This window comes from Apus apus, chromosome 2 (assembly GCF_020740795.1).
Source record: "Apus apus isolate bApuApu2 chromosome 2, bApuApu2.pri.cur, whole genome shotgun sequence".
Taxonomy (NCBI): domain Eukaryota; kingdom Metazoa; phylum Chordata; class Aves; order Apodiformes; family Apodidae; genus Apus; species Apus apus.
The window spans coordinates 1,055,711-1,126,390 of record NC_067283.1 but is presented as its reverse complement, the minus strand read 5'-3'; the positions used below and the strand labels follow the sequence as shown (position 1 = coordinate 1,126,390).

Below are 70,680 nucleotides of genomic sequence, written 5' to 3'. Positions count from 1 at the left end.
TGGCTCCCAAGAAGATGGAGACTCCCCATTTACAAGGAGTCAGATGGAAAAGACAAGGGGTCATGGGCACAAGTTGCTCCTGGGGAGATTCCCATTGGACACAAGAGGTAAATTTTTCCCCATGAGGACAGTCCAACATTGGAATAGTTTCCCAAGGGAGGTGGTGGATTCCCCCACACTGGACAGTTTGAAGTCTCAGCTTGACAGGGTGCTGAGCCACCTCAGATCAACTAGAGTAGTACCTAGAGAGGTTGGGCCAGGTGATCCTTGAGGCCCCTTCCAACCTGGCATTCTAGGATTCTAGGATGCTATGATCAAGGTAGGTTTCCTAACGAGGTTTATGGCTGGGAAGTTCTTTGTGGTGGTGAGACCCTAACACACTGATACACAGAGAAACATAAATGATAGGAAGGTTTGTGTTGGAAGGGACCTTAAATATCATCTGGATCTAACCCCCCCTGCCAAAATGGGGCAGGCCTCATTTATTTTGAGGCCTTTAAAGCACACACAAAGTCTTTCTGTGTATCACTAACCCACACCCTAATCCCTTCCTCCTTCGTTTGTATGTCAGGGGTTTAATTAATTTTTATAGTTGATTTCAACTGAGGCACCAACTGCAAATGTGAAGTGTATCTGAACAGAAAGTTCTACTTTGACCTGATAGGTGAGACAAATACTAAAAACTTTGCAAGTGAACATACAATTAACCTTCCAAAGGATGCAAATAATTGTAACATCAGGGTCTTTCCATAAAGACCTGAACAGCTTTACCAAGTTTCTGTATTTGAGAAGAGAGATGAAAATATTCATGGCCTGTATGGATAATGACATGGTTGCTGGAGGTCTCCAGAACAGGCTAAAAAGTGAGGGATTCACAGAGATTTCCCCCCACCTTGAGGTCAGAAGTTGGCCCACACAATTGCTGCAGGTCCCTCCTGTTCTTGTTTTCCCTGAGTCTACAAAGCATTTGCAAAAAAGCCTCTGCTCTGACTCCCAACATTTTTTAATATTTGCCTAAAAAAAAATGGAATTCAGCCTGAAACAACTTCCTTGCTGGTAGGACTCACAGTAAGTGTTACATCTCCATAAAGGAATAGAAAAAATGTGACTCTATCAAAGTGGATTTGGGTTTTCTCCATTAAAATCCTCCCAGGACATGAGCCTTCTCTCTGCACATTAAACTCCTTGGCAACAATATATGGTCCATCTAACACATGTGCCAGTCCATCCAAAGCTGCTTTGCTCGCTGTGCTTTTCCTGCTTCTTTCCTTTATTTTTGCACTGTTTATATTTCCTGTAGCAATTCCAGGCTTTATGAGGTGAAGGAATGACAGAGCAGTGATTTTTTTTTATTTTTTTTTTAAATTGCATCCCTCTTTTTTGCTTTCCTCTGCTTCTCTTTTTGTTTGACTTGTCTCTAGACTTGGCTATTTTTGATGTCTGATGAAACTGGAAAAAAAAAAAAAAAGGTGGGGGGGGAGGAACCAAGGAACAGAATTTCTTAGAAAAATGTATTTTAAAACCTAGTCTATTTTTAAATGAACTCTATAAAACCACCTATAAAAATAAGCTGAGGTATGTAATGGAAATCACTTCTAGACTTGCCACAAAAGGAAGTGACATGGAAGGTAATGAAGGTTGTCAGCAACACATGAGGCACAACATGACACCATAAATAATTGCTCCTCTGAGTAATTAGGCAGCTGTGCTGTCTTAGGCAGGTGTGCAATGCTGTCTGGAGCTCAGGTACTTCTCCAAGTGGGGTGTCCAGTCAGGGGAAACATCAGACTGATCAGGGTGGATGCACCCGATGAGCTAGGACCCACCTCAAGGAGACATGGGGTGGCTTTGTCCTCCTTCCTCCTGCCAGGAGATCTGAGCTATCTTTTCTTCCAGGGTTTTCCATACTTACTACAACCATCTCTGCTCATGCTTGCTGCTCAACCCAGCAGAGAGACATGCCCAGTGGTGTCAGATAGACACATCAGCTTCATTTCATGGTCCCTGAGACAACCCTAAGATGCAACCCTCACCTCTGCAAGTGGATGCCCTGTATCTGAGGTGAAATCTTCTGTTTCTCCAGCAGGAAGAGGAAAAACCTTTTCAAGCAAGGCTACGTTTTCCTAGTTTAGGCCAAATTTGGAAGGTTTTGGAGAAGAAGATAAGGTTCTTTGACTGTATGTGAAGTGTTTTGAGATCTTCAACAGAAAGGGTCCTAAGAAAGCATAAAATATATTTGTTAGTATTTAAAGAACGTGCAAATACCTTCATCTTAAAACAGGAGGATCTTCAGTAAAGCCAAACCTTCTTCCCAGGAACTAATTTCAACCTTGATCCAGGAAGGAAGAGACCAAGAACAAAAGGGAATCAATACCTATCTCGCAGGCCACAAAGCAGGAAAGTCACTCCTTTCAATTAGGTATTAAGTGCAACTGTATGAGTGAGGGCTCTGAGAAGCCCTCATAGCAGCAGCACCCAGCTCCCTTTCTCCAGTCAAAAAATCCCATCACCACCAAGTGCCCTGCTACAGCCCTGGCACCTGGGGACCAAAGCAGAAGCAAACAAGACCATCAAATAAAAAAGCTCAGGAGGACTTCGGTGGTGGCGTCACTGAGAGAAGAGCCTGGGTGGGAATGACCAAGAGGACATAGCTACTGATCAAAGCCAAACAGGGACCTTCCACCATGGGGAGGATGGAGCTAGCATGGGGAGGTCAGGGATGGCTTGGAAACAGGCAGCTCTGGTAGCTCCTGATAGCACCAGGCACAAAAACACAAGAGGGACATTATCCTGACCAGGAAAAAAAAAAAAGAGAGAGAGAGAGAGAGAGAGACAGAGAGAGATAAAAATAAATCTGTTTGCTTTCCATGACACTCATAAAATGAGAAACAGTAGTCATTTCTTATTCTAAGTGCAGAGTGGTGTTGTCTGTGGTGGAACACCCCCATGCCACAGGGTGCTAACTCTTGTTTTATTAGGAGCCACTGCAGACCAAGAGTCTCCTTAGGACATTAGAGACAGAGGTTTTTAAACAGATACCCTGTGGAAGGCAGGTTTGTTTGGCTAAGCATGGAAAAGGCAGGAAATGTTATGGCCATGGTCATTATTGCTGTTTCTAAACCAGCAGGGCCACAAGCCTCAGTCAGTGAGTCCTTGATCTGCCCAGTTTGAGAAGGTCTTGCAGGGCCTGGAGGTGAAGATGGCATTAGCTCGAAGTGGTGAGTCCAGATTGTCCTGGGAAAGGGGACATACATTTCATGTCCCTGCCACTGCAGGCTGCAGCACACACATCTGCTGGGCAACCCCATGGTCTGCCTCCCAGTCCTTCTCCCCCTCCAAGGGGCCAAGGAGCCATATCTGCTGTCCAGCAGCCACTTTGGACCCATGCACCAGCCGAGGAGAGAGGTGATGGCTGCAGCACTGGGCATTGTGGTGCTCAGCCCAGCCTGCCAGCAAGCATGTGTCCAAGGCATGGTCCAGAACACCTACAAATCCCATCACAGGAGCAATTCCAGTGCTGCTTTTTGCCACATGGGGTCAAAATTATTCCATGTTCCTTCAAGCACCTTCCCAAGGCACCAGCCTAAGGCACTGGCCACGCTCACTGCCTGCAAGGGTCAGGACAGAACCACAAGCAAAAGCAGGTGATCAATCACCTTCTCCATTGCCCATGGAGGGGACCAGCAGTGAGTGCAACCCCTGCCTTGACAACTTGAATTGGAAGAGTGAAGCCACAAATCTGGGCCTTGACACTTTGAAATCATCCCCCGTGGAACATCATGCACCACTTTCACTCTGGTTTTTCATCACCATAGTGAAACCCAGTCAGACCCCACAACCATTTCAGGCTGGAGAAGGACTGGCAGGCCTGTGATAACTGGAGCCCCCATCAAGGCAGGAATCCTGAGTGGGAGGAACTTGGCAAAGCACAATGTAATATCCAGTGCTGGACTCTGAGCCAATTCCAGGACATTAAAATAGAAATAGTAACACTCCTAAATTTAGCCTCCAGTCTCTGAATCCTGAACTTATGGGGCCTGATGGGACAATATAGACTGTAACAGTGCACCTCAGAGGGATATGTTTTTGGCAGGTTTTTAAGGCAAAGAGTCTTATTTCATCACCAGCCATGTGGATTTCTGCTGTAACTGTGCTACCCACTGGCCAGTCCCAGCTGTTTTCAAGAACAGAGCTGAAGCTCTCAGAGAGACTGGGTTCCTGCACTAAAAACAAGAGGTCACAAGGAGAAAGGACATTTCATAGAATCATAGGATGGTTTGGGTTGGAAAGGACCTTAAAGATCACCTCAGAAGGGAAGTCTGTAGTAGGGCTCAGTCCTGGCTAAACATCAGGGCACAGGGATTTTAAACATGCACAAGTCCACCACAAACCAGGCAGTCTGGGTTTTGCTTTTGGTGGTGCTATCTTCTTGAAAAAGGAAAACAAGAAGACAGCAGCAAATGGCAGCAGCAGGTGTCATACAGAAATACCTGCTAAGGGAAAATGGGATTTCCAGCTCCAGCAGGGAGCAGTTTTGGCTGGGATCATAGACTCACAGAATGACAATGGTTTGGGTTGGAAGGGACCTTAAAGATCATTTGGTTCCAACCATCCTGCCATGGGCAGGGACACCTCCCAGCTGACAAGGGATGCCAACAGAGAATTGAGTAAGGAAAGACAGAAGGCTGGGACAGCCCGTGCAGGATTTCAAGGGGCTGCCTTCACCATCCTGCTCTAGCAGACACCTGTATTTCTGGTCCCACACTCTTTTCAGAACAGCACATAAGTTTGGTTGATGAAAAACTCAACAATAGCACCATGTGCTGGGGCCCAGAAACCAACCATGGCCTGGGCTGTGTCACCTGCAGCATGAACAGCAGGGACAGGAAGGGGATTGTCCCCTCTGCTCTGCTGAGACCCCCCTGCAAAGCTGGGTCCAGTTATGGGGTCCCCAACAAAAGGACATGGAGCTCCTGGAGAGAGTCCAGAGGAGATCCCAGAGATGCTGGGAGGGCTGGAGCAGCTCTGCTCTGGAGCCAGGCTGGGAGAGTTGGGGTGTTCAGCCTGGAGAAGAGAAGGCTCCAGGGAGACCTGAGAGCACCTTCCAGGGCCTGAAGGGGCTCCAGGAAAGCTGGGGAGGGGCTTGGGACAAGGGCAGGGAGGGATGGGACAAGGGGGAAGGGTTTCCAGCTGGCAGAGGGAGCTGGAGATGAGATGTGAGGGAGAAATTCTGTGCTGTGAGGGTGGGGAGAGCCTGGCCCAGGTTGCCCAGGGAAGCTGTGGCTGCCCCATCCCTGGCAGTGTTGAAGGGCAGGTTGGATGGGGCTTGGAGCAGCCTGGGCTGCTGGGAGGTGTCCCTGCCCATACAACGGGCTTGTAACTAAATGACCTTTCAGGTCCCTTCCAACCCAAACCATTCCATGACTCTATGACTCTTTTTATGGCTGCTCCCATCCTACACTGGGTGAACCCCTCCTCTTGCTGACCAGAACTTGCAAATTTGTAGGACCCACCATACTCAGGTCTGGGGTAAAACAGGTGGAACTTGACAGATAAACCACCAACTTGGAAAAAGCCACACAGAGGCAAAAGCAAACAGCAAAGGGTGGAAATTACTAAGTCAACAGCCCAATTAGCTAAGAGTGTCATTGCTACACAGAATTAATGTGGAGGGAAGTTAGGCCTGTGAAAAACAAAGAGGTGCACCTGTGATCTGAGTATTTAGGACAAACCACATGAGGGCCTGGGTGCTTTTAGAGAGGAGTAGCTTATCAGAGAAAAATGTGCTATAAAGCAAAAAAACTTTAATTAAATGTCGGTGTTGGGCAGGTTGGTGACAGCAAAGCATCCCTGGAGGATGATTATCCCCAGGGCTGGCCCTGCTCTCCTGAAAGCCAGTTGCTTCTTGCAGGTGTTCAAGGGAAAGGGAAGATGCTGGGGTGGAGGAAATGGGGTGAGTTTTGCAGTTGAGAACTCCCAGGGCTGGGGTTTGTGCACAGTGGGTGCTTCCAGAAACCACCCAAACCTTCACACGATGCTCTGACTGGGTGTGGGTGCTCCCTGGCTGTGAACAAAGATTTGTTTCTTCTTTTGAGCCACTTAGTGTATTTATCTTGTACCAGCCTTGGACAAGAGTGCAGGCTAACTTAGTGCTCTTACATTTTACCTGACCACGAGATGGGGTGGAGGGACGAGCAACTTGCTTGTCTGGCCAAAACACAGCACAGATGCTGGAAGTTTTACCATCTTACAACTACCACGACTGGACTTGCCAAGTACCACAACTGCAGGTTTTATGGTCAGTGATCAGCACTGGAATGGAGAGAGGCTGGAATGGAGAGAAACTCCCATGGCCTGAGGTTGTGGTCACCAGGCCAGAGAAAAGACCTCATTGTCAGAGTCTGGATCAACAAAACCAGAGGAGGAGTTTGCATCTGTAGTGAACACTGGCTCTTCCCCTCTCCCCCTGCCCCCGTAATTATTAAGCATCATTAGCCTGCTAAGAACCAACCAGCACATGACTTATGACCTAGTCCCACCTCATCAGCAGGTGTAAAATTATCCTTTAGAATCTTATCCCTGGAAACCTTCAAGGTGAGGCTTGACCAGGGCTCTGAGCAACCTGACCTAGTTAAAAAGGTCCCTGTGCACTGCAGGGGGGGCTGGACTAGATGACTTTTAAAAGTCCCTTCCAACCCCAAACGTTCTAAGATTCTATGATTCTATGACTCTGCTATTTTGGGAGGAACTAACACCTGAACCCTTCATTCCCTCCCAAGCAGGAACACCTCTTTGGTAAGATTTGGGCCTCCAGCTCTGTTGGATGTTCACTCAGGAGTTATTAACTCAAGCCCAAATGTGTGCAGCAAGTGCATTTATCAATGGCAACTCCAAACCTGTTCTACCTGTGCCCGTCTAAAATGCTCTTTCTTTACAATTTTGCACATCTGTCTCTATGCAAACTCTTGATGGGGCTCAGCAGCAGGCAATGATGACTCTCACAGGTGGCTGCACACACATAATGCTTTGGACATAAACCCTTGACCAAGTCTGGGACAAGGACTGGATCCACCCGCACCCAGACTCCTCTCTGAAAAGGAGTCTGGAAAGCAAGGGGGTCCAGCCTGAAGCTGATGGCTCAACAGGAAGGCCTTCCCCAGCCACCTCTCAGACTCCTACCCTTCCCAGCTCCCCTGGGTAAAGCAAGAGTGGTATAAAAACCTTGATATTTGCAAGTACTGAAAACAGAAGTTGAAATCTACCGGAGCAAGGACATCTTAGAGTGCCTGTCACATCATCTGCCAACCCCACCTGCCATCACAGCTGCATGTCCCAAAATATCCCCAAATCACTAGGAAGGGGGAAGGGAACTGAAATTTCGTATTTGTTCTTGTGGGGTTTTATTTGGACATGGAAGGCAGCATCAATCACAGAGACAAGGCTGCAAGAAGCAGCCCCTCTCCTGGCACGCTCACTTACAAGCCCCTGAACAGCAGGCAGGTGTGGAGGCAGGAGGCCTGTCCGGGCCAACTCGCTGCATTTTTAGGGTTTCTGGGGGCAGGCAGCATCCTTGGACTGTGCTTTCTTTATGTATCGTAAGAGCTCAGCTCCTGGAAGGGGTCGTAGAGGTGGCAGGGGTGCTGCTTGAAAGGAGTAACAAGGACACGTGGGCACGTTGTGCTTAGCAGAGGGTCATCTTCAGTGCTGAGCACCTGGGCTGTCTGCAACACCAACCATGGATGGTTTTTCTGCCTCATGTTACAAATACATCCATGCCCCACAACAGGATTTGCAGGCAGGAAAACTGATCTCCTCTCCCAGTCTAGAAGCCACCCAGTTCTGCTGGCTTAACCCTTGAGGAGCCTTGGGAGTGTTGGAGCAGGAGAAAGCCCTCGTGGCTTGGCTAGAAGGGCCCAATCCTGAACCTGGTGAGGTGGACAGGAAGCTTTCCCTGAGCTTTGGTGGAGTGTGGTTGAGTAGGAAGGACCCTCCACCATCTGAGAGTGAGAAGATGATTTTGGTGATTTTGACAATGAGGAAGGTGAGGCAAATTGTCCCTGTTGCTACCCAACAGAACTGGAGATGGAGGATGGTCAGAGCAAGACAGTAAAAAGAGGTCTCTAAAGATGGAAGGAGGAGTCATGGTGTGAAATAGGCTGCAGCTTGCTATGGTCGTGTCATGTACAGATGTTTGCATCTCTGCAAATAAGAGCTGGATTTTGCCACACTCTCATCTCATGGTGGCCCTAGAGTCTGTGAGCACATTGACACCACATCATACCCTGTACAGTCCTGGTCTCATGATCTCCCAGACTTCTAGCTCCTTACTACATTGTCAAAGCACACCCAGGAGCAGGTACTGCAGGACAGGGACTGCACAGGAATAGATAGATAGATGATAGAGATAGATAGATAGATAGATAGATAGATAGATAGATAGATAGATAGATAGATAGACAGACAGACAGACAGATAGATGAGGCAGCCAGTCAGCAGTTTAAAGTGGAAGATATTTAGAAGCACTCTTCCAAAACCCTTAACCACCTTGGGTTTCTGTGTAAGCCAAGCCGAGGTTCATCATGCCCACAGCCAAGGAACATGTGAGCTTCTCAAAAAGGATTTTCTGGAGAAAGAGTAAACATCAGGGTCCACCCTCAGGAAGATCTCTTGGCATCACGACACGGAGCCAGCACACAAGTAATTAGTCACCTACCTCAGAGACAATGAAGTCTTGAGGACATCACCTCCCGTTGATTTCAGGCACGTCTGAGGCACATTCATCTTCTCCAAGCTCTGTGTCCAGAAGTTTGGCATTAATATCTGAGCAAGACAGGAGCTCATTATAGCCACTGATGTCTCTGAAGAGAAACCTGTCTGAACTCTCTTGGCCACATTTCCTACTGTAGAGTGCTCTGCTCTCTGGAAGCACCCATTTCTGCCCAGAGCCTGAAAAGATGAATGAACTCTGCTTTCCTTTCAGCTGTCATAAATCCATCAGTGCCTAAACAGGCCTGGGAATTGTGCTAAATCCTGCTCTCAAGCCCAAGGGTTGCAAAGGAACCTATGGACCTGGAGTCTGGCTTCATCCCATCACATTTGAAGATCTAAGTCTGGAGTCCCTGTGCACTGAGTAGAGAAAGAAAGGTGGAAATTCAAGGTATCCAAGTAGTTGCTCAAAGAAGGAGCAGCTTTGGGGTCAGACTCATGGCTTTGGGTCTTGGAAACCTCAGGATGGAGACTGAACAACTTATTTTGGCAACCCCTTCCACTACTTGAGTGATGTATAGAAAACTGTGGGGTGAAAATCAGTTTTTTCCTTCCACTTCCCTGACTCCCAGCCTTGCTGAAACAAGTCTTCTGAGCTTGGTAGACACTTAGCAGCAGCACCTTCCTATGCAGGTTGGCAGGCTGTGGCTCTTCATGAATCCTACCATATTTCCCAGCAGCTTGTTTCTTTGTTGTCTCCATGGAGTCTCCCTGACCTGAGAAGTAAATCCACATATGTCACTAGTGAATACTCAAAGATCCCAACAGATCCCACCATGGTTAACGAGGTCATGTATATTTAGAGATCTACAGCCTACTGGGAGAAGTAATTTCTTTATTAGACTTGATATGAAAAGCCTCCAAGCACATAAACCCCTGATCAGGTCTGACAAAGAAGGCAAATTAAATCTAAATTAAATACAGGTGATTAACAACAGCTCCTTGTTTGACCTAATTATTTGAATCACTTGGAAAACAAAGAAGAAAAGGACAATAAGCAAGAGTGGAAACTCCTGTTAAGAGGCAGGCAATTGGCAGTTCATTCACTCTGGGAGGTTGCTAATCCATCACAGTCAGAGCTAATTACAAACCAGGTCCTTCACAGACTCGCCCTTCGTCACCCATCACTCCGACATCTGATTTATTTGCTCTCATTTTTGAAGTATATGGCCAAGAAGCCTCAATCATTTGGGTTCGAGCTCCTTTGGAAGCCATCTGTGGTTCTGGAAGACATTATTGCTACCTCTATTTGTCTCTTCTCCCTGAAGATGGGACATAGTTCAGAGTAAAACCTTTAAGATGCTCTTGCTCCTATAAAATGCTCTACTGGTTGCACCAGGATGTAGCAACACTTGTGTTCAAAGACTTGTAATCACCACCAGTGCAGCTGGAGGGTGTGCTTCAGACAACACTCATCAAGGGAGAAGTGGGACAGTGAAAAAGATGATGGAGGTCTGGTTGCCAGACGTGGACAACAGGCTTCAGAGAGATACAAGTTCCACAGATGAGAAAACACCATTTACTGTTGCCTTTGGCTGCAGAGATGAGGGGTGACTCCTTTACTTCTGCCAGCTCATCTAGAAAAATCTTCAAGCTGAGATGGTTATTTCAGACCACCTTACAGGTGAGAAACAAGCAGGGACATCGCTCAGTTGGCTGGTCTGGGAGATCCACTTCAGGGTGTGATGGGTTGTAGCTTAACCTCCACTGGTGATGTCAACCAGGCTCACTGACAAGCAGACCCCAGTGCGACTGGTTCAGAGGCTGGTGTGCATCATGTAGAGAACTCTGTTGACTCACTTTAATTCAGCTTGAGATGGACCAGAGATCCAAATAGCCCTTGAGGCAGGAATTCATCCCTCTCCAATCCAAAATCTTAAGGACATACTCCAAAGAACATGAGGTTTTTCCCACTTTTTTTCTGCAGGAAACTTCTCAAAATCAGACCAATGCTCACCTTGCACTTTGCAGATCAGCAGGATATCTAGGACTTACTTCAGCCAGGCTTGTGCCCCAGAAACCTGCCAGCATGGCCTTGTTTGGTGAGATGTGGAAGGACCAGCACAGCTCAAATAGCTCCACCAAGTAAATTCCTGGTGGGAAGGCAACAGCACTGACAGAAAAGACCTTTTTGGTGTCTATTTATGCCTTCTCGAGGAGGATAAAAGTGGCTCCATCTCTTTCAATATTAACCTTGTCCCAGTTGGAGAGAAGATGACAGCCAGGTGGTGGCTGGTTAAGGTACTTGAGCCTGCAAATTCTGAGCCCTTTGTAGACCTTGCAGGCCGAGGAGAGATTTAAGAGCTTCAAAGCTGAACATGAAATCAGATCAGTTAATGCCAGCAGGGAGGATGAATAAAAGGAAGACTAAGGCCATGACATTTCTGCTCCCCTCAAAAAGAAAATGAGAGAGTGGCTCCAAGAGGTCCAAACTTTTGGGCAGTCCTCTCTGAATCCACTGGTGGAAAGATAATTCTGCATCAGCTAGACTTGCCCTTCTTTTTTTGATGAATCCCAGCAGCACTCTGATTAAAATGCATGAAGATTGATTTAACTGGCATCAGACCCTTAACAAGGTCTCAGAGACTGAGGCTGAAGGATGGAACCTACTCACTTCTTCCCTGCTTCTACCATGACAGATTTGAAAGAACAAACTATTTCTCATTTTTAACGAGAAAAGGGAAAAGACACCACGTACAAATTTCAAAACGATTGGGAGTTTATTGGAATAATGAGGGACAACATGCTCAGTTTTGCTGCTGGGAACTGGTGATGAAATGCAGAGGTAGAAAATTCAAAAGCCATTTTCTATTTTGAATGGAGAGATTAGGGGTCACCCTGCTGGAAAGCAGCTCCATGGAGAAAGACCTTGGAGTCCTAGTGGACATGAAGTTATCCATGAGCCAGCAATGTGTCCTTGTGGCCAAGAGGGCCAATGGAATCCTGGGGTGCATTGAGAAAAGTGTGTCCAGCAGGTCTTGGGAGGTTCTGCTGCCCCTCTACTCTGCCCTGGTGAAACCACACCTGGAGAACTGTATCCAGTTTTGGGATCCCCAATTCAAGAAAAACAGGGACCTGCTGGAGAGAGTCCAATGGAGAGCTATGAGGATGATGAAGGGGCTTGAACATCTCTCCCATGAAGAAAGGCTGAGAGAACTGGGGTTGTTTAATCTTGAGAAGAGAAGGCTGAGAGGGCATCTTCCAAATGTTTATAAATATCTGAGAGGTGGGTGTCAAGAGGAAGGGGCCAGTCTCTTTTCAGTGCTGCCCAGCAACAGGACAAGGAGCAATGGGTATAAGCTAGAACACAGGAAGTTCTACCTCGACATGAGAAACTTCTATACTGTGAGGGTGACAGAGCCCTGGGACAGGCTGCCCAGAGAGGTTGTGGAGTCTCCTTCTCTGGAGACTTTCAAGACCCACCTGGATGCCTTTTTGAATGACCTGCCCTAGTTTTGGTCCTGCTCTGGCAGGGGGGTTGGACTCAGTGATCTCTAGGGGTCCCTTCCAACCCCTAACACTCTATGATTCTGTGTCTGCAGCCTGATTCAGCTGGGACTGATTTTCTTTAGTGGCAAAGCCACCATATCCTGGAAGGGTTAATTATTGTCATCTCTGCTGTAAAGGTGCTTCTCAAGCATAGGGATGGTTTAAGTGGCTGTCTAGCTAAATAAAAGAGAGGACTGGTGAGAAACTAGGCTTGCAAGTCTTTCTGCCCAGCTTTGCAGCACTTTAGAGCAACATAAAGTTCAATAGTGTCAGGACTGGGGCTCCTGGCTAATAAAGAAACAAAGAAGATAAAGGAGAAACACAGAAAGTCTTGAGAACCAGCCTAAATACAACTGGTTTTGAGAGCAAAGCTGGAGGCTGCCTAGCTTTGCTCTCAACTGGTTAAACAACACAAAGTCACAGCAAAGATGAAGTCACCTTTGGCTTCCTGGGTAGTCAAGGGGTCCAGGTGAATGTTTCTTTTTTCCATAGTCCTCACACAGCCCCGTTTGCTCCTCCAGAAACCTCAGGCTGCTACGAGGAGGGAGCTGCAGAGAAGAAGATTCAGAATTAAGAGAAAGGGCTGAGGCCCAAAAGCTCGGATCACAGCTTTCTCATCAAGGATGTACATGGTGATAGACCCCTCTTGTATGATCAAAAAAGCCTTTTCTTCCTGAACTGGAAAGCCATGGTAGACCCAGTCCATCTCCAAGGAGCCAGGATGGGCAGCAAGGGTTGGTATGAAGCTCAAAGGTTGGCCAAGGAGTGTAGGATTTTGGGGGAGACAGCGGTGGAAAAGAAGATGAGGTAACCTTCAGCAAGAGGAAGAAGAACATCATTATGAAATAAAGGGCCACCAGTGGAAGCAGAGGGGAATGTTTTAAAAAAAATAATAAAAATGGAGGGGAAGAGTAATCCAAAAGGCCTAAACATTGCCAGGTTGGTTGAGAAACTCAGCATAAAGGGACCTTTTTTGGGGAAGAAAGACGAAGCGCTACCTTTTCTGGAATTTAGGGATACAGTCGTCTCTTTTTGGGAATTGTTTACACCTGGACACCAGGGAGTGGACTGAACAGCCAAAAAAGACTGAGGTAACTTTGAAAAAAGGGACTGTGGGTTTTGTTTTATATTATTTGTTTATTTAAATGCCTTTTTTTTTTTTTTTTCCCCCCCCAAATGAAGCAGCTAGTGTTTGGAGAGACTGAGCTTGGTGGGATCAGGGTACATTTTTAGGTTAGTGGTAGCCCTATTTATCATTTTTAAGACAAATTTGATTACCCTGATGGGAATTTGTGTCTTCACAGAAAGCTGCCCAGTTGTCATATTAATCATTGCTTTTAGTGTTTTCGTTAGGGTTTGGGGTTTTGGTTTAGTATGGGAGATTCATATTTTTTTTTTCCCCCTTTTAATTTAGCTTTTGGTTGCCCCAGGGCTTTGGCCCCATAACCTTTGCAGAGTGTTTTTCCTTCAGTCCTTTTCCAAGCTATGAATTTTATGAAGGCTGTTAAATTGTAGTGCTGCTGTTGCTAGAGATCTGTCATTCCTTCCACTGATGGGGAACTGGTGTTCAAGGGATTCTTTCTTGCAAGAAGAAGAAATAAAGACACAAACTAAAAGTCGCAGAGTAAAAATGAACATTTATGGTTTCAACCATGGAACACCTCATGTTGATGCTCTTTCTAAGTCTTTATGGGCCACTGTTGCTATCTTCTATTATGATAACATCTCAATACCTATGTCAGGTCCCAGGACTGCCCTGTGCTTGGTGAAGTTGGAGTATTTCTTACCCCAACTAACTCCTTACAACTCCCTGAAAGGAGGCTGTAGCAACATGGGAGTCAGTGTCTGCTCCCCAGGAACAAGGGATGGGACAAGAGGAACCGGCCTCAAGTTGTGCCAGGGGAGGCTGAGGTTGGATCTGGGGAACAATTCCCTCCTGGCAAGGGTTGTCAGGGCCTGGCCCAGGCTGCCCAGGGCAGGGGGGGAGTCCCCATCCCTGGAGGGGTTTCCAAGCCCTGGAGATGTGGTCCAGGGAGACCTCAGAGCACCTTCCAGTGCCTGAAGGGGCTCCAGGAAAGCTGAGGAGGGGCTTTTCACCAGGGAGGGCAGTGATAGGACAAGGGGTGATGATTTTAAACTGAACAAGGGGAGATTTAGGTTAGACATCAGGGAGAAATCCTTCACCATGGGAGTAGGAAGGCACTGGAACAGGTTGCCTAGGGTGATGCCCCATGCCTGGAGGTGTTCAAGGCCAGGTTGGATGAGGCTTGTGCAGACTGGTCTAGTTTGAGGTGTCCCTGCTCATGGTAGGGAGGTTGGAACCTGATGATCTTTAAGGTCCCTTCCAACCTTCACCATTCTATGATTCTATGATGATTCTATGATCTAGTCCCTTCATCACTGCAACTCACTCAGATTTGACCTGTATTTGACAAGCTGCTGCTTTGAAAATCTCACTACATTTCTTATATCACACTTTACCTCAAATGTTCTTGTTGTGGCATTTTCCAAACCAAACCATTCTGTATTGCCAGAGGGAAGCAACTCAACGTTAGCACAGCAGACCAGGTCAGTGTTACCAAAAGGAAATACTTCAGATACCCTTAGACATCAACATTTTGCAATTTCTTTCGTATAAGAAACGTTCCTCTTCAGAGGACAAAGCAGTGGTAAGAAAATATTTAAATACCCAATAAATGCAAAAATTCTCTTCCTCATTTAGGGCTAGTATGTAATTAATGGTAATTTGGGGGAATATAGGGCAATTCTCAATAGTGCAGACAAGGGGGAAAAGGAAATAGGAAATCTGGCCTGGATTCTTATTAATATTTGAAATAAAATAAATATTTAAGCACTGCTGCAGTCAATAACAGTTGAGCTTCATCCTATCCATGTGTTTGTAAGGATCCCAGGAAGATCTAGAATCATCCAGCTTCACTAAAACAAAATGCCAGTTTGGGGCATTAATTTGGGATGTAAGTGGCTTCGGGTCTCTGCAGGGATAGGAAAGGAGTCTCTGTGCCAGGGGGACTCCCCTCCCCTCCCCCTGCCTTCCCCAAAGCAGGATCAGCCCCACGGGAAGGGCAGACCAAGAGCCAGCACTAGGCAAAGGGCTGGGAGTGCAGCAGTTCTTCCCGTTGTGTCCTGATCCTATCATATCCCCATGTCACGGAATCCCAGACTGGTTTGGGTTGGAAGGGACCTCAAGGATCAGTCAGTCTCAACCCCCCTGCCATGGGCAGGGACACCTCCCACCAGCCCAGGCTGCTCCAAGCCCCATCCAACCTGCCCTTCAACACTGCCAGGGATGGGGCAGCCACAGCTTCTCTGGGCAACCTGACAACATCTCTGGGCAGTTAAGGAGGTTTCTGCCTCGGGCATCTCCATGAAGTGGTTACCACCAGCTAAGCAAACCAGGAGGTGAACATCCAGCTGCAGCAGGAGGGACAAACGGTGCCCCGGTGGGAGCTGGTCTGTCCCCCCGCGCTTCACCCTCGCTCCCTGAAGTGAGAACAGGAAAACAGTCAGTAAAACTTAACTAGTGGACATATTTAAAAGAAATTAGAGGAAATGGACCCACATCCTGTGGAATTCACCCCTGCCAAAGCCTGTGTCCTGTGGCCAGATTTAGAAGGGGAGCGATGAATTTAATGGCCAATAACACGGCAAAGCAAAAACGCCCGCGCACGCCCCGCAGGCCACAACAGTGAGGCTTGTGTTTCTGCTGGGACAGCTGAAAGCAGCTCTGTGACACAGGGCAGGAATGCACGAGGCATCCCCCAAAATGTCTCTGTTCCATTTTCAGACCTGCAAATATTATTAGCAGTACAAGTATAGCAAGGAGGACACCCAGGAGACTCCGGGCTGAGCAACCCATCCAAGGTTTTAGAGAGGTCAAAACTGTCACCCCCCCCCAATTTAAGCTGCCTGAAGTTAAGGTATAAATGGTCTAAATGTTATCCTCAGCCCAGCCCACTTAGCAAGAGGTCCAAGAGAAGCAAATTAGGAGATGTTTTTACCCCCATGTGCTAAGATGATGCTGTGGAGAATGGCCCGTCTTCTCCCCCCACCATAAGACTAAACTATCCTTTCATGCAACAAAGACCCCAAAGGAACAATGTGTGAACATAAACCTTCTGGTTACAGCACTTGCCTGAAAAGAGTTTTGGGTGCTGAGCAAAACTTCCATAATGTTTCTGAGACCCACCTGAGAGGTAATAACAACTTTCTAACTCTGCTCCCCTCCTGATTCAAGAGCTGGGGTGTCTCATGGTTTCTGTCATGAGCAAAGGTTTCAATTCAAAGTTGGGATGTTGAGCCTGGAGAAGAGAAGGCTCCAGGGAGACCTGAGAGCACCTTCCAGTGCCTGAAGGGGCTCCAGGAAAGCTGGGGAGGGGCTTGGGACAAGGGCAGGGAGGGATGGGAGCAGGGGGAAGGGTTTCCAGCTGGCAGAGGGAGCTGGAGATGAGATGTGAGGGAGAAATTCTGGGCTGTGAGGGTGGGGAGAGCCTGGCCCAGGTTGCCCAGGGAAGCTGTGGCTGCCCCATCCCTGGCAGTGTTGAAGGGCAGGTTGGATGGGGCTTGGAGCAGCCTGGGCTGCTGGGAGGTGTCTCTGCCCATGGCAGGGGGTTGGATCTTGAGGCTCTTTAAGGTTCCTACAAACATCATCCATTCTGGGATTCCATGAATTTCATCCTACAGCAGAGAGCTGATCCTGAAAAATGTTGGTGGTTTCAGTCCGGTAGTTACAGGAATTGTAGGAGGCAGCAAAAACTGAAGCTGAGAAAGAGAATCTGTCCTAGCAAACCTTACCCTGGACCCTCAGAGACCCGGTTCCTCTTCCCAATGCTGTCCCAGCCTGTGGACCTGCTCCATCAGCCCCTCATCCCTCTCTTTTCTCACTCCAGCTTAAAAGCCTGGGCAAGACATTTGTAGATGCAAGTTTCTTGTCGCTGAGACACTCAAGCCAGTTTTTATTATGTGCATGAAGCCCAAAAGAAGTCTACAAAAGATCTCTACAGAATCACAGTGGCACAGCAGAGCATCTGCTCATTCTCTCTTCCAAAACAAGTCATCTAGCCCAGCACTTCAGTATTTTTAGGGCAGGAAAACCCCTTTAGGATGGAGTTCACAGTGGTAGACTTGAAGCCCCCCCATATTCCAGGTTCATAGAAGCATTGAATCACAGAATCATTTTGGTTGGAAAAGACCTTTAACATCATGGGATCCAATCATTCCTCCAGCCCTGCCAAGGCCACCCCTGCCCCATGTCCCTCAGCACCATCTCCAGGGCTTGGAAACCCCTCCAGGGATGGGGACTCCCCCCCTGCCCTGGGCAGCCTGGGCCAGGCCCTGACAACCCTTGCCAGGAGGGAATTGTTCCCCAGATCCAACCTCAGCCTCCCCTGGCACAACTTGAGGCCAGTTCCTCTTGTCCTCTACTCCTCTTGTCTTGAGATTGCTCGAAGTGTGCTCAAAGTAGAAATAAACTGGATCTCCACTTATACACTGGGATTCTGAAATCATCCAGAAGTAAACAGAAATAAAACCAAGGAGGAGCTCAGTAACACACTGGGCCATGTTGCCATGTGTTGCATTTTTTACTCCTGCAGTTACTGAGTCTCACCAGTTTGCTCCAGCTGGGAAATTGACCCAACACAGAGCCCAGATATTATCCCTCTTGCCCAAAAACAAAGTAGGAGCAGGAGATAAAAACTTGGGAAATCTCAGACAAGTTTCCAACCAAACCTTAGTGATTCTGCTCTCAGGATCCAGCCCACATTGGAGCAGGGAGAGACATTATCTAACCATGGAAACAATTTCCATTTCCAGCATATAAAAATCATGTAAAATTATGAAATTCATAATGGTGTTTGAAGTCTCTCCTTTCAAGGCTGGACCAGAGGCTTCTCATAAGATCCAGGTACCATTCATATCTTGCTTAAGCTTTCCATACAACTTAAATGATCCATGTGTTTCAGACAAGCAGACCTGTTTCCACATCACTCAAGAAGTAATTTGCATGTGCTGGCAGGTCCCATGTCAGATATCTGAGCTAGTTTTATTAGCTGCATGCTCATGGAAGTGAGATCAGGAATGGAAATGTCATCTGCCACTTGATACTGATTCCCAGCTTTCTTGACATATATTTTCCTCTTAATATATCTCAAACGGCTACGAAAAACTGCAAGAAAGCAGCCACAGTGTTGTCTAACACCCTGAACAGGCTTTGTTATTTTCATTTTCCTGAGGGCCTAGGGAGTCCCTTCAGCAATTTCTCTGGTGCTTTTTCCATGGTTTCCTTCCAAACTGTTGACACTTTGCTGGTATCAAGATGTCCAGACGCCTTTTTTTCCTATCGTGGATCTGCCTGGTGAGACTCTCTGCTCCTCAGTGTTGATGTGTGTATGAACTCCTAAATTCCCCTGAATTTTACAGCTTCTGTGGTATTGTGGTGTTGGATCTAATAAATCAGGCATCACTTCATCTGGCATTTCTGCTTTCTACAGCACAACTCGAGGGACTAAGAATGATGGCTCAGTAGGGTCTGATCTCAGAGCTTGTCCCCTCCCTGGAAATATCCCAGACCAGGTTGGATGGGGCTTGGAGCAACCTGGTCTAGTGGGATCCCTGCCCATGCAGGGGGGTTGGAACTAGATGATCTTTAAGGTCCCTTCCAACCCAAACCGTTCTATGACTCAGTTATAGGAGTCTATAAAAAGATGCCAGTGGGACCACTCAGAGCCTGAGTCCCACAGGGATGATTCCCAAATTGTACAAACAGGCTCATGGAGGACAAGTTGTTTGGGGAATCTGCTGTCCTGACAGAGACAAAATAAGGCAGGAATGTGCATCTGAACTGTCCTTTCCACAGCACAGACATGGATTGAGAACATACATTTGTTGCGTTAATAAGGATCTAGCCAGCCCAAAACCAAAAGCTGGGAGATGTAGCTCCCACCAGGTGTTTAGAAGCAAGGTCTGAATATTGAGTGTGGCCCATAAGCTTCACTGTAGCCATGACTGGAGCTCTACATGGTCTGCAGACCAGTTTTTATGCAGTAGCATCCAAAGTGTTGCTCCCAAGCTGATTCCTGCCTCAGTGTCCTGCTCAAAGCCAGAGGTGGTCACACAGCAATACCCAGGAGTGAGCCACACAGCAATACCCAGGTGTGAGCCACACAGCAATACCCAGGAGTGAGCCACACAGCAATACCCAGGTGTGAGCCACACACACCCTCCAGCCCTTGTGGTCCCTCACCATGGGGCTGTGAGGCAGCTGGGACCCCGAGCACATCAGCTTCATGCTGGGTCCTCCTGATCTGTAGCACCCAAAGCTACTGACTGAAAGGAGCATAGTCCAAAATGCAAGAGAAGCCAAGGAATCCAAGAGGATCCTCATCCTCAGAGAGTCCCAAAGGGGGAAAAAAAAAAAAAAAAGTTGGAAAGAAGTTACAAATAAAAAATAATAGTAACCAAAAGCATTCCTTTAGCCCCAGTGTGGAGGTTCCTAAAGTCCAGCCAAACCTACTGTCACTGAAGATTTGCAGAGCCCTAAATAAAAAGAAAGTTAAAAGGCAATTAAATACAGAACCAGAATATTTAAATGGCACATCCAGAGCGTTCACTGAAGCCAAAGGACAACCCTGGAGTGTTCATTTTAGCCAAGCAACGTCAACACAAAGCAGATAAGGTATCACATGGAAACAGGCTGCAAGGGAAGCTTAAAGAACAGCCAAGGCATGAAGGCAACCAGCAAAGAATGGTGCACATCTCAAAAGGGAAACCAACAGACTGGGAGAGAAGAAGGAAAGAAACCCCAAAAAAAGCCCCAGAACTGTAACATCTCAGTGAGTGTTTTCATTAGCAGACCAGTGGGTGCTCTGCCTCAGAGGGCCCATGGAAAGATGTCTGAGTGGACTGGTCCTCCAGTGCTGGCTCTGCTGTGGCTCTGGCTATGATGGGGAAGAGGTTCTGAGAGATGATGATGATGGCAACACCATGGCCCAAGGTTGAGCACAGGTCACATCACAGCAGGGTGCAAAGGCAGCTCATACTGCACAAGCTATCAGTAGGTCCCCTCTCACCAGAGAATCATAGAATAGTTTGGGTGGGAAGGGACCTGAAAACCCATCCAGTCCCACCCCTGCCATGGGCAGGGACACCTCCCAGCAGCCCAGGCTGCTCCAAGCCCCATCCAACCTGCCCTTCAACACTGCCAGGGATGGGGCAGCCACAGCTTCCCTGGGCAACCTGGGCCAGGCTCTCCCCACCCTCACAGCAATTTCTTCCTAATATCTCACCTCAGTCTCTCCTCTTCCAGTTTGAAACCATCCCCCCTTGTCCTGTCATTCCCTGCACTTGCAAAAAGTCTCTCTCCATCTTTCCTGCAGGCTCCCGTAAGGACTCAGGGCTTGTATCATGAGTAGCCATTTCCTCAACTCCACACCAAACTTCTCATCTGACCAAGAGACACTTTTAAAGCTAGACTGGGCCAGCAGTGATCCTGCTGCCAAGCAGTGATGGCAACAAAAGCCCTCATCCATGGACCATCCTACTGTCAGTCACTTCAATGCAAAGCACCCAACTCCAGACCATCAGTTAAGCAACCTCTGCTTTACTACATTCACTCCCCACCAATGAATTACAAGAAAAATGACCCAAAAGCTGGATCAGAACCAGAAAAAAGAAAAAAAAAAAGAAAAACAAAAAACACCACATTTGAAGCTTCTGAGACTACTTGTCATCCTGAATGTATACAAGAAGCAGAGATCATCTCATTTCTATTCATCTGACAGAATGTCATTTTTGCCAAAGGGATGATTTTGAAGGGGTTGTCACCATCCCAAATGAACTCACAAGGCATGAGCTGCAAAACTGGGCAGATGACTCCTTCAGGAATGCCAGCCACGCTCTCAATGGGAAAAGAAATGAATCCACAATAATTTTTCATCAATGAGTTCTGAGATCTGGTGAGATGAGGAGTAGCCAGAAAAAAAAACCCACCATCCTGACAGCTAAATAAACATCTTCTTCCTTTTCCAGGTACCAAAATTCAGATGGGGTTTTGCTTTCCTTTATAACCTGGTTAAATTACCATTAAAAATCACTGCCAATCATGAGAATGTCATGCAAGGCAAAGTCTGGACCCTGACTGAATTTGAAAGGATCTCAACTTTAGGGGCATTTACAGTGTGCTGGGATGAAGCTCACTTTGCAAAGTGATGAGGAGCACTCACCAATGAGCCTTCACTGGTTTTGTGAGCAAATAGTTGATGGGAGGTGTGGGAGGCAGGAAGGCTGTGGAGCATCACCCACTCTTCAGTCCCTGAAGACTGAGGACGAGGGTGAGATGGTAATGAGTTGTTGAGAGGTTTCAGGGGTCATTTTCTCAGCAGAAACCCTGAAGGATGAGGATCCAAAGCTGCCTTCCCAGAATCCCCTCCAAGTCCTCACCCAGCTGGCAAACTGGTTGCATGGTGCCTCCCAGGCTGGTCTCCCTGAGTTGTTGAGTGATGGCTGTGGAAATCAGAGTGGCCAAATCCAGTTCTTATGGTGTTTGTTCCTGTCTCAGCAGGAAGAAAAGTCGAAATACTGGAGTTTTCCATTTCTGAAGAGGTCAAAAACCTCTGCTGAGACATCTGAGCAGTGTTGTATTAAGGGGAAAACCAGAATTATCTGGATCAGCCTGAATTCCTGGTTTAAGGACTTCATGAATCCTTGAGGCTGTCTTCTCCTTCAAGGATGAAGGAGTTCAGCTGGAGTTGGCTTGGCTTTTTGTCATTGTCATTCCAGTCATGAACTACAGCATCTCAGCCAGAGAAGAGATGTGCATCCCAGTGCATCCCAGATGACACAGTCTAGTCTGGGCCCATCCAAGAGCAGTGGGGATGAGCCACGGAAGTGACGGCTCCAAGAAGCACCAACGCAGGTTGACCCAAAAATGTATCACTTTGCTTTCCAGAGGCCACTTGGAAAGGACAGAGGGATTTGGTGAAAACAGTGTCTCGTCCAAGTGTGTTTGGACAGAAAATAGCCCATGTTTGTGTATAATCCATGCAGACACTTGTCCCAGTGTTGGGCTGAGACGCTTGTCGCTGCCGGCTGAAGGCCAATGAAAATGGAGGCCCAGAGCTCCAGTTCTGATGTTCCAAAAATATGGGCCAACAGTCAAAACCAACCCTGGTCACCCTCATTATGCTGTGGTCATGTCAGAAGGAGCCAGGAATTTAGCACCAGGCAGGAAGAGCTTTTTCTTGTGTGTTGGGTTTTTTGGGTGAGAAAGTCAATCCAGGAAACCAGGCTTGTGCAAACAAACCGTGTTATCCCCAGACACCTCCTTCCTTCTTCTGTCCAATCTTTTGAACAACCTGAATCCCCAGGTTAATGTCCAGCACTTTTCCAGAGTTCCACCTAGCAGGGAGCTTCAAGGCAAGGAGGTGGTAAGGTTCCATCTGCAGCCCTGGAGGAGACCAAAGCCCTGGGCATCAGTGGAGGGAGGTTAAGATGGAGGAGCAGGGATGCTGCTTCCATCCAGCCCTCACTGCTTCCTGCTTTCTGGACTTCACAGAAGGAAAACACCAAACATGAGACTAGAGAGAGGATGGGGTTCCTCAAGTTAAAAGTAGATGTCTTGTCTGAGCAGGTTGTTGACCAATTATGAAGTTCCAGGCACAACTCATCTTATCTAAACTGAGTTAGGTCAAGTGAAGAGCTTTTTCAAGATCCTGATCCTCTTCATTGAATAATTGTGGATATAGCACTTCAGGACATGGTTTAGTTGGCATGGTGGTGTTGGATTGGTGGTTGGACTTGATGATTTCAGAGGTCTTTTCCAACCTTAATGATTCTATAATTTTTCAAGCAAAGGCAGAGACTAACTTCATGGAAACACAACAGATCTCTACACTTAGGGGAGATGACCACACATCTTCCCAGACCACAGCACTTTCTAGAGCCAAATCAGGACCAGAAACTGGCCAAAAATGTGTTTCATGATGGTTCAAACCTGTAGATCATCATCCTAGACTGTTGATCAGTTCACAAGACAGAGCCCACATTTCCCTCATTGAAACTGGTCAACTGTCCTCTGATTTATCTGGTATAAACCCAGTAGTTCTTTCCTTGTTCACCACACTGAGAGCTTGTCCCTCTGCTGCTCCATTCCAGCAGAGAAAAGGAAAAAGTAGAGGACTCTGCAGGAAGGGCACCCAAAGTAACTTCCTCAGTAGCTTAAAAGACCTATGCATGAAAAAATGTCATCTCCATGGGAGAGGAGACCGGGCTTTGGTCCCTGTGCAGAGAATCTCACCTGACAACCCTTGCCAGGAGGGAATTGTTCCCCAGATCCAACCTCAGCCTCCCCTGGCACAACTTGAGGCCGGTTCCTCTTGTCCCATCCCTTGTTCCTGGGGAGCAGAGCCCGACCCCCCTGGCTCCAACCTCCTCTCAGGCAGCTGCAGAGCCAGCAGGTCTCCCCTCAGCCTCCTTGGCTCCAGGCTGGACACCCCCAGCTCCCTCAGCTGCTCCTGCTCAGACTGGTGCTCCAGCCCCTTCCCCAGCTCCCTTGCCCTTCCCTGGACACACTCCAGCCCCTCCATGTCCTTCTTGTCCTGAGGGGCCCAGCCCTGAGCCCAGGATTCCAGGTGCCCCCTCCCCAGTGCCCAGCACAGGGGGCATTAAATGAACATAATCCCAGCCCAGGAGCTGGGATGCTGCAGACAATCCTTTCAGCTGTGAAACCACCTGGGAATCTCCCCTGTCTGATTTGGCTAAAAATCCCCTGGATGCTTCCAAAGGGGCAAGTGCTTTGCTCATCTTCCAGCTACTTATGGCAAGAAGAGAGGGACCAGGTGCAACTCCTCTTGTATGTCCTTCCTGCATGGAATGCAAAAGGAATCACTCCTAGCAAAGAGGTTTCTTGCAAAGGCACCAGCTGACCAGGGCTGCCCTGTCCTGTCTGCAGGGCTAGAGGACAGGGGGCAAATTCCAGAGCACTTGCAGTCCAAGCATTAGGTGCCCTGCTCCACCAGGACCTCACTGCTCATCCGAGGCCATCAGTGATGCAGGTAACGAGGCAGTTGGAGCCTCCAGGCCTTGCAAACAGAGTTTCTCAATCCCGACTTGGAATGAAGGGGAGGAGGGAAACTGAACAAAAATAAATAATTTCTGGCTCCTGTGAATCAAAGCCTGTTACAATCAAAACAGCCCTTCATCTGCAGCCAGTGCCCTGGGGCCTCGTTCATCAAAAATTATACATGTGCTAGAAGCCACAGGGAAAGTCTCTTCGACAGAGAAGACCCTCCTGCTGTCAAAGGGAGCTGGGGAATGCTTTTAATCCTCTATCTCTGTCCTAGAGTTTGTGTGGACTCTTTGTCTGGTCTCCAACCCAGAGGGGGTTAATCCTCCAGCTCTTGCTGCAGAGCCCGTAGCAGCCCCTGCCCGTGGGAATGATGGGCTGCCCGAAGGGAGAGGAGCATAAGGAAATGGGGATTTGGGGATAAATTGAAATGGGAAGTGGACAAGAGAGCATTGAAGGAGGCTGGCTGGAGAAAACCTCTGCACAAATGCGGGCAAGGAGCCTTGACTTGGGGTTTTCTTAGAATGGCACAGAGCTACAGATTTCATCATAGAATCCCCGAACGGTTTGGGTTGGAAGGGACCTCAAAACCCATCCAGTCCCACTCCCTGCCATGGGCAGGGACACCTCCCAGCAGCCCAGGCTGCTCCAAGCCCCATCCAACCTGCCCTTCAACACTGCCAGGGATGGGGCAGCCACAGCTTCCCTGGGCAACCTGGCCCAGGCTCTCCCCACCCTCACAGCCCAGAATTTCTCCCTCACATCTCAGCTCCAGCTCCCTCTGCCAGCTGGAAACCCTTCCCCCTGCTCCCATCCCTCCCTGCCCTTGTCCCAAGCCCCTCCCCAGCTTTCCTGGAGCCCCTTCAGGCCCTGGAAGGTGCTCTCAGGTCTCCCTGGAGCCTTCTCTTCTCCAGGCTCAACACCCCAGCTCTCCCAGCCTGGCTCCAGAGCAGAGCTGCTCCAGCCCTCATGCATTAACTACTTCTTCCCAGCACATTAAAAAAATGAAGATGGACATTTGGTGAGGCTGTTTCTCACCCATGCCTTGGAGATGGCAAATTCAGCCAGAGAAGAGTGTGCTCCTGTGGCAAAGAAAGCCAAGAGGCTGTTGGGTTGCATCAACAAGGGCATCAGCAGCAGAGATGAAGAAATGGTTACCCCATTCTACTCAGGACTTGTCAGACCACACCTGGAACACTGTCCAGTTTTGATCCCCACTATACAAAAGAGTTGTGGACAGGCTGGAGAGGGTCCAAAGAAAGGCCACACAAGATCATCAAAGGATTGGGAAGCCTGTTTTATGAGGAAAGGCTGAGACAACTGGGTTTGTTCAGCCTTGAGAGAAGAAGGCTCAGGGGAGACCTTATTGCCATCTTCCAGTACTTAGAGGGTGGCTCCCAAGAAGATGGAGACTCCTTATTTACAAGGAGTCACCTGGAAAAGACAAAGGGTGATGAGTTCAAGTCACTCCTGGGGAGATCCTGCTTGGATTCCAGAGGTAAATTTTTCACTATGGGAACAGCTGGACATTGGAATAATCTCCCCAGGGAAGTGGTAGATTCCCAAACACTCAACACTTCTAAGACTCAGCTTGAAAAGGTGTAGGGCCACCTCACCCAAACTGTGTTCCTACCTAGAAAGGTTGGACCAGACCATCCTTGAGGTCCCTTCCAGCCTGGCATTCTGTGATCTGATGATGTCTGCTACTCCTGGCACAGGAAAATCATCGTGGTGTCCTGTCACAGTCTTCTGTGTCCTTTAGGAACGTCCCTCTCATGAAGGCTGAGGCAACCAAAAATCATGTTTAGGGATTGTTCTGGTAAGCAGGGAGCACAAAATCACTTCATCTTCACATATGTCAGCATCTCCATCCCATGGGATGGTGTCAGTCATCCTCTGGAAGCTTTCAGGAGTTCAGAAAGCCTGAATTGAACCCAGCCACTAACAATTCTATTCATTAGGAAAATCCAGGGGAAAAGCAGTTAGGACAGAGACCTTCTTGTTTCCTCTGGGCTGTTGGCCTGTGGCCTTGTAGGTAGACCACAGGAGCACCCCTGGGTCTTCTCCATCACTGCAGCAACCCCACGGGCTCGTGGCAGGGACAGCTGTGTCTTTTGGTAGGAAAGATGTTGGGTGTGGGCCTCCTAGCCCAGAAACACCCAAGGAAGTGAGGTCCTCCAGCAGATTGGCTGTGGAGCACTCAGCCTTCTAAAGGGCATTTGCTGAGAATCAAATGCAACTTGAATCCAATTAACTTCTAATGTGAAATTGAGCTAAACCAGATTAAAGGAGCTTTGACTCTAACCAGAACTATCCAGGCTGACCTGATGCAACTTAAATAATTCACTTTACCTTCATGTGTCCCATGAATTTGCAGCATCCCTGCCCAGGCAGGCTCTGCAGAGGAGGAGAACAGAGTGGACGTTCAATGGCAAGGGGCAGGGGCAAGATCTGGTTGAGAGCAAGTGGAGGAAGCAGCTATTCAAGCAAGAGTTGACCCAGGTCTGGAGGAAGAGAAGGGTCAAGGGAACCCCAGGGCATGGAAGGAGACAAGAGAGGCCATCAAAACCATGTGACCCTCATAGAAAAGGGGTTGTAGATGACCTGGAAACATTCAAGATCAGGTTGGATGGAGCTCTGAGCAACCTGGTCAAGTTGAAAATGTCCCTCCCTATTGCAGGGGGGGTAGACTAGATGACCTTGAAAGGTCCCTTCCCACCCAAACCATTCCATGATTCAATGATTCTAAGAAGGCAAGAGAAAGCAAGAAGCACCAGGTACATTCATTGCTTGTGTGTTCTCTGCTTTTAAGAATCTTTTGAAAGGAAAAGGCTGTTGTGCCCCAAAGTCTGCCCAACCCAAGGGCCTTGAGGTGAGATGGTCCTTCCCTTGGGACTGAGGAAGGAGGCTGGATGGGTTTCCTCAACCCCAGGGGCACAGCAGACTTCTTGCAGAAGGATTCAAGCAGGAAAGTGCTCAGAGTGGGTTCTGAGCCTGGATAAAATCAAGATTCAAACTTTTCATCCCTCGGTGGTTTATCAGGGTCCATCATCCCTCAGATCCAGTCGTGCCCTAGTGCAAAGGATGCTCAAGCAATCCCATGGCAGAGGTTGGTGGGACAGCAGTGACAAATCTTTTGAAATACGACTATTTTATTGGGGTTTTTTCTGGGGTGTCTTCATGGGGGTTGAAGGCCTGACCTGACCCTACTTCCTGGCTTTATTCTCCCTTTCCTACACTCTTCCAGCCCTACCTGGACAGGCTTTGTGTCCCTGCTGGGGTGTCTCACACAAAACATCTGCTTGAAAAGCCCTTCCCTCTCCCTCCAGGTATGTGAATATCACAGAATTACAATTACAGGCTCTTGGCAGCTCCAATCCTGACTCCTCAAGCCTTTTTTTATCAGACCAGAGCAGTCCTGAGGGGTTGCAGTCTATGCATGAGCTCAACCAACCTCAACCCCCCCCAGGACATGCAGCACTCCCAGCAGATCGACAGGGATTTAGATTTCAGCCAGAAAACGTTTTCTGGGCATTTTCCTCCCCCCTCCCCCCCCCTCCCCCCCAACCTCCAACAACCTCCCTCCTCTCCAAACCTCCACCAACCACAGCCTGGAAAGTGCAGCCTTTAATACTCTCTCTGATGCTAATTCCACGGTGAAGATGGAAAATTCAATAACTCCTGCATGCTGTAAATTCAGATAAACATATCCCACATTCCAGCCACGGGGAGGAAAGTTCCCTGCCCCCCTCCATCCCCCCTCTCCTCTCTTTTCTCTCTTCCTCTCCCTCTTTCCCTCCCTCCAGCTTAGCTCCAGTCCATCCCATTCCCTCTCTGCAAACCAGAGCAGCCCCATCCGCTGGGATTGGAGAGCCAGAATTGATTGAACAGATAATCTAATCAGGAATTTTTTTGATTTATTCAAAAAATGAGCCGAGAGGATGAAAGAATCACTATATCCCAGGGGGCCCCTGCAGTAAATCTAAGGGTGGATTCACCCCCGTTGCCAAAGGCAGTGCAATTGGTGTGCCTGAGGTCTCTGCATTCCACCCTCTTGTTCTAGTTGTGATAAATATTGGGAACTGGGGGCGTCTGGGTTTTCTGGAACCTTTTTCACCCTATTTTTGCATGTCTTTGGCAGGTTGTGCCATGCACAGGTCAGACTTTTTGAGGGTTGATGATCCCACCATTGAGCAGGGGCTGCAAAACTGCAGCTGCCTGGAAGGGAGGCCAGAAAGAGAGAATCCCCTTTTTAAACTCCTTTTCTTACAAGAAAGACAGAAAGAAGATGAAGAGAAGAGAAGAGAAAGAGAAGAGAAAGAGAAGAGAAAGAGAAGAGAAAGAGAAGAGAAAGAGAAGAGAAAGAGAAGAGAAAGAGAAGAGAAAGAGAAGAGAAAGAGAAGAGAAAGAGAAGAGAAAGAGAAGAGAAAGAGAAGAGAAAGAGAAGAGAAAGAGAAGAGAAAGAGAAGAGAAAGAGAAGAGAAAGAGAAGAGAAAGAGAAGAGAAAGAGAAGAGAAAGAGAAGAGAAAGAGAAGAGAAAGAGAAGAGAAGGAGAAGAGAAAGAGAAGAGAAAGAGAAGAGAAAGAGAAGAGAAAGAGAAGAGAAAGAGAAGAGAAAGAGGAAGAGAAAGAGGAAGAGAAGAGGAAGAGAAGGAGGAAGAGAAGAGGAAGAGAAGAGGAAGAGAAGAGGAAGAGAAGAGGAAGAGAAGAGGAAGAGAAGAGGAAGAGAAGAGGAAGAGAAGAGAAGAGGCTGAGGTTGGATCTGGGGAACAATTCCCTCCTGGCAAGGGTTGTCAGGGCCTGGCCCAGGCTGCCCAGGGCAGGGGGGGAGTCCCCATCCCTGGAGGGGTTTCCAAGCCCTGGAGATGGTGCTGAGGGACATGGGGCAGTGGGGACTGGGCAGGGCTGGGAGAACCGTTGGATATGATGATCTTAAAGGGATTTTCCAACCAGAATGATTCTGACATGATTTTATGCTATGATTTGAAGGCTTAGAGACTTGCTCAGCAGCTTTTCACGTGCTACCACTGAATAAGCCAAGAGAATTTCATTTCCTTCCCCCACCAAAGAAGGAGCTTCATCACTGGGAAGAAACCCTCCTGTTTGCAGGAAAACTGCCTAGACTTGCATTCTGAGAACTCACAATTCTTGCTGTTTCCCCGGAATTTGTCCCTCCCTTCATCACCCAGCACTTTAGAAGGAAGTCCCAATGGATAAAAAGCAAGGATGGGACAATGACATCAGCACCAGAGACTCTACTGCTGGTGGTGGAAACCTCAAGTGTGGATCTACAGCAAGCATTATTGGCTGTCATGATCTCTAAATGAGGGAGAAGATATGTCCAAAAGACACTCATGTTAAAATGCAAATTAAAAAAATCCCATCCAGTTCCAACCCCCCTGCATGGGCAGGGACACCCACCAGCCCAGGCTGCTCCAAGCCCCATCCAACCTGCCCTTCAACACTGCCAGGGATGGGGCAGCCACATTCCTCCCAGATAAATCAAGTCTTGTAATAAATTTCACCTTTCTATAGCCATGGATTATTTTTCTTTCCCAAGACCAGCCCCATGTACTCCGATCATCTCACCCCTGGGCTAGAATGAGCCCCAGGAGCTGACCTTCCCTTCTCCCAACCAGCCCATCACTGATGGCTGAGCCTCAGCACATCTTGGCTGCTTTTAAAGCACACTCCAATATTTAGTGCTAATGTTTCACTTGCATATTAATGCCTCCAATTTTATTACCCCGCCATCATAAAACCCCAGCTGCTGATGGCAGCCCCAGCCTTCCTTACTTCACCCAGCTGAATTCCTGGGATGAAGTCCAGCCTTGCTTAGGATATCCAGGCTCTCTGCTGGCGTGTGGAGACAGCCCTCTGCAGCCCAGTGCCTGAACTCAGCTACTCACCAGAAATATTTCGTTCCCCTTTGCCAGGAAGCTCTTCTTCCTCCTGCAGCTGAAATCTCCAGGGAAGGCAGCATGGTCAGAGACCAGGACACAGGGACCAGATGTACCCATGGCCTGGCCAGTCTTTAAGAATCACAGAATCACAGCATGTCAGGGGTTGGAAGAGACCTCTAAAGATCACCAAGTCCAACCCCCTGCCAGAGCAGGACCAAGAAAATACACAAATCTAGGGCAGATCACTCAGAAAGGCATCCAGACAGGTCTTGAAAGTCTCCAGAGAAGGAGACTCCACCACCTCTCTGGGCAGCCTGTCCCAGGGCTCTGTCACCCTCACAGCAAAGAAGTTCTTCCTCAGGTTGAGCTGGAACTTCCTGGGCTCCAGTTTGAATCCATTGCCCCTTGTCCTGTCACAGGGCATATGTGACAAGAGCTTGTCCTGCCTTCTTGCTGCCCTCATGTATTCATAGACATTCATTAGATCTCCCTTCAGTCTTCTCCTCTCTAGACTTAACAGCCCCAGGGCTCTCAGCCCTTTCTCATAGGGCAGGTGTTCCAGTCCCTCCATCATCCTCGTGGCCTCCTTTGGCCTCTCTCCAGTAGATCCCTGTCCCCCTTGAACTGGGGAGCCCAGAACTGGACACAAGTCTATAAGCCAGGCTTTATCTGGGGCAGAGGACTTCTCATTTCTTTCCCCCTTTTACTGCTCTTGCTGAGCAGGAGAGACCTTACAAGACCATGCTTGAGAAGGCAGAGGGGAAGAGACAGGATCAAGCTCAGGCCCAGGTTTTCCTGAGGTATCTTCCAATTTTGGCAAAGGATGCACCAGCATTGGGTGGAGTTTCCCTGGTAACTTTTTAATTAAACACAATGTGCTCACCCCAGGTTGTCCCACATCCTCAGGGTGGCCCATCCCTGTGCTTTGCTGCAGAGAGCCCAGGATAGGCAGTAGCAGAACAGGGAAGAGTCTCTCCTGTCCCCTGCACTTGCTGGCTCCATCCCCCAGAGCAATCAGACCAGCACAAAGCTCAGCAACTCATGGCAGCTGCAACCATGGAAGCAGAGAAACTCAGCCTTCTGTCCCCCCGTTAAAGGGCTAATTCTTAATAAACTCTTTATCTGGAACTATTTAAATGACTGCACCTGCTCATCAGTTCATTATACAATTCAATTGACTGCAAATTGAGTTGTCCCTCAGCGAATGAGAAATGACACAGGTGGTGTTCAGCAGCAGCTTGGAGCTGGATCACTTCTCATGGGGTGGTGCTGGTGGGCAGCAAGAGGAGCCTGTGGTGGGGACCATCTGGGGATAGTCAGAGCAGAGGTGGTGGAGGCCAAGGGGAAACCCAGGTGAGGGAACAGGAAAAGTCTTTGGAGCCTGAAGGGAGATGTGGTGGGAACACACTGCACCCCATCCCCATACTGGGGTGCTGGAATACCCCACACAGCCTGCCCCATCTCCCAGAGCTTACAGAGCTGTGGACTCTCAGGACTGACCCAAGGGACATGTGGCCTTGACAACTCAGCCCTGCCCAAAATATCAGCCAGCATCAGATGGATGGGGATTGGCAAAAGCTTGGGATGGCTCCTTCCTTGCCTGGTGGCTGGGTCACCTCCCCTGCCAGCTCACTGGAGACCTCCTTTTGTACCCTATGCCTTTGCTTTGAGGTTGGGCAGCTTGGTGGAAACTATGACTCCAACTCTGCCCTGGAGGCCCTGCTGTCTCTTAGACCAAGAGCTTGGAGGGTCTAAAGGGTCTAAATTTGTCCCCACTACCATGGAGAGAGGTGGTGATCACGAGGTGGTGATGTGAATCCATCCTCTGCCACTCTCCTTGATGTGCTGCAGAGATCCTAAACAGGTCAGACATTGAAGCCCCCCTTTAATCCTTTCACCCCATGGCTCTTTGTTCTCCACACCCAAAAATCACCCTGGTGCTGGTGATCCCCAGGAGAATCCTGGATGCAGAGACATTCTTCTGCATCAGGTGTCCCTTATGTTGGTCCTTCAGTCCTCTTGCCAGTCCCTGAGGGATGTAGCACTTATCAGGTCAACAGAGGGTGGCCAAGCTGCATTGTACTGTCTCCATGGAAGGTCTTGATGTGGTGGGAGGTGCTTATGTAGCCGACTGTGGTCCAGCAGTGTGGCTTCTTGCTCATCAGCCTGAGGTCAAGCTGTTGACTTCAAACAAGCCACAGGAATGAGCAGGGGAAGGCACAGCTGCTGCCAACCCAGGCTGTGGGAGGAGGTGTGGCCCAGAGGCAGGAGGGGCTGGTGGTCAGAACATTAAGATGGGATGCTGGAGACTTCCTTTGGATTCACCACTAACCCTCTCATGTGACAAGACAGATCCTGGGAGATAAGGGGGTGCCAACCTCCCACTGAAGCCCACTGAAACTGGGCTCCAGGGTGCCTGAGCTGGGCACCTCCTTCTCCAAAAAGGAGGTCAGACAACACCTCCATGTGGAAGAAGCACCTGGAGGTCAAAGCATTAAGCCTTGGGAGGAACTGTGGTACATAAGCTGGTGAAGAAACAACCACAGGGGTCAGCAAGCTGCCCAGCAAGCAGTTTCTCCTGCAGTTCACAGCCTTCTCCTCCTGGGTACAGATAAATGTTGGCTGGGATTCCTGGAATGGTGGTTTCTGATGCATTTCTCTGATAGCTTGGCACACATCTCACTAAAACACAGGGCTGAGAGTCAGCCTGTTCACACTGCCAGTCGCAGTGAAGAAGGGTGATTCAGGCACATGGAAGCAGGAGCCAGCCAGGAAATACAAGCTGCATCCTGGAAAGAAAGTGGCCAGAAACTGAAGGAGGTGTTGTCTTCAAGTTGGACCCAAGAGGCAAAGGCTGAGCTGTGTGAGAGGGAGATATGGACCAGAACTGGTGGCTGGATCTGGCTCAATAAGGTGTGTGGTGGCTTTTTATAGTCTGGACTGTCAAGAACATGGTGGTTCCTCAGCCCTGTCCTCATGGAGGAATCAGAGCTTCTAGGGCAGAGGAGGAAGGGTTTCCAGCTGGAAGAGGGAGCTGGAGATGAGATGTGAGGGAGAAATTCTGGGCTGTGAGGGTGGGGAGAGCCTGGCCCAGGTTGCCCAGGGAAGCTGTGGCTGCCCCATCCCTGGCAGTGTTGAAGGGCAGGTTGGATGGGGCTTGGAGCAGCCTGGGCTGCTGGGAGGTGTCCCTGCCCGTGGCAGGGGGTTTGGGACTCGATGGGATTTTGGGTCCCTCCCAATCCAAACCAATCTGGGACTCTAGGACTCTCTGATGGAACACAGAAGCTCTGCATGAACATATTAATGGCAGGAGGTTCTTCAAACCCCATTTCTTCTCTGTACCAGCATCATTTCTGACATGCCAAGGCCTGTGAGTCTCACCACTGCTACCGAGCAGAGAAAAGCCAAAAGATGGTTATTTATATCAGACTATTTAAAAGCTTACTTTCCCTCCCCTACAGCCTTCTCAGCTGTCCCTACAGCTCCAGCCAGATGTTCTGTAACAAGGGAGGAGGTTTTGAGCCTGGAAGATCTGCTAAGCAGGAAGTCCAGCTGACTGGCTTTTGTTCCCGTGAAAAACTGAAGGGAAAGAAGTGAAAGTGTTTTAATTTTCATTTCATTTCTTGCTTCTGAATATTAGCAGAAAAATTGATTGTAAAAACCATGTGTGGCTCGATGGATTGGACTGACTGTCCTCTGGGGTTTACTTTTTCTGTGGATGAAAGAACATTAAAAATACAATTTCTGCTCATTTCTTTTGATTTCAGCTGAGAAAAAAAAAAACAACAAAGTAGCCAGCTTTAAAAACATCTCCCTTGTAAAGACAAGATTGCCGTGGAAATTTTCACTTTGAGGTACAAGATTTTATATCAATAAAGGTATTTCTTGTGGTATTGTGGCCTTAGACAAAGTACAACTTGTCTTGGCTTCTCCATGAGCTTCCTTCCCACAGAGGAGCTAAAAGGTCAGGAGCTGCTGATGTTCCTGACCCCTCTGGCCATCTTCCAGTCATCTGTGAGAAATCCCCCAAGATCCAAGGTGCCCACCTGGATCTTTAGGATTTCATATGGATGCTGGGAGGGAATATGGGCAGGTTGTCCCGAAAGGTTGTCCCAAGGAGGGGGAAGAATCAGAGTTGTCCCAATGAGAAGGACACCAAGCAGCAATTAAAACTTTCAGGCTGGAGAGGAGGAGGTTTTGAGCTGTCAGAGAAATGAAGCTCTTCACTACTTTCCTGGTAGGGTTGGATTTATAGGTGGGATCTGGGATGTTTGCTCCAGGCTGGGTAGGACTTGTCACCAATGACCTCAGGTCCTTCCAAAAAGGAGAAGAAGAAGTTACCTTAGTCTGACACACTGGGGTTGGTAATTAACAATTAATATGGAACTGGTTAATAGCAAAGAGTCTGGGGCCACGTAGGAAAGATGAATAGCTGAGTTCATTAAGATTATTTCCATTGATGTTAATTAAAAGAACAGAAGCTGAACGAGGACTTCAGTTACTTGGTTAGGTCAACCTCTCTTGGGCAGACAAGATCTTGAGGCTCTTAATTGTCAACCCCCCCTCAGGGTGCCTGAAAGACTCTTGTGGGGATTTACAAGGAATTAATTTCCAAGGGAGGCTTTGGAGGTTTGACCCTCATTGGTGGAATCCTGTCCTTACCTTGGGTTGATAATAAAGAGGGATTGAGTCCATCTCCTCCTGCCAAAGCGTTCAGCAGGGTGAAGAATGGCTGAACCTTGTGTCCAGTTCTGGAACCCTCAACACAAGAGGGACATGGAGGTGCTGGAATGAGTCCAGAGAAGGGCCACAAAAATTATCAGAGGGCTGGAGCAGCTCTGCTCTGGAGCCAGGCTGGGAGAGTTGGGGTGTTCAGCCTGGAGAAGAGAAGGCTCCAGGGAGACCTGAGAGCACCTTCCAGTGCCTGAAGGGGCTCCAGGAAAGCTGGGGAGGGGCTTGGGACAAGGGCAGGGAGGGAGAGGACAAGGGGGAATGGATTAAAACTGGAAGAGGAGAGATTTGGATTGGATATCAGGAATAGGTTCTTTACAATGAGGGTAGTGAAGCACTGGCACAGGTTGCCCAGAGAGGTGGTGGAAGCCCCATCCCTGGAGACATCCAAGCTCAGGCTTGACCAGGCTCTGAGCAACCTGATCGAGTCTAAAAGGTGCCTGAGCCCTGCAAGGGGACTGGATTAGATGACCTTTAAAGGTCCCTTCCAACCCCACACATTCTATGATCCTACGATGAAACCTCTGAGTCCAGAGAAAGCTCAGGAGAAAGAACGAGCAGAACAGTCGCCCAAAAGCACTGCTTCCCCCTCCAAACAAAAACCACTCTCAGAGGGGTTTCTGCAGCCAGCTCACCATGCTGCCCATTCCATTAGCAATATGAAAGTACAATTCTCAGCTGACTGCAAGAAAAACTCGAGGGCACCTGAAATTGCCTTTCTGTGGTGCTTTAGACCACCACGACATGACACCCCCGCTGAGCACTTTGCACTTGGCTAATGTGTCCTCACTGGAGGTCATTTTTAATGCACTCATATTGATTTGATAAGAATATTGGTGTCACCACCCCAATTAAGAGGGGTTGTCCAAAAGGCTGATGGGGAGAGCACAGGGGTTGCTTGGCACTAGAATCATTCAAGCCGGGTAGAAAAAATAGGAAATGCGTAAAATCAGCTCAGCAGCTCCCACGCCTTCCACCAGGGGAGACTCATGCCATGTGAAGGCTTCATATTGCACATAAGAAGAAGATTCATGGGGTAAAAATCGCAACAGAAAAGAAGAGAAAGGACTTGTTGGGCCACAGCTCAGAGGTGCTGGCAGGAGGAGTAGGTCTTGGTTTCATTTCAGATCACAAAACCAGAGATGTTCCAGCTCCGTTCCCTCCTCGTGCTGCTCATGGACTTTCTGCCCCTCTTCTGCACCTCAGGATCTCTTCCAGGAGCTTCTCCTGCCCTGGGAAAGGGAAGGGCAAGGGGAGAGGAAGGGGATACCTGAAAGGAGCTTGCAGTGAGATTGTGTCAGTCTCTTCTCCCAAGGAACAAGAGACAGGATAAGAGGAAATGTCCTCAGGCTCTGCCGGGAGAGGCTGAGATTGGATCTTGGGAACAATTCCTTCCTGGAAAGGGTTGTCAGGCCCTGGCACTCCTCAATTAAAAGAGGAGAAGGGTATTGTATCCACTGCAGCTTAAATCAAACCTCCTTGTGCAGCACCTTCTCCTAAGAAAAACAGGGCGACGTTTGGGGGAGGAAAATAAGGAAAAATCAGGACAACTTGTAGGGGTTTGAATCCCCGCCACTTATCTCAGCGGGACTCAGAGGTGATGTCCCTGGAGACCCTCCCAGGGAAATCAGTTCAAGTCTTGCTGCTGAAAATCCAGCTTTTGGAGACTTGGAGGGGCTGGCTGGGGAGCTGCACAGGGATGTTTGCTGCTGGGAGAGGAGGGCAGGCCGGGAACAGCCCGTTCGGTGGCTGCTCCCTCCTGTCAGCCCCCGCTGCCTGCCCAACTGCAGTCAAAAGGGAGCTGGAGCAAGATAAATTGTCCCATTGAAGTGGCTTCAGTGGCATCCCAGAGGCCCAGCTTGAGTCCCACGTCAAGCTGACAGCTCCAGCTGGAGACCAGGAGCTGCCATAGACACACCAGAAAGAGGAGATGCCACCACCAGCGTGGACAGTGGGGTTCAGGGGGGGTGCTGGGGGGCCCACACCTTGCAGAGGATGGCCCAGCCCTGTCCAGAAGGAAAAAAGAAAAAACAGGAAGCACAAGAGCTGGAGGAGACCCTCTGGGCATCCTCTGCAGGAGGCTGCTGAGCTCTCCACTGACAATGAAGACGAGCTGTGGGTGAGGAGCTCACAGTGAGCACGACTCGGAGCAGAACAACAGGCAGAGTAACCAGCACTGGGGGACACCCCGGGGGAGAGAAGCCTCCAAAAGTCTTTGGCACCAGCTGAGATGTCTGAGGAAAGCTGGGGGTTGGATTAGATGACCTAAGCAGGTCCCTTTCTAAATGAATATAAGCTGAGCATGAGCCAGCAGGGTGCCCAGGTGGCCAAGAAGGTCAACAGCATCCTGGCCTGTGTCAGAAATGGTGTGGTCAGCAGGAGCAGGGCAGGGATAATGCACCCATACAGCAGTTCTTGGCTTTCTTGCTAAATCTGGTCTTAGAAAGCTTTGGGCTTCATTGTGGAGACTGTGGGATTGCTTGGGTTGGAGGAGCAGAGAACATCTCTGCAGCTGAGCAGCCACAACCTCCAGCTGGCAGCAGAAACACCTGAAAACTCATCCTGTGCTTCAATTAATGTGAGAAAGAAGCTGCAATAATTTGGGGTGATAGAGACCTTCTGAAGGCAGCAGTTGGCTGACCAAGAGGGATGATGAAGCACTGAGGCTGACCTTGGTCTTCTACAGAGCCAGATGGATGCCCACAGCCAAGTGTCACCAGGAGCAAGGTGGGGTGACAGCTTCTCCTGTTGGAGTGGCTCCCCCTGAGCCATGGAGATGAGGTTAGACAGAGCACCAAATACAAGAACATTTCCACCTCCCCCAGTAGCTTACAAACAGGTGACTTAGCTCCACAAGGAAGGGAGAAGTTCCCGTGGAGACACGAATTGACTCTCCATCCGCAGCAGCCCTTGGCAAACAGCCCCTGCTCTCTGTGTCTCCTTGCTGTGGTTTCACATAAAAATGGCTTTTGGGTGGCAGGTCAGATCTGCAGAATGAGGGGGGGATGACAGGAACTCTGCTCATGTCAAGGGCTGCTTAGGTTGAGAAATGCCACCAGCAGGGTCCCGTTCCTCATTAGAAGTTACTAATGAGGGTCAAGCTCTGGCAGGACCCAAGCAGTGCTGCAAGCTACCAGTGAGCTGGAGGGTTTCTTGCAAAGCTGGAGATCAGGCATGTCCCACCCATGTCCTCACTGGAGATCAGGTGTATCCCACCCATATCCTCACTTCAGATATCTCAGTGTGTCAGTAGATCTGTCCCCAGTGGCTGGGGTCATAGAACCATAGAACGGTTTGAGTTGGAAGGGACCTTAAAGCCCATCCAGTGCCACCCCTGCATGGGCAGGGACACCTCCCAGCAGCCCAGGCTGCTCCAAGCCCCATCCAACCTGCCCTTCAACACTGCCAGGGATGGGGCAGCCACAGCTTCCCTGGGCAACCTGGGCCAGGCTCTCCCCACCCTCACAGCCCAGAATTTCTCCCTCACATCTCAGCTCCAGCTCCCTCTGCCAGCTGGAAACCCTTCCCCCTGCTCCCATCCCTCCCTGCCCTTGTCCCAAGCCCCTCCCCACCTTTCCTGGAGCCCCTTCAGATACTGGAAGGCCATTATGACATTCCCCCAGAGCCTTCTCTTCTCCAGAAACAATTCCCTCCTGGCAAGGGTTGTCAGGGCCTGGCCCAGGCTGCCCAGGGCAGGGGGGAGTCCCCATCCCTGGAGGGGTTTCCAAGCCCTGGAGATGGTGCTGAGGGACATGGGGCAGGGGTGGCCTGGGCAGGGCTGGGGGAATGGTGGGACTGGAGGATCTCAAAGATCTTTTCAACCCAAGCTGATGCTGTGAGCCCATAACTCCACTCTTCACCTTGTGCCAAGGTTAAGCTGCAGCGAAGAGCTCAGGAGCTGCATCCCCCACTGCCTTGCAGCTCCCTGGGGGATCCAAGCATAAAGTTTCTGTCCCTGGCAGTGCAGCCAGCTCTGGAATCTTCTGCTTTTCCAGGATACACAAAGTGACTGTGGGGAGGCGGGAAATTAGGCTGGAATAAATAAATTGCAGCCAGCAGGAGGGGAGCGGCATGAGGCTTGAATTAGCGGGGAGGGTAATTGTAAACAACTGGGGAAATGTGCCTTAAATTAATTTTTAGGACCTAATGGGATTTTGCTTGGACTGGAGTCAAGAATGAGAAGCCTTCGATGGCAAAACAAGGCACTTTGCATAAATTAGCAGCTATGACAGGAGCAGGGCTGGCTCTCCTCGGCTGGCCACGGCGGGTGCGTCTGTGCGCGCCGGCACGGAGGACCTGGGGCTTGGGGTGTTAATGACCTAGAGCTCGTTTCACGGAGCCGTGACAGGAAGGGGAGAATCTTGACGCAGACACTTCAAAGCCAGGACTCCTGGGCTCTGTCTGGCACCCCAGGGGGGCAGGGGGGAGAGGGACCAGTCACCGATGGCTTTGAGTTGCCATGTGTTGAACCGCAGGGGAGGTTTGGTTCTGCAGGGAGGTGGGGTGGGAATGGGGCTCCCCAGGAGAGGATGACTCCTCTGGAGGAAGGGATGGGGCATTTTGGGAAGCAAAATGATCTGAAATGACAGCCGTGGAGCCCGAGAGAATGAGAAATATCAACTTCAGAACAATTTTTTAGCCAAAGACCATTAAAAAACCTCACCCTGGGAAATATGCAGGCTGTCCATAACACCTCCTGCAAGCAGCAGGTTGGAGCCCGAATCACAGAATGGTTTGGATAAGAAGGAACCTCTAATGGTCACCTGGTTCAACCCCTCCTGCAGTGCAGGACATCTTCAACCAGATCAGGTTGCTCAGAGGCCCATCCAACCTGACTTTTGGATGTTCCCAGGCATCTACCACCTCTCTGGTCACCTTGGGCCAGTGTCTCACCACCCTCAATGTCAAATATTTCTTCTATATATCCAGTCTGAATCTCCCCTCTTTTCGTTTTAAACCATCACCCCTTGTCCTATCACTACAAGCCCTGCTGCAAAGTCTGTCCCCGTGGTGGACAGACAAAACCACCAGTAGTTTGTAGCCACCACATTTTGGCTTCAGTGGCACCAAAGGTTATACCCTCCCCACCTGAGGTCTGTCTCCAGCACTTCTGGTGGTTTTGGTGTAGGAGATTCCACTTTATTTCATAGAATCTGAGAATCACAGACTGGTTTGGGTTGGAAGGGACTTTAAAGACCATTTAGTCCCATCCCCTGCTATGATTCTATGAAAGGTCAGACAGTAAAAGCTGCTTTTTAACTTCATTCAAGGCTTTCTGGCCAAAAAAAAACATCCAGTCCCAACCCCCTGCATGGGCAGGGACACCTCCCAGCAGCCCAGGCTGCTCCAAGCCCCATCCAACCTGCCCTTCAACACTGCCAGGGATGGGGCAGCCACAGCTTCCCTGGGCAACCTGGGCCAGGCTCTCCCCACCCTCACAGCCCAGAATTTCTCCCTCACATCTCAGCTCCAGCTCCCTCTGCCAGCTGGAAACCCTTCCCCCTGCTCCCATCCCTCCCTGCCCTTGTCCCAAGCCCCTCCCCAGCTTTCCTGGAGCCCCTTCAGGCACTGGAAGGTGCTCTCAGGTCTCCCTGGAGCCTTCTCTTCTCCAGGCTGAACACCCCAACTCTCCCAGCCTGTTATTTCAATATTTTCATTGCAGCTTTGCAAAAGAAGCAACGTTTCCCAAGTGCTGGTTGCAGAAGAAAACTGGGGTTTTGCCTGGAAAACTTTTTCACTGTGTTCTTACGTTATCTTCCCAAGTGGCAGTTTTCTTTCTTACTCTTATTTTTTTAAGTTTTCCTCCTCTGCCAGCCCCAGTGAGGTTCAAAGCACTGCTGAGCTGTGTGCTAGGCTGAAGTAAGGGAAACCTGCAGCTGCTTTACCCAAGCCCAGCAGAAACACCAGTAGCCACCAAGAAGGACTGAGCTGGGAAAACGATTGACTTTAAAATGCTATCAAATAAAATCAAAAGTTTCAGCTGTACTTGATACACTCACATAAATTGGAAGCATGTCCACTCACCTGCATGTCCACCATTGCTGGAGCCATGGAGGCTTTGCCTTTCTGAAAGGGCTTCTGTTTTGTGAAGTTTGGTGGGTCTCTACCCTCTGGGCAATCCCAGCATGAAAGTACTATCAGGTGCCCCCTAATCTCAGCTTTCATTGATGTTCATCTGGGCTGGTTTTCAGGAAAAGCCCAGAAAATAAAAAAAAATCCCTGTGTAACAAATACCTAAATAATTCTAAGACAGAGACTAGAACATGAACTTGGAGCTTGGAACAAGGGATTGGCTTCTGCTTTCTTATCAAGCAGAGATGAGGGTTAGATGCCCCACACTTATGGTAGCTCACTTGGAAGTGCCTTGAAGAGGCCATTTTAATGGAGCCATGGGCTTCACCATGCTCAGAGATCACCCTCAGTCATAAAACAAATACCTGCACAGGATCAAAGCATCAAACTTCTGGAACTGGAGCTTATGAAGGATCCAACAACTCTCCTCCCAGCCTGGGCTGCTCACTCATGTCAAGAAGTGGCAATGCCCACTTATGAAACCTGTGAAGCTTCCTCTCTGCTCATTTCACATTGATGAAGCTATATTTCAAACCCCAGTTTGCTATTGGCTTCATTTACCTTCCATCCCAGCTCTCACTCTGCTTGGAAATGGGATCCAGATGGGACAACATTTCAGGGCATAATTCAAACTCATTAAAGTAAGTGGAAGTTTGGGGTTTTTTTCTATGGATTTCAAAAGGTTCCGGCTCTCTCCTCTTTATCACCTTGCAGCAAGATGCCTGCCCACAGGCTCCATCTCCAACGTGCCAATAGCCATTTAAAAAAGCTGCAAGAAGGTTGTTGTTATTCCTTCTGCTTTTATTTTTCCCACAGGATGGAAACAGATCTGTATCCTCAGTGAGGCAATAAAGCCACCGACGGTTGAGCATCAGGGCACAGGAATGTTCAGACATTCCTGCCAAACTTGGAGGTTCTGCATCGGCCAAACTCCTTCTGACTTCAGCAAGACTTAGCCAGCACATGAATAAAGAAGAGCAGCATCTTCATGGATTTTGAGTATGAAACTTAGACTGGATATGAGAAGGAATTTCTGGACTGAAAGAGTGACTGAGGGAGACTGGATACAGCTCGGAGCCACCTGGTCTGGTGGGAGGTGTCCCTGTCCATGGCAGGAGGTTGCAAGTAGGTGATCTTCAAGGTCCTTTTCAACCCAAAACATTCCCTTGATTCTATGGTTAAACACTGGCCCAGGCTGCCCAGGGAGGTGGTTGAATCACCATCCCTGGAGGTGTTTAAAAGCCCTGGAGATGTGGAGCTGAGGGAGATGGGTTAGCACCGGGCTGGGATAACGGTTGGATTTGATGATCTTAAAGGTCTTTCCCCACCAGAACAATTCTGTGACTCTGTAGCTGCCTTCCAGCATGACCTCGACAGCAGAGGAACCAGCCAGATGGCTTTAGCACAGGCCTAATGCCCAACTATCTGTCCTGCTTCTGCCAGTTGGGAGTACATGCACCCCCAGATGTCCCGGCTCAAGGCGGAAAGAAAAGCGCTCAGTTCTATTTCAGGCCTTCCTGAGACTTCCCTGCATTGCCATTAATAAATGTGCTGGGTTGCCTTTTTCTTTGGCACGATTCAGTCCCAACTCCAATGGAGACCAACTGAAAAGCTGTTCTCTCTTAGCCTGAGGTGTTGACAGGCCTGGGAAGACCCCTATCCCTGCATCTCCAGACGTTTGCCAGCAGTTTTTTGGCATTCCGGTGAGTGATGGTTCACACAGAGAGAGAGACAGGTCCTTGAGACATTCTGCACATTAGCTGCTCTTCAGCTTTCTGAAGGACAAAGTCCCAGTAGCACCAAGGCCTCAAGCAACCATTTTGCAAAACATCAAGCCACGATGACTTCTGCCAACTGCTCCCAGGACACGAACCACCCTCAGCTTTACAAACACACCATAATTCTCCATTAAATACAGATGAACACTAAGTCCCTTCCCTCTTCTTTGTCTCTGTCATTATTTTAGTGAACAATAGGTCAACACCCTCCAGCCAGGCAGCAGCAAACGAAACACTCTCAGGAAAAACCATGTCAAGCCTTTCCTGGTGGTACCTAGGTGGAATGATCTCATCTGACCTTCAGCTTTCCTCAGTCCTTCAGACACCCCAGAGGAAAAAGGCATTAACAGCAGCGTGGCTCTGCTATTATTAGTTACATTTACAATCTCCAAATGCCTGCAAGATGTTGGTTTATTTCATGCAGCTTCATCTACCACAGATAGAGCCCGTGAGGAGCTGTGGTAGGTTGGTCTGTTGTTGAAAACTGTTTTTTTACTGGGCATTTTCTGCTCTCGAACAATCACGTCATAAATTCAGCAACAGTTTTATTGGAAATCTCAGGGTATTTTTCTTTCAAATACCATAATACGAGGTGGGGGGGGTGGGGGGAGAAGGAAATCACACAAAGCTTGAAGCAATTCCTGGCTGCCTTGTTTGACCAGAGTTTTTTGACAGGGAGAGCTGTTCAGGAATGGCAAGATGACAGGAGCTGACCGGGAATGGCCTCGCTGGGCCAAGTGAAACCAGGTTGCTTTTCTGTAGGGAAGTTGCAGTTTTCTGTAGGAAAGTTGCCATTTTCTGCTGGAAAAGGGGCATCAAGGGAGGGGACTGGTGGTGGAGAATGGATCAAAGGTGGAGAACAGATCAAAAACAGTCCGGAGGAGAAGGACTTAGGGGTGATGGTGGAAAAGTTGGGACCACGCACTGGATTCCAGAAACAACCAAGTCCTGAGCTACATCAGAAGGAGCGTGGCCAGCAGGGCCAGGGAGGTGATTCTGCCCTTTATTTGGCTCTCGTGAGACCCCAGCTGGAGAACTGTGTCCAGTTCTGGAGCCCCCAACATGGGAAGGACATGGAGCTGCTGGAGAGAGTCTAGAGGAGGCCCTGGAGATGGTGGGAGGGCTGGAGCAGCTCTGCTCTGGAGCCAGGCTGGGAGAGTTGGGGTGTTCAGCCTGGAGAAGAGAAGGCTCCAGGGAGACCTGAGAGCACCTTCCAGTGCCTGAAGGGGCTCCAGGAAAGCTGGGGAGGGGCTTGGGACAAGGGCAGGGAGGGATGGGAGCAGGGGGAGGGTTTCCAGCTGGAAGAGGAGAGCTGGAGATGAGATGTGAGGGAGAAATTCTGGGCTGTGAGGGTGGGGAGAGCCTGGCCCAGGCTGCCCAGGGAAGCTGTGGCTGCCCCATCCCTGGCAGTGTTGAAGGGCAGGTTGGATGGGGCTTGGAGCAGCCTGGGCTGCTGGGAGGTGTCCCTGCCCATGCAGAGAGGTTGGAACTGGACGGTCTTTAAGGTCCCTTCCAACCCAAACCTGTCTGGGACTCTATGATTTGTCTTAGAATGTCATAGATTCTACCATTTTTAATCTGAAATGTAGGGGACAGGTGTACACACCCAATTCAGCTGCCCACACCCAAGTACCCTGTGCCATGTGAAACACTCCACAGCTCCACCTGCCACTGCCACAGCTCTCCCAAACGTCCTAAGCCCCATCCATAAGCCATGTCCAGAGCATCTCAGATAGCCTTGTGAAAAAGAAAAAAAAAAAAAAAAAAAGCAAGCATTTCCTAAGCATCTCAAATGCTTCAGAAACAAAGTTCTGCCCTACAGTCTCTGCTCAGTTTTCTAAGATGACATTGAAGAAGAAAAGTTTGCAGAAACCTGCTTTAGAAGCTTGAAGACCTGTTGAGTCATGATGGCAGCCCAGAAGAGAGTTTTGCTTCCTTTCTTTGGGTGCATTAGAAAGGGGGTGGTTAGTAGGTCAAGGGAGGTTCTCCTGCCCCTCTGTTCTGCCTTGGTGAGGCCACTTCTGGAATGTTGTGTCCAGTTCTGGGCCTCTCAGTTCAGGAAGGACAGGGAACTGCTGGAAAGAGCCCAGGGCAGAGCCACAGAGATGCTGGAGGGAGTGGAACATCTCCCTGATGAGGAAAGGCTGAGGGAGCTGGGGCTCTTGAGCTTGGAGGAGACTGAGGGGCGACCTCATCAGTGGTTACAAATACGTAAAGGGTGAGTGTCAAGAAGATGGAGTTAAGCTTTTTTCAGTGATGATCAGTGATAGGACAAGGAGTAATGGATGCAAATTGGAACACAGGAGGTTCCATGTAAACATCAGAAATACCTTCTTTCCTGTGAGAGTGCCAGAGCCCTGGGACAGGCTGCCCAGAGAGGCTGTGCAGTCTCCTTCCCTGGAGACATTCAAACCCACCTGGATCCTGTGTGATGTGCTCTGGGTGACCCTGCTCTGGCAGGGGGGTTGGGCTGGGTGATCTTTTGAGGTCCCTTCCAACCCCTAGGATTCTATGATTCTATGATTCTTTCTTTACAAGAAGCAACAATGACCCAAATTCTCCAGTGAGTCCAGCTCACAGGACAGGCAGCAGAAGTTCTCAACTTGGGACAAGTCTGGCCAAGGACACCACAAAAGGATTTTTCAGCTGCTGTCAAAAAAAAAAATGGGCATTTCTTTTCATGCTTCTGCAGCAGCTGGACACTTGAAAGCTTGATCTTGTCCGTGGGTGTGGACTACAGCAGAAAGATGGCCTGAAGGGTTGAGGACTTGGGATGAAGCCTCCTCTTCATCATCCCAGCAGGTAGAACCCTGGGATCTGCTGGCTTGGGAATCCCACAACAGTGCAATTGCTCTGGCACACCAGGGTTGCTCCTACTTGTTGTCACGGAGCCACCAAAGGCTTCTTCAAAATCCTTCCACGTTGCTGCCTGTGGGAAACTGTTTTCTTCTGACCAAGTTTTTCTGGTGCCCAGCTTCTCATTAGACAAAGAGGAGGGTGGTCAGGACAACTGTCTGCTGAGGCACCCTCTGATGCTGGATCACTGAGACCACAGAAGAGAATCCAATCAAAGGGTGCAGGAGGTGACACTTCTAAAGGGAGGAGATGAAATAAAATCCTGATTTTTATCAAGACCATTATATTGCCTGAGGAGAAACCAGATCAAGCAACCAGGAGAGTCCTGTGGGGAGGTATTTGAGATGGTTGTGAATTTTGGAGCATATCAGGGCTGTCTACACCTGCCAGTGAAGCAACCAGGCTCCAAATCAAGCAGGGAAATGCAAGTTGTTAAGAAGAAAGGTCCATCCAACCCCAGCAGCAGCCAGGAGAGCTTTCCCCACTTCTCCTGGGCTGCATCCCACCTTGCATGGACACCCTCAGCTCTTCCCACTGAAATGGAGCAGCTCCTTGGTCCTGGCTCCAGAAAGCAAGGTTGGGTAGAAACTTGACCTCAGAGTTCCCTACTTGGTGCAACTAGGTGAGCACTGAGGTGACCCAGCCTAAGCCATGTTCATCTCCTGCTTCCAAGTCCAAAGGGCTGCAACTTGATTCATAAAATTCACGTTTGAAACCAATTAACCTCAACCAAATTCAGACCTCTTTGATTCAGGCCTCTCCTCATCTACCCAGAGATGCTGGGGACAATTAATCTGGGTTAAGGTCCACAGTGGAGGAGTTAAAGTGCATTAAAACCCTGGGAGGGCATTTTTCTTCTGAGCCAAAGTGGCTTAATTTGATTGAGCTAAATTCCCTTCCGACCCTTGGAACAGTTTCCAGGGCAGTAGATGAAGATGCACTTCAACATGCAGAGGGGGCTGGTGGCTCAGCAGGGCTGGTGGGGAGGAAGGCTGCTGAGGTTCAGCATCCAACAAAAGGTCATTTCTCAGGTCCTCCAGAAAGCCCAGGAGATCAACAGAGAGACAACTTGGGCACGGGGAAGTTTCCAGCCCCGTCAAGCCGGGATGAACACAGAGGGCTCCACAACCAGGTCTGCCCTGCCTGGAGCTTGAGGACCTGAATCGAAACAAGATGTCCTCAAACAAATGACAGAGAGGAGCCAGAGTGAATGCATAGATAACCCAGGAAACCCAAAAGCAGTTCCCTGCCAAGCAGGCAGCTCCCACTAGGAACAGCAGCCCATCGCCACTGGAGAGGGATGCAACGGGTCTTCTATGTCCTCCTGCTCCACCTGGGGAAAGCCCTGCAGCAGCTCCTCCTTCCCCAGAGGAGACCTCATGCTGGGGTGCTGTCCCTAAGTTGGGAAGGGTGCAATTTGCCCCCAAAAGATCCCAGGTTGGACTTTGGCTCCTTCATGTCCTCAGGAAGGCAGTGACAGCAGCTGTTGTGTTGGTTCATCCATAGGTTCATCTCTTGTGGCCAGCAGGAGCAGGGCAGGGATCATCCCCCTGGGCTGGGCACTGGGCAGGGGGCACCTGGAATCCTGGGCTCAGGGCTGGGCCCCTCAGGACAAGAAGGACATGGAGGGGCTGGAGCGTGTCCAGGGAAGGGCAAGGGAGCTGGGGAAGGGGCTGGAGCACCAGTCTGAGCAGGAGCAGCTGAGGGAGCTGGGGGTGTCCAGCCTGGAGCCAAGGAGGTGAGGGGAGACCTGCTGGCTCTGCAGCTGCCTGAGAGGAGGTTGGAGCCAGGGGGGTCGGGCTCTGCTCCCCAGGAACAAGGGATGGGACAAGAGGAACCAGCCTCAAGTTGTGCCAGGGGAGGTTGAGGTTGGATCTGGGGAACAATTCCCTCCTGGCAAGGGTTGTCAGGCCCTGGCCCAGGCTGCCCAGGGCAGGGGGGGAGTGCCCATCCCTGGAGGGGTTTCCAAGCCCTGGAGATGGTGCTGAGGGACATGGGGCAGGGGTGGCCTGGGCAGGGCTGGGGGAATGGTTAGACTGAATGATCTTAGAGGTCCTTTCCAACCAAAACCATTCCATGATTCTAAGACAGTGGAAAGTGAGGAAGCCCCCAGCACACAGGCAGGATGTTCTCCAGTGTCCTTCATATCACAAGGTGCAAACCTGCAGGATTATCATCAGCTGAGCATGAGCCACGGGATCCCTCTCCTTTCCTTCATGCCTCAGTCACCCTGGACAGCCTTTAAAACCCCTCCCAGCCCCTGGGTACCATGAAGACAACCTGAATTCCAACGGGGCCTACAAAGATGGACGAGTTCCCAGATGAAACCACAGAGCAGAAGAAGTTTGTGAACACAAAATGGGAAAAAACTCCCCCAAGCCAACAGAGACACAAAGAAAACCTCTCATCAATAACACCAGTGCCTGCCACCAATGGAGAAGCAGAAGGGACACTGGTCTTCATACGTATGAAGATGGGACTTCAATCATACTTCATCTGTATGGCAGATCTTCCCTGATTCATAACCCCACTCCCATTTTATCTCCAACACAGCCCAAGACTGGACATACCTCTGTGTATGAGACAGAGGAGAGGCCCTCTTCTTTTTCTTTGGAAGTGGAGGAGTAAGGAGTGAGTTTCCCCAGACACAGGAAGGACCAGCAGATGTTTCTACCATCATTTTCAGGAAGAGAGTGTGACCTGGTGGGGGAAAAAAAGAAATACATGATGCCTAGTGAGTTGTGACACAGTAAAGCAGGCAAGAACTGCTGAATTATTTAAGCAAAAATCCCCACTGGTCATTTGAAGGCCATTTGGAGACCATCTCAAGACCTTTTTTCACCACTCAGCTCCGTGCTGTCAGTATCATGGCTCTGCCCCAGCTCTACAGCTTGAGCTGAAACTTCCTCAAGCCCCACTTAGACCTTCAGGTCTGCAAAATGCCCCCAAACCTCAAAGGAAGATGTTTTTGGCCAAGTTCAGCTTCAAGGGAGCCTTGTGCAGCCTCTGGCATTGTCCCAACCAGCTCCACCCTCACCCATGTCTCTTTGATCCCTTCCACAGACCTGAGATCTCAGCACAGGGCTAAGCCACGTCCCAGGACATCCAGCCTGAGTTGGTTTTGGTCCCAAATGACAATTTCAGGGTGTTTTGTGGCAAATGCAGAGTCCCGTCTCAGTCTGCCAAGGCCATGGTGGTCACTTGAGGTCAGATGATGGTTGAGCTTCTCAGGCCTGGCCCTGGGAGCAGCAGCTCTGTTCTCCAGCACTTTGCTTCCTCATCAGACGCTTGAATTTATTCAAAACCCAGTTGGACACTGTCCTGGGCAAGCTGCTTGAGCAGGGGTTGGACTAGAACATCTCCAGAGGTGCCTCCAAGCTCTATGGAGGCTGCCCCATGCTGGGATCCCTGTCCTATTCCAGGATCCCTGTCCTATCTTGGGATCCCTGCCTCATGCTGGGATCCCTGCCCCATGCTAGGATCCCTGCCCCATTCCAGGATCCCAACCCCATGCCAGGATCTCTGCCCCATGCCAGGATCCCTATCCCATTCCAGGATCCCTGCCCCATGCCAGGATCCCTGCCCCATGCCAGGATCCCTGCCCCATGCCAGGATCTCTGCCCCATGCCAGGATCCCTGCCCCATGCCAGGATCCCTGCCCCATGCCAGGATCCCTGTCCCATGCCAGGATCCCTGCCCCATGCCAGGATCCCTGTCCCATGCCAGGATCCGTGCCCCATGCTGGGACCCAAATCCCATGCCAGGATAAGTGATGCTTCCCTGCAAGGCCCCTCCTCTCCCCCTTCCCTGCTGGGTCTCCATGCCCAGGGGCCTGGGCCTGTTCTCAACTTCCTTCCAGGCTGGAATACAAGGGGAGAGCAGGTGGGAAAAGTCAGGATGTTCGGGCTTGTCCTAAAAGAAAACATTTTGATTTTTCATCCCCAGATGACACTGCACAAAGAGCTGAAGGAGCAAACCTGTTGGTTTCAAGGCCATCTCCTTGGGCCGGAGGAGCAGATTGGAATTGGTTTCCAGGTTTTCTTAGGAGGACAAAACAATCCTGCAAATAAGGTGAAAAAACCCACCAGCCCAGGCTCTGGCAGGGGCACTGAGATCGAGGAGAGGGCTCCTGGTGCCACCTGGAGCACGGGACTGCTCTGGGAAGGGCTGAGCTTGCAACCAGAGCCCGTCCAAAGGGGATTTATGCTCCTTGGAAGTTGAGGGAAACATCTTCTGCTTCCCACCAGCACGGGCTGCTCCTGTCCTTACCTGACACGTTACAAATGGCCACAGGACCAGGTCCAGCTGGGATGGGAAGCCCAGAGCAGGTACGGGTGGAAAAACGCTGGGTTTTGGGCAGGGAGCTCCCGGGCTGGGGCGGTTGGTGCGCGGAGATCTGCTGACATCTACAGGGCATTCCATGGAGAAGAGGCTGCGGCTCCACGGGGGACACATCTGCACCAGTTCCCTTTCCCAGGGAGGAAATGCAAATTAATCTGCAGGGCCCAGGTCATTAATAACCCACCACAAACAGCCCGGGGAGGTGAAGCCACGGCTGAACACTCACCTCCATGGTTGGCAGCTTTGGTGGTGGAGAAGCCAGCGCTGCCGTGAGTCCTTTCCATTCTTAAACACCCACCTGCTCTGCCCGGTGCTGAGGGTGTCCCCAGACAGCAGATCCACCCACGTTTCATGATGGACCTACAGGGCAGCATGACTTGATGGTCAAGAGTGCCCAGGACAAGGGTGAGAGCTGGAGCAGCTCTGCTCTGGAGCCAGGCTGGGAGAGTTGGGGTGTTCAGCCTGGAGAAGAGAAGGCTCCAGGGAGACCTGAGAGCACCTTCAAGTGCCTGAAGGGGCTCCAGGAAAGCTGGGGAGGGGCTTGGGACAAGGGCAGGGAGGGATGGGAGCAGGGGGATGGATGAAAAGTGGAAGAGGGAGATGGAGGTTGGCCATGAGGAGGAAATTCTTTGCTGTGAGGGTGGGGAGACCCTGGCCCAGGCTGCCCAGGGAAGCTGTGGCTGCCCCATCCCTGGCAGTGTTGAAGGGCAGGTTGGATGGGGCTTGGAGCAGCCTGGGCTGCTGGGAGGTGTCCCTGCCCATGGTTGGGACTGGATGATCTTTAAGGTCCCTTCCAACTCAAACCCTTCAGTGATTCTATTACATAATTTTCTATGATTCTCTCCAGCCCTCCCAGCATCTCCGGGGCCTCCTCTGGCCTCTCTCCAACAGCTCCGTGTCCTTCCTGTGCTGGGGACCCCAGAGCTGTTCCCAGCCCTGCAGGGGGGGCTCAGCAGAGCAGAGCAGAGGGGACAATCCCCTCCCTGGCTCTGCTGGCCATGCTGCGGGTGATGCAGCCGCAGCAAAGGTTCCCAGAGAAGACCCAGGGTCAGCTCAGCACCATCCCACCCCACTCACTCCCTCCACAGGACTTGGCATCACCCCAGGTTGCTCCACCCATGGTCCCAGCTCCAGCCAGGAGCTGTGCTTGACCTGATGTAGCTACAGCTGGGCCACCTCAAACTGACAGGAACAAAACCTGCTGCTCCCCATCCCGGGTAAGCCAAGGGGACAAGGACCAGTGAACAGTGGTCTGAAGTCCCTCCAGACATCAGGGAGATGATGTGAGCTGCCTCCACCCAGGCCTCTGCAGGACAAGTGACAACCTCTTCCACTGAAGGACTGTTTTATTAGGAAAAGATTTGTTAACAAACTTTGTAGATTACAAAACATCCAGAGGAGCAGGACACGCTGCACAACCTGGAGGGTGGGGAAACCTCAGGGAACAGAACAAACCTCACGTTATGCTCAGCTGGATGCAGAGGAGCCAACAGCTCCTGGGCCACACAGTCACTTCTGGGCATGGTCTGACCATGGATGTTCCCAAATACTCCCAGCCAGCTCTCCAGACTCTGTGTCCCTCGTGTAGCACTTACACCAGCTCTTCTGCAGAAAGGAGCACCTTGAAGAAGGCCTCTCTGCACAGGACCAGGAGCATCAGGCCCCTGAGCAATGATGGTGCCTCTCTGAGGGCTGCTCTTGGCTGTGTGGGCATCTTCTTGCTTACCCAGCAAGTCAGGGAAAGGTCAACTTGAATTCACTTTCTATTTTGCCCACATCTTCCTTCTTCTGAGTCCAGGCAGCCGAGGTTCAAGCTAACGTGGGTGTTTTTCCTGCTCCCATAAGCCCCTCATGGTCCCAAAAAGGTATCTGTGAAGTGCTGAACAGCCAGCCATAGTCCAAGAGAAGACAGCAGGGCTCCTTGGATCTGCCCCTCTCCTTCAGGCATGGTGGGATTCATGGGCTCCTGGCAAAGTGTTGGTGAGCAGCGTGTCCCAGCGAGGTGCCTCCACCCCAGAGCGGTGGGATCAGCCGTGCTGGAAGGGGCAGATCCACCCGGGGCTGCTGGCTGGAGCTCCTCAGTCAGAGTCACTTCCCTCCTGCTTTGCTGACCCCACAGCAGATGCCAGCTCCTCCTCCTGCCCCTTCAACCTCTCTCCTGCAAGGGACAAACAGCAGCAGCTTAGAGACACCAGGGAACCCACATGGTGAAGGACCCTCAAACCCACAAACCACCCTTCCCCGTCACACAAGCCAAATGTGTGTGTGCCCTCAGAGAAGACATTTGGGACCAACAGCTTCCCAGACCCTTTCAGGAGGGGGATCAAGCTCCATCAGCCTCTCCCTAGCACAACAACAAGGCACCAAGCTCCCAGTAAGGACCATGCAACCCCTCTGGAAGGACTGGTGGCCCCAGACGCCACCATCACGCACGGATCAGCTCGGCGATGGCTCTTTGTGTCCTCTTCTCCAGCTTCTCCAGCTTCTTGGCTACATCTCGCTTCAGATCCCTGGGGAGGAGAGTGACAATGTCAGAACAACTCCTGTCCCCAGGCAGGTGTGAGCACAGGGGTCACATTACACCTTTCCCAGTGGAAAAGCAAATCCTTCCATCTCCTGTGAGCGTGTTTCTGCCACCAGGGCAGCTCACGGGAAAACCAACCCCATGTCCAGAGCATCCCTTGTCACCAAGGCCACTGTGGTGACAAGCACCCCAAAGGAATCGGTGGAGTCTCAGCATTAGTAGGAAGGAGGAGGACAGCCCTGTGCCTTCTCTCCTTCAGCAGCAAGGCTGGGTTTCCCGTTTTTAGCACTTTTAACCCAGCCTGGACAACCTCGAGGTGATGGTAACCCACCACTGACACCCACACCCCTTTCCCAGGAGCAGGGCTCTGCAGGCACTCACCAGTCTGGTTTCCTGGGAGCCAGGTTTGCCAGATCCTAGGGAGGAAGAGGAGAACACCCCGTGAGAGCTGCAGGGGAGGCTGAAGCTTGGGCACAGAGGGATGCAGCTCCAAACATACGTACCACCTCCTCGATGATGGGCTGCGGCTTGGCGGCCTCCAGCTGGTCCTTCACCGCCTCTTCCACTAGGTGGGGGAACAGGACCAGCATCAGAGCAGCGACAGGACACAAGAGGGGACAAGGCACAGGGAAACCCACCAGAGCTCTGGGCTTGGTTCACAAAAGCTTTTCTAAAAGCCCATTTGAGCATTTTGGCCTTCAGAGCGTGGTCAAATACGAGCGAGTCCCTCCACCACCCAAACCCTTTTGGAGACTCCTAAAAATTGCCTTAATATGAGGAAAATGCTACAAACAGCAAGGGCAGCAAGAAGTCATAGAATCATAGCATGGTTTGGATGGGAAGGGACCTTAAAGCCCATCCAGTCCCCCCCCTGCATGGGCAGGGACACCTCCCACCAGCCCAGGCTGCTCCCAGCCCCATCCAACCTGCCCTTCAACACTGCCAGGGATGGGGCAGCCACAGCTTCCCTGGGCAACCTGGGCCAGGCTCTCCCCACCCTCACAGCCCAGAATTTCTTCCTCATGTCTAACCTAAGTCTGCTGGATTTGAGTCTTCTTGTTGTAAGACCCACAGGGACCAGCTGCTCCACAGGTGTTTAAACTGGAATTGGACTCACGGTGACTCATTTACGAGGCCACCACCTGAGACACCTTGAGACATCAAGCTCCAGACCTTACGTAAAAGTCTGCAGATATTGGGGTTAATGGCAAAGCAGGTGTGGAAAACAGCCCTCCAACCTTCACCTCAGGTGTCTGTGCATGGAGGGGGTTGTGGGCACCAGGGAGAACATCCCTGCTGGATGAATCCTGCTCCAGCAAGCAGATATGCCCAAGGCACATTTCACAGGAATCCACTGAGTCCCAGCTCCTCTGTCCTCCTCCAGCCCCTGCACCAAGTGCCCCAGGACAGACAGGCTGGTTACTCCAGACCTGAGCACTGCAGCTCCCAAGGGCTGGCAGAGAGCACAGGTTTTACTGGAAATGGTCAAAAATTCCCGTTCCCAATTCCAAACCCCAGGCTCGGGAAGAGTCAAGGGAAGTTTTAAACTTTTACCAAAAGGATGAAGAAAGTGCAGGGTGAACGTTTCTACCCACCAGATCTCTGCCCTGCTCCCAAAACCAGCCCTTTTCTTTAGGGCATTTTTTAAAGAGATCTATTCCAGGAGGACTCAGTATTTCAAGATGAAGGGACCTTCAACCCTTTGTCCTCCTCAGGAGCTGCTCTGTCCAGACATTTAATGCCAGAATCTTGGAAGGGTTTAGGTGGGAAGGGACCTTAAAGATCATCCAGTCCCAACCACGGGCAGGGACACCTCCCAGCAGCCCAGGCTGCTCCAAGCCCCATCCAACCTGCCCTTCAACACTGCCAGGGATGGGGCAGCCACAGCTTCTCTGGGCAACCTGGGCCAGGGTCTCACCACCCTCACAGTGAAGAATTTCCTCCTCATGTCCAACCTAAATCTCCCTCCTCCAGTTCTCATCCATTAGGGCTCAGCTCCTCTGAGGATCAGCCCTTGGGTTGGGGCTGGACTTGGTGTGCTCACACACCCCACTTGTGCAACACAGGGTGTGCAGTCCCCGGGGGCCAGAGGAAGATGATGAAGCATCAGGCTCCCACAGCTCCCACCACGGCTGCTCAGACATGCCAGCACCCTCTGGGGCTGCAGACATTCATCTCTGAGGACCTACCACCCTCACTCCCGCAAGCTGCTACCAGAACACCTCCCAGTGTCTTTTCCACCTTGGGCTGGAGCGAGCAGGAACACAGAGGTTGCCCAACTACCTGATCTGGGGGCAGAAAAGGTATCACCCATCCATTGTGCAGCACGCTGGCTGGTCACAAGAGTCCTCTGCTGGTTTATTTGTCCTCACAAGTGCTGCCTCCTTCCAGTTGTGAGACCCTGGCCCAGGCTGCCCAGGGAAGCTGTGGCTGCCCCATCCCTGGCAGTGTTGAAGGGCAGGTTGGATGGGGCTTGGAGCAGCCTGGCCTGCTGGGAGGTGTCCCTGCCTGTGACAGAAGGGTTGGACTAGATGGTCTTGAAGGTCCCATCCAACCCAATCCACGACTCTATGCTATAATTCTAGGATTCCCTCTCCACAGGCACCAGCACCACCTTTGGCAAAGCTTCTGCTTTTGTCCTCCCTTGTTTTACCTCCCACCCTCCTGCTTGTACCCACCTGAGACCGGCTTGGCTGGGGGCACCTTCCTCTTCTTCAGCTCCTCATCTTCAGGATCATAGTTTCGCAGTTTGAGCTCCCTGGGGAGGAAGGGGAGGAGAAGAGAGAGGTGAGACACGTCCAGGCTGCCCCAGATCGTGGGTTCTCACCAACAAGGGGCAAATCTGCATCCCTGGCAGTGACCTGCACGAGCCAGGAAAGAAAAGAGTCAACCAGGAGCTTGATACAATAAAGGTGATGTCTTGGCAAGTTTGAAGCTGCCTTGCAAAGCTCTGAACTCCAACCCAGCTCCCTGTGAGGTCTCAACCCAGTGACAGACTCTGGCTGGAACCACCAGAGGAGATCCATAATCAGGGGAAAAAAGGATCCCAGAAGGGTTGGCAGGAAGGACAGAGGGGGGAAAAAAAAGAGTATCTAGGGTAGAAGGTGGTTACTCAGTCACCAGAAAGACTTCCTGAAGTGCCAAGAGGGGTGCAGGTCAGCCACGTGGTGCAAATGAGGGCAGAAAATTCAGGATTCTGAGCAAACGGGTGGTAGAGTTGGCAGTGGGTGCCAAAAGAGGCAAAGGGTGAAGAAGCTACAGCCCAGAAGGAGTGAGAAGAGAAAGGTCATCAGCCAGATGCCCACATTCATCTGGTGTAACACCCAACCCTGGGGGTTCCCAGGAGCACAGCAGGAAGGTCCTACCCTTCCCACACCACACTGTCCCCTCTCCAGCTTTATCTACTTGCAAAGGGTCCAACTCACACCACGGCTGGTGCCACGGAGGTGGTGAGAGGATGTGGCTGGAGTTCAGCAAGACACAACTGAGAGAAATGAGAGCAGCAGACTGGAAACCAGGGCCTGGGCAGATTAGGAGACTTGCTGACACTTCTGGTGTAACCAAGCCCAGGTCCCCTCAGCACAACACCATGAAACAAGAACAACCCTCCAGCCCCAGCCAGAAAGGCAGTTCTTGTCAGGAAGGCTGATCTTGGATGATCTCGAAGGATCAAGTGGTTCTTTTTCTGGCAGATGAAGATGCCATCCCCAGTCACACAGAAGCCACCATTATCCCATGATTTTATGGACTTTGCTGCTAACCTGGGAGGCCAGGGGAGGAAAAGGAGCAGCTAATCCATCCAGGAGGTGAGAGGACATGAGGCTGTCACATCTGGCCACAGGCTGGCTCACCCTCACTGGAGAGGATTTATCTGACCAAGTGGCAGACCCTGCAGGATGCAAACCTGCAATACCTCTCAGACCTTCTGGTCTCCTTAGGTCCTGGTTAGGATTCACTTGCAGCTGAAAGGGAACCAAGGACAGACTCCCTAGGGTCACATCACCTAAAATAAGAGCTATGAGATAAGCAAGCTGTTCCTGTCAGTCCAGCAGGATGTTAACATTATATCTTGACAAGCAATATCTTAAAATCATTGTTCTGCAGGTGGGATGGGAGCTGCAGCTGCTCAGGCACCTCTGAGAGAGCCAAGAGGTTTGCTCTTTGCAGCAGAAGCTCCGTTTCAAGGGGCAAAAACTCTGGAGGTCTAGTTCTGCTACAAGAAGTGCCTCCAGCCCTTTGTAACGTTGCTGCAAGGCTCCAGCACCACCCGAGGAATACAAAAGGAAGAGGAACTGCAGTTTAAACCCACTCCCTGACACTCTTCCCACCTGGAGAAGCCCCCTTTTGGGTTGCAAACACAAGCCTTGCAGCCCAGTGTGGCTGCTGCTCCCAGGAGGTTCATCCACATGATTGAAAAAACAAAACCACAAGGCATAATTGGGCAGGTTCTGGCTGAAAGGGAATATGAGCCAGGGTGTGCCCAGGTGGCCAAGAAGGCCACCAGCATCCTGGCTTGTGTCAGCACTGGGGTGGCCAGCAGGAGCAGGGCAGGGATCATCCCCCTGGGCTGGGCACTGGGGAGGGGGCACCTGGAATCCTGGGCTCAGGGCTGGGCCCCTCAGGACAAGAAGGACATGGAGGGGCTGGAGCGTGTCCAGGGAAGGGCAAGGGAGCTGGGGAAGGGGCTGGAGCACCAGTCTGAGCAGGAGCAGCTGAGGGAGCTGGGGGTGTCCAGCCTGGAGCCAAGGAGGCTGAGGGGAGACCTGCTGGCTCTGCAGCTGCCTGAGAGGAGGTTGGAGCCAGGGGGGTCGGGCTCTGCTCCCCAGGAACAAGGGATGGGACAAGATAGATGGAACAACCTTAACGATTCTAACTCCTGAAAGCCCACCAGGGTGGCATGTTCCTGGTTTTGGGTCAGGAATGCCTCAAAGCCACGTTCTTGCTGGGGAAGAAGAAGAGATGTCAGCTTTTCTTGGAAGCAGGCAGGTTGGAAAGGGCAGGGGATGCAAAGAACCATCTCCATGCAGAACACAGGACACTCCAAGCTGTCCAAGGTGTCTGCCAGGTTGCTTATTTGCTTCACTCCTCCAGCCCCACAGGCTTTGTGGAGCAAACCCTGGGTTTTTCCAATTGATAAATGGATCTTTCAAAGCCTCCTGGTGAAACATCCACATGCTGATGCTCTTGTGTCAGGAGCACAGGGAATGGCTTTGCCAAGAAACATGGATTTCTTCAGATGTTGCAGCATCCCCACTCCTGAGTTACCATCACAACACAGCCCCTTGGGGCTGCAGCCACCAGATGGCTTCAAGGGCACCTTCCTATTTTTCTCTCTCTGAGAACAAGACTAAGGGCTGAGGAAAGCTGGCTAGGACATCTCATCTAGGAACTAGATGATCTTTAAGGTCTTATCTAACCCAAACCAGTCTGTGATTCCATCTAGATATGGTTCAACCTTTACTTGATTTTGAAGAAAAAGAAGAGAAGGCTCCAGGAAGACCTTGTAGCAGCCTTCCAGTGCCTGAGGAGAGCCTGTGAGAAAGCTGGGGGGGGGACTTTGGACAAGGGCAGAGAGTGAGAGGACAAGGGGGAATGGCTTTAAACTGGAGGAGGGGAGATTCAGGTTGGACATTAGGAGAAAATTCTGGGCTGTGAGGGTGGGGAGAGCCTGGCCCAGGTTGCCCAGAGAAGTTGTGGCTGCCCCATCCCTGGCAGTGTTGAAGGGCAGGTTGGATGGGGCTTGGAGCAGCCTGGGCTGGTGGGAGGTGTCCCTGCCCATGGCAGGGGGTTGGAACCTGATGATCTTTAAGGTCCCTTCCCACCCAAACTCTTCTATGACTCCTAGTGCTCCTGGAGGTGCATGAAGCAAGCAGACCCCAGCAGGACAGATCCTAGCAGAAGACCAGCAGCATTGCAGACCCTGCTTACTCCACCCAGGAGCAGAGGTAGGTGTCCTCCATGGTTCTTCACCTCTCCATCTCCCTCAAGCCCTCCAGGTTCCTTTGCTTAAATGTCTCTTGTGCTCCTCAGTGGTCTCCAACACCCAGATCCCAGACAACTACTTTGGAAGTGCCATGGTAGAGCCTTTCCATCCTTTGGAAGAAGATTAGAGAAGTCCTGGTTGTTCTCAGCCCTCTCTCAGTCATTTCAGGCTATTTCTTTCCCAAAGCCCTGGAGAAACACCATCTGATTTGAGAATGTGCTGCCCTCAGACCTTCCCAAGCTGCTCCAGAGCCCTTCTTTTCAGAGCCACCCCAACTTGCTTGAAACCAAATTTTCACATTGTCCTTTTAAAGAGGAACCAGCACATGAATTTTGTTTTATTTCTCTGCATCTCCAAAACCCACTTACTCCTGGGTGGTCCTGGGAAGCCACACTTGAACACATAAAGAAACCACTGCTCCAGAAGATTTGAGGGAGGTCCTTGAAGGAGTGGTAGTTTGGTGGACCCTGCTTTGCTCCATCACATGCTCCATGAGGGCAAGAAGGTTTGAAGGAGCAGGGACAAGGAGGCCAGACAACCAAGAACAATGCAGGAGATTTCAGCAGCAATCCAGGAGGTTTGGGGCCCAAGTTGGAGGGAGTTGGGCCTGAAGAACCCGAGAGAAGCAAGGACACTGGGGTACCTGAGGAACCATGTGGTGAAGGTGTCCTCTGGGGCAGCACTCAGATGCTCTTCAGGGGCAGCAAACACTTCTCTTCAAGGTGCCTCTTCCCTTTTCTGTTTCCAGTTGCAAACCACAGAGCAGAAGTCATTTTCAAGCTTCTCCTACAGGCCACCCAAGCTTTTTTGCCAGGGAAAATTCACTGCGTGGTGGGTTCAGCTGCCTGACACACGTCACTCTGCTTCCTGGTCTCTGGAGACCCCACGGAAAGAACCAGATTAAGAGCATCTGGGCAGAGATTTCAGGCTTGGGTTCTTGTACCCTCTCTGCTCCCCTCGGTCACCCCCCCACCCACCTGTAAAGCCACCCAGGACACAGGGGGTGCTGGGTGATCACCCATGGGTGCTGAGGGAAGCAGTGTGAGACTTTCCATACAACGACCCTCAAACCTGGCACAGATTTAATTCCACAGCTGCCCTTTTGTTTTTCTGTACTTTGCTTTCCTACCCAGCCTGTCCCCTTGGAGACACCTTTGACACCCGGGTGCTCCACTTGCTGCTGCAGCTCTCCTGGAGGCTTCCATACAGCTGCACTGGCTCAAACCCATGATCCCTGCACCTCCAGACTGCCTGACTGCACCCAGGGACCTTCTCAATGACCAAGATCCATACCAAGACCATCTGCATCTGCTCCAACTTCGAAACCAAGACAGGACTTTTGTGTCCTGAACACAGACTACGTTGGTCCAGGCTCTTCTTATATCCCTTGGTAGGACAGAGGTGTCTCCAACGCAGAGGTCCAGAGATGGTGTTTCATCAAGAGGACTAAGTCGTTGCTGTCATTCCTGGATTCCTCACCCAGGGCAGAAAAAGAGCAGGCAACAAGCAGAGGCAGAGACTCACCAGCCCCCACCCTCCAAGGAGGAATCTCCTTGCTGGGAGAGGGCTGCTCCTGCTCAAATAGCTGGGCATGCTGGAGCACGTCCTCCTCCCTGGGCGGCTGCCCAAAGGCACTCCAGGAATTCCAAAAACCAACCCAACTCCTCTAGCACACCAGGAGCCCCCAGACCCTGCCAAGGCAGCTGGCTCCTCAGGGATGTGCTCCTCAGGGGACTGCAGATGGGGAGAGACACATCCGCAGGTGTTGCAGGAGGAGGGATGCAAGAGAAGCTCTTCAAACACAGGAGGGTGTCACGGGGTTGTCTGGCCTCCCACGCTGCTCCACCAGGCAGCTGAGGGCTTTCCAGGTGGACACCAGCAACTTCCCCATCAGTAACAACAAAAGGGACAAAACCCACACACCAACCAGGCTGGTGGTGCAGCACCAGGAGCTGCTTGATGGGGTTTCTCCAGCTGGTGGTGGGTCAGAAACCACCCTGAAAGCTCAAGCCAAAAAAAGAGTCCCTGAAGGTAGGTGGGTAGCATCTAGATGACCACAGGACCTCAAGATCTCCCTAGACAGCCTCAAAACAGTGCCAAGCACAACTTGGCTGCAGCTCTGCTCCTCAACGACCATGTTCAGATCTGTTGTCTCAGCACAGAGCCAGAACAAGGTCTGTGAAGAAGATGATGGAATCCCAGATTGGTTTGGGTTCAAACTGACCTTAAAGATCATCCAGTCCCACTCCCTGCATGGGCAGGGACACCTCCCACCAGCCCAGGTTGCTCCAAGCCCCATCCAACCTGCCCTTCAACACTGCCAGGGATGGGGCAGCCACAGCTTCCCTGGGCAACCTGGGCCAGGCTCTCCCCACCCTCACAGCCCAGAATTTCTCCCTCACATCTCAGCTCCAGCTCCCTCTGCCAGCTGGAAACCCTTCCCCCTGCTCCCATCCCTCCCTGCCCTTGTCCCAAGCCCCTCCCCAGCTTTCCTGGAGCCCCTTCAGGCACTGGAAGGTGCTCTCAGGTCTCCCTGGAGCCTTCTCTTCTCCAGGCTGAACACCCCAGCTCTCCCAGCCTGTCTCCAGAGCAGAGCTGCTCCAGCCCTTGGATCATCTGAAGCTCAGGGTTACACATAGTTGTGCACCACCACACCAAGAGCTCTCCCACAGGCAGATCAGTTGGAGATGGGTCACATTCAACACCCAAAATGTGGTTTGGTTACAGCAGGGATGCCTGCCCAGCCACGACTACTGAAGAAGAACAGACTGGGAAGATGCTGGGAACTCACAGCCAAGGGTTGGGTAGGAAGGGCTAAAGTTTTACCTTTGGTTGCACCAACCTTGCTCCCTGCTGCTGGGGAATGGGCAGAAGGACAACCAGCCCATCCGAGGCAGAGCCAGGATCACCAGGCACCCACTGAACTCATCAACAGCCTCTGTTAGGAGGGTGCAGCCAAGTTTCAGACTAGATGAAGCTTCATGGGATCTTCCTGACAAAGTAAATCATCTCTCAGATATCTCCTCCAGAGATGGGCACAGGTCTAACCAGAGGGAAGGTTCACAGCACCTTCACAGCCCTGGAGGGAAGAAAAGCTCTGCACTGGATCCAGAAACAAGCATTTCCAGGAGGGAGGCCAGATCCTTCCAGCTCCTAAATCTCCTCACCCAGTACCTCATTTTTTGGTCCACCAGCCAGGTGGTCCCATCCATTTAAACTCCTGTTTTCCCTTGTTCAGCACCAACAAAAGGTGTCATTCTATAGCCCTGCCCACCTCCTCCTGCCAACCACTTCCCAGCTGAAGGGGGGGGGACTCTTGGTCCCTGGAGATGTGGGCTGGTGATGGACCCTGACTCCATGAGGACAGTGTCCACCAGGACCAGCCACCAGTAATAAACAGGTTCAGCTGTCCACAAAGATGATGAAACACACCGTGTGCTCTCAGCTCAGCCTACACACTAACACTGCTCTCTCCCATATTTCATTATTATTATTATTATTAATTTTAAACTCTTCCATCAAGGTCTCCACGCCCCAGGACAGGAGGAAGCCCAGCAGTTATCCTTACTACTGCCTTGGCTGCCCTGCCAAGCTTGACCCAACACTGAGCAGCCTTGCTGCCTTCTTTTTATGTAATTATTTGTGTGTGTGTGGAGAGATTAAAAAAACATCACAAAACAAAGTGGTTCTGACCTGCCCTGGGAAATTCTTCCCACAGCACCAGGAGGGATCTCGTTTCCCAACCTCTGCCTCCCCCAGCTCCTCCCAGAAATTCACCTTTGCAAGTGGCAAGAGCACAGAGCTGTAATTTCTGTCATTTTCAGGGCTAAGTGTCAAAACACCAGCAGCTGATGAGCAGCAGCTCCTTGGAGCTTCATTTCTAGCCAAGCTGGAGGTTATTTCCCTGCCCCCCCCCCCCCCCCTCCAAGCCCCACCTGGGCTTTTTATTCCCACTTTTAACACCGCTGCCTCTGCTTCCAGAACTGCAGCCCAGCTTCCAAGCTCAAAGCTTCCCCCCTCCCTGTGGGATGACAGTGCCAGTCTCCAGCCAGCCCTGCCTTTATCCAGCAGATCCTCAAGCCCCAAACCAGCTGCTTTTCCCAGGGGGAAGTAAAACGGAAGGGCCAAATTCCACCCACACCCTGTTCCTTGCAAAGGCGGATCAGGGCCGGGAGGTGTTTCCTGGTCAGTGGGGCCGAGCATTAATTGTTTAAAAAAAATAAATAAAAGCAAAATAATAAAATCCAAATAACCTCAGCTCTTTGCAATTCCAGCCCTGATCTCCTCTGAGAGCTGGGATCAGAGATAGGCTGGAGGTGAACATGCTGGGAGTGTTTTCACAGAGGGCTTCGTCAGCACTTGCTCCTGCCGTGGTGGCTCACGGGGTGAGAGATAAAAACAAGGAACTAGAGGGGGGGAAAAAATAAAGAAAGGAAAAAAAAAAAAAAGATAATAAAGGGGGAGGGTGGGGAGATGTGAGTCAATCAGACAAAAAAAACAGGAAGCTGCCAAAAAGTGTCTCACCACACAGGCAGTGTGAAAATATGAGTGAAGGCAGTGGTGGCTCTGTCCTTCCTTGGGGGGGTAAAGGCTGGGCTGTGGGGCAAGGTGCAGCTGCAGGGATAAGGAGGAACCAGCCTGCAGCCAAAGCCCAGGGTGCTGCCCATCTTCTCAGGCAGGCCCTGCAGCTCAAGCCTGGGTGCAGACCACAGGATTATTGCTTGAAGCACTGAGTTTCCCCTCCCCACGTCGTGCTGTGGGTGGTTTTCAGCTCCAGGGAGCAGCACGGCTATTGAGATGCTTGTCTGGGGTGAGGGAGTGGTTTGCAGGGGAAGCAAACCTCAGTCACCACGACCTGTTGAGACACTGCAACAGGTTGCCCAGAGAAGCTGTGGCTACCCCATTTCCTGGAAGTGTTCCAGGACAGGTTGGATGGGGCTTGGAGCAACCTGGGCTGATGGGAGGTGTCCCTGCCCATGCAGGGAGGTTGGATGATCTTTAAGGTCTCTTCTAACCCAAACTCTTCTATGATTCTATGACCTCTCATTTGCCAAAATCAGGGTAAACACCAGTGGATGATCTCATCTCACCTTCTGCCAACAGTGTCCAGCAATTCCCCTTTTCCAAAGGGCCGAGGAAGTTCAGCCAGGTTATTGGGGAAATGAAAAGCTAAGACAAAATCAGGTTATGGGCTCAGCAGCCTTCACCAGCTTGGTGAAACTGCACATCCAGCATGTCCAGGAAAAGGACACTCCCCAAGTAAAGCAAAAGCTCAGAACCATCTCCAGCCATATTTGTGATTCAAACATTTCCTGAAGAGCAGACCTTGCTCTCATTTGCCTTGCAAAGTTACCTCTGGATCCCAACAAAATCTGGTGTGGTTGGAGAGGCTAACAAAGAGCTAAAGATTTCTGCAGGAAAATCAATCTGGAGAGCACCCTTTTTGCCCCAAAAGCCGCCTCCCCAAAGGCATCACTCCCAGGTCTGTCACAGAAGCCCTGTGCCCACATCTGCAGGGAGGTTCAAGCAGCAGTACCAACCTGGCAAAAGATGGGAGTTCCTACTCAACACCTTCCCTCTCTCCATAGAACAAGAGGAGTGTGTCCAGGGAACGGCAAGGGAGCTGGGGAAGGGGCTGGAGCACCAGTCTGAGCAGGAGCAGCTGAGGGAGCTGGGGGTGTCCAGCCTGGAGCCAAGGAGGTGAGGGGAGACCTGCTGGCTCTGCAGCTGCCTGAGAGGAGGTTGGAGCCAGGGGGGTCGGGCTCTGCTCCCCAGGAACAAGCCCTGGGACAAGAGGAACCGGCCTCAAGTTGTGCCAGGGGAGGCTGAGGTTGGATCTGGGGAACAATTCCCTCCTGGAAAGGGTTGCCAGGCCCTGGCCCAGGCTGCCCAGGGCAAGGGGGGAGTCCCCATCCCTGGAGGAGTTTCCAAGCCCTGGAGATGGTGCTGAGGGACATGGGGCAGAGGTGGCCTTGGCAGGGCTGGATTAAGGGTTGGATTTGATGACCGTAAAGGTCTTTTCCAACTAAACCAATTCTCAGTCTCTAACTGCAGCAAAGTTTCAAGGGCAGCTCCCAGAGGCAGGGGGAGGCTTTTTGCTGAACCTGCCACCAGAGGAGAGCTCACAAACAAGTGGAAAAAGTGATTTGCCAACTCGAGAGCAGTGACGTGGAAGACTTGGTAAGAAATTACAGCACTTCTGAAGCACTCCAGGCTGCTCGGCGGGGGCTATAAAGAAGCACTCCCCAACCTGAAAGTCAGTCAGAGTAGAAAAACAATAGTTATGGGGTTTTTTCAGAGATTTTAGTGGACCAATTCAGAAGTGTGGGAGCAGGAGGGCATTGCTGCTAGCTCAATGCAAGCTCGTGGTGTTGTAAAGACAACCCCAGTCTGAAGCTCCTCATCACAGGACAAGAGGAAATGGGCTCAAGTTGTGCCAGGGGAGGTTTAGATCAAATATTAGAAAGAATGTCTTCACTGAAAGGGTAATTAAAGACTGGCACAGGCTGCCCAGGGACGTGGCTGAGTGTCTGTGCCTGAAGGTGTTGAAGAGATGTATAGACGTGGTGCTTGGGAATATGGTTTAAGCACTGGACATGGGAGAGCTGGGTTAATGGTCGGTAGAGTTGGGTTATGGTTGGACTCGATAATCTTAAAGGCCTTTGTCCAACCAGGATTCTGTGGTCAGAGGCCACCACAGGCTGCATCACCTCTCCACACAGCGTATCGAGTAGCAGGGCTGGGGAGCAAGAGCTGTTTATTCATTATTCATCATCATTTCCAAGATCTCCAGCTCCTGTTTCAGCTTCAACCCAGACCTTGTGCTTTTTCCCTGCACAAAACCCAACCACAGTGCCTACAGAGAAAGTTCAGCCTTGGAGGTGGCTCTCCAGAACCACACCCAAACCTCAAATCCACATGGGCAGTTCTCAAGAAGAAATGCTTTTTTTTTGGTGGGAGTTATTCCCAGGAAGCAGCAAGGATTTTGCTCTACTTTCTCAGCAGAGCACACATGCTCACCTCCCACAGAGGAGGTTTCTAGCCCGTAAAACGATGAGAAAAAGGGCACATCCTGCATCTTCAAACCAAATTTCACCCCCTCTGAGGAGGTGAAAGGAGACCTGACGGTGTTTTTACCAGCAGGAAACCAACTGCAGAGTCAGCTGCTCCTGCCAGGAGCGACACTCTGTCTCGGTTAGGTTTGTGCACTCATTTTCTGGTGCTAAGAGAGAAGAGTTGAACAGCCACGTGCACCCAGCAGGCTTCCATTCATGGAAAAATAAAACCCACTTCAAATCATCCACGTGCAGGGGACAGAGATGCAGCAGTGGCTGCCGAATTTCAAGGAGCCCAAAGTGCCCCCAACACCTCTGATGGCACCACCTTCCCCTCACTGCCCCCCTAAACACTGCAGGTCAGCCCCAGCCTCTTCCTCTTCATTCCCCCATCCTCAGATCATTTACACTGTGAGATCAAATTCACACTTAAAAAAAAAAAAAACACACACACACACCAAGAAATTGCAGGTTAGGAGGCAAGGAAAGATCCTAATTAGCAAACAAAGAGAGTAGCACCTGAACAACACGCACACGAGAGACAAGTGGGAATAAATAAATAATTACTTGTGCTTGACGGTCTCCTCTTCGTCATCTTCTTTGAGCGGCTTGCTCTCAGGTTCACCACTGTCCTTACTCTGAAAGGAGGAGAAGTTGATCTGTCAGGCCTTGGTCTCTCTGGAAACGACAGAGAGCAACCAGCAGCCCAGAAAGCCTCCCAGAAGGCACAGGGCAAACAGCCACCCTGCAGCTCCGAATGGCTTTTCAATTACGACACCTTTAAATTAAGCCTGTTTTCATTTCTCTCCCTTTTAGTATTCTGCCTGTACAGATAAACAAGCATAAGAGCAGTGAAGGAAAATTAAATTTTCCTCTCTCTCAGCATTGAGATCCCCCTTATTACTGGTAATTGCATCAATCCAGAGAGCAAATAGCACCTTGCAATCAATAACAGAGCTCCAAAACCTCGTCCCGTGTTTGAATTGTCACCTCTAGCCAAATGGCAGAGCCAAAGGAGATCAGGACACTGAGCACAACAGAGGACTACCAGCAGCCACCTGCCCTTCACCCTGCCCCTGTGGCAGGGTCCTGAAGGTAAATCCTGTGCTACCAGATCCAGAAGAAAGAATGTTATCGCTTTGGTTGAAGGGAATCATGTGCAGGGAGAAGAGACAAAGACTTGGGAAGGGAGCAAAGCCACGCTCAGCTGGCTGGTGATGCAGATCACCTGCAAAAGTCCAGGGAGCTCCTGAGGTCTGCAGGCAACACACAGGACCCTTTTTTTTCTCCTAACTAATCATTTTGGATGTTTTATCAGGCTGTGAAACAAGCTTGTAGAAATCCAGCAGCCATCAGCAGACCAAAAGGTCCCATCTCAGCGCCAGCAGCACCGGGCAGCAGCAGAAATCAAACTTCTCCTTAACAGGCTGTTCCAGTACTGCAAAGAGGCTCATTTTGCATCATCCAGACACTGGCACTAACAGCTTATTACTTGAGTCACCAATTATATTTATTACTCAGACAGACACAGATATCAAACATTAACAATACTGAGCTGGAAAGGAGGTTGTTTGGTTCTCACAACAATTAACTATCTTCATTCAACCTCTGAACCAAGCAGGCTCCCTGGCAAACACATCTGCCCCTATTTTGCTATGTATTGTTACAGCAAACGTGATGAATGAACCATTTCCTTGGAAGCTGTTGCTTTTCTCATCAAACTCCCTCCCTCATCCTCCAAATGAAAAGCAAAATGTGGCAGCTCTGGCTGATTACACTTTTATTTCCACGAGTGTGGCCGGTTCCAGGACCATTACCCAAGTTACCTGGTAATGAACACACAGCATTTGTATTATCTGGCTACAATTCACATTGCCACAAAGGCACAGGGGGTTGTGCCAACATTCCTCTCTGCCCTTCAACAGGAACAGCTCAGAGACCAGAGAAATTAGATTCAAAAAATGTCCTTTCGTCACGCCGCAAAGGTCCTTTCCACCCGATTCAAAGAGACGAAGCCCTCTAGGTCAGTCTGTTCTAAATCCTTTTTCAACCCTGAAGCAGGTTCATGTCTCACTTTGGAAAGCTGGTTATAACCAGAACAGGACCAGCATCACTTTCAGAGCAGAAATTACTCCTGAGCAGTCACTTGCTCTGTTAAAAGCCTCTCTGGAGAGTTCAGATATCGAGTAGCCAACTTCAGGATACCAACATTATTTACCAGCTAAACTTTATTCCCAACCTCTGACAGGACTAGAAAGGTTCCCCTAGTCAAAAGCTGACTTATCATGCACATCTTGACCATATGAACTTTAAAACTCCCTTCTGTGACCTGGATTAAAAATTAGATGGTGTGCAAACAGGGAGAAGAGCCAGGAAACAGCTCAGCTCTGGTTCAGGCTCATCAGTGACCGGAGCTGTTCAGCTTCAGCTCCTGATCAAAGGGCAAGAAAAATGGTCCTATCTTTTCAGAAAGAAAAAAAAAAAAAATCCCTCCTAAAACAAATATTTAGTTCAGTTTTAACTCCCTGTCTGTGATTTTATTTTTAAGCCCATAGTAACCTTGTGATACCTGCACAGACATTTCTTGGTCAATAAAGGTCACGAGCTTGGCTGGTAAGAGTCCAAGGCCACCTGCTGTAGCTTTCTGGTGTGCTGGGTAATGCTCAGACACCTTTCAATCCACGTTATTTAAAGTTGTGGGAAGTACCTTCTTGCACTCTAAGTCCTTTCATCTCTTCACACTTCCAGCACAGAGCCTGAATTCCCCTCATTCTTGCTTGAAGCTTATCCAGGAGGGTAAGAAGCAGGTTCTGAAAACCTAAAGAGATATTTGGCAAAACTATTCACACCAAGCTGTGCTTGCTCTTCCCACCACAAGCCTGAGCTCTGTGCAGCACTGCAAATCTTTCTTTTCCCTCTATGGCTGAAATAATTTGATTCTGAAATCCCACCACTCTTCTAAAACTTGCCCCAAATCCCCAATTCCAATTTATTGGGTTACCACTCAAATGTGGTAAAGGCGTGGGGATATTCCTAGAAAAATCAAGCACATCACCAGCAAATGCAACTTCATTAAACAAATCCTGTAGTGCCTTAAACCAGGGATTTTTTCTCTGCTACAGCTCTCCTTGTAGCCCCTTCTCAGAGGGATGTTATGAGCTGGAAAGAACAACATATGGTCCCTCCAGTACTTCACAGAATCATGGAATGATTTGGGCTTGAATGGACCTTCAAAATCATCCAGTTCCAACCCCTCAGCCATGGGCAGGGACACCTCCCAGCAGCCCAGGTTGCTCCAAGCCCCATCCAACCTGCCCTTCAACACTGCCAGGGATGGGGCAGCCACAGCTTCCCTGGGCAACCTGAGCCAGGCTCTCCCCACCCTCACAGCCCAGAATTTCTCCCTCACATCTCAGCTCCAGCTCCCTCTGCCAGCTGGAAACCCTTCCCCCTGCTCCCATCCCTCCCTGCTCTTTTCCCAAGCCCCTCCTCAGCTTTCCTGGAGCCCCTTCAGGCACTGGAAGGTGCTCTAAGGTCTCACTGGAGCCTTCTCTTCTTCAACTTTCCCTGTTCCCTGTAAGGGAACAGGGAAGAGGTCCCTGGATAATGACTGCAAGACAGTTGGAGGAGATGGTGTAACTGCCTGTTACCATTTCCAGCCTGTGCATCACTCTAATGCCCTCAAAACTATACTCCCTGCCATCACCAGGTCCCACCAGACAGATCAACAAGTGGAACACAAAGGAGGTATGAGATGGATGCCTGAAGTCAGGCTTTTCCCTCCCTAGCAAGAGAAATTAGTGCTGGTTCCCCGTTTGCAACACCACCTGTGAACATGATTTTGGTTTCATTAGCAGGGTGACAAAACCCCCAGCCATGGGGCAGAGGTGGCCATGGGACCACAAGCAGCACCGTGAGCCCTCACAGCTCTGCAAAGAGACAGCTTGTCACCAAAAAAAAATATAAAAAAAAAATAGGGAGGTTTCTAGAGCAATCAGAGGAAGATCACTGCTCCTCCTCTGCTTGCTGAGTTTTTTCAGCCTGTGTTCCCAGCCAGGCTGCACTCGCTGCCCTCCCCTCCCTGCCCACAGCTTTACCACCAGGGCTTCCTGTGCAGCCTCCAGGCGAGCTGAAATTCAAAAAAAAAAAAAAAAAAAGCAGTTGTAAGAGGACAGCAGCTACTCCAGACGTTGCACGGAGGGAGCTGTCACGGGTTTCTAAATATACGCAGAAACTGTGGTTGATTCAAAGCGCTTCTTGATGGGTTTTGGCTCAGCAGGCAGCGAGCGGGCTGCCCGGCTAGCAGCACCCAGCCAGGCTTTGGAGAACATCCCTCCTCTGCTCTCCACACTTCCTCACCCGAAATCCTGTGGTTTTCTGCTGCATAAGAAAGTTGAACTTTCAATTGCTCTGGCAGAAAGAGGCAATGAAAGCGCCTGCAGCCTGACGAGACTGACCGCGCACAACGGCAGCAGGAGGTGGGAGGGGAAGGACTGAGCTGGTGGTCGCAGCAGCTTGATCTGGATCTCCCCTCAGACAGAGATCACTCCTCCTCCTTGAGGATCATCTTAAGAGATCATTCCTCCCCCGTGAGCGCCAGAGATGCACCCTATCACTTGGCAATGCCCCCGGCTTTGGCTAGCAACAGAAAAGTTTCAGCATTACAAGCTCCACCTGCATCCCCTGCACTCCCCAAGCAGCTACTCAGAGAATACCCTGGAATTATACTCAAAACTAACAGGCTCCACTGGATAACACAGCCAAATGCCTCAGGGAATGGCCACCAGAAATCCCTAGGGTATCCACAAAGAGCCAAAACGCTGCCAGGCCCTCCTGTCCTCACGTGCAGGCCCAGCATCACCTGCAGGGCTGCATCCATCAGCGCCAAAAAGTAAGAGATCATGAAGAGATGTTGCCTCCTCGTTTACAGCAACTTGCCCGAGTGCACCTGGGAGACGATGGTACTTGGAGAGCCACTAAAAACTAGAGGGAAAGAAGGGGAATAATGTTCTCTTGATAACTCTGCTTGGGCAGAAGTGGGTGACTGGTTGCCCTGGCAAGGAGGGTTTGCAGCAACATCGTCCTGTGCAGAGCAGCTGCAGGA

General features: G+C 50.5%; 1 protein-coding gene across 1 annotated transcript; it reads right to left on the bottom strand.

Moving 5' to 3' along the window:
* Window positions 1-51,342: 51,342 nt before the first annotated feature.
* On the bottom strand, window positions 51,343-70,455 carry CCDC12 (coiled-coil domain containing 12). Its single transcript, XM_051612743.1, has 7 exons — window positions 70,420-70,455; window positions 66,144-66,214; window positions 55,217-55,296; window positions 53,042-53,103; window positions 52,920-52,954; window positions 52,448-52,524; window positions 51,343-52,172 (listed from the first exon to the last, which is right to left on the bottom strand). The coding sequence occupies exons 1-7, from the start codon at window positions 70,453-70,455 to the stop codon at window positions 52,093-52,095; spliced, it is 441 nt and encodes a 146-aa protein (XP_051468703.1). The 3' UTR covers window positions 51,343-52,092.
* Window positions 70,456-70,680: the final 225 nt, after the last annotated feature.

Coding starts and splice junctions, on each gene's coding strand:
- CCDC12 (XM_051612743.1), bottom strand. CDS start 70,455: ATGGATGCAGCCCTGCAGGTGATGCTGGGCCTGCAC. Junction 53,104..55,216: donor CCCAGCCAAGCCGGTCTCAG/GTGGGTACAAGC, acceptor TCCCCCACCTAG/TGGAAGAGGCGGTGAAGGAC. Junction 52,525..52,919: donor GCTCCCAGGAAACCAGACTG/GTGAGTGCCTGC, acceptor TCTCCTCCCCAG/GGATCTGAAGCGAGATGTAG.